A 60,948-nucleotide genomic window follows, 5' to 3' on the forward strand; every position below is an offset into this window, starting at 1 on the left:
TAAACTTCTAAATATTGTGCGTATGAGGCCTTAAAGTTCATACATTAAATGGATTGTTAACTGAAAAAAAAAATTCATCATTTAATTCTCACATAATCTTGCTCCAAAACTTGGATGACTTTCTTCTGTGGGACATAGAAGAAGATACAATAAGAGTAAGTGGGGTCTCATGTTGTTATAAACTTCACTGACATTAATTGTATGGGCCAAAACAGTTGAAACATTCATTAGAATATCTTCTTTTGTGTTTGACAGGACAAAGAAAGTCATACATGTTTGGAACGACAAGAACTATTTTCATTTTGAGATGAAAGCTTAATGTCAAAGCTGCTTATTTTCTAAATCATTTACTGTTGCATGAGCAATAATGTTGACCACTCAGCACAGTCAAATGTTTTTTCCTCAGAGTAAGAACTACAGTCTTTGACATTTGTTTGAGATCTTTCAGGGGCTCTTTAGAGCGAAGCATGACTTGCGGTAGTTGTTTAATTGTTGTTGTCTCCTGGCTCCCCTGACTTGGCTCTGTTGGAGAAAGATCTGTTATGGTGTTCACTTCCCGGCAGAGGGGTGAGCCCGCAGAAAGAGTCGGCAGCATGTCATCCAGACTCTGGTTACACTGTAAAGTGATTCATTAGTCTGTCTAACTCTTTCTAACCCCCAGACTGTTGGGTACTTAGAGAATACCAAGGATGGACTATATCAAGTCTTACTCGTACGCTATTTCAGCCTCATTTGTGATCAGAGGCTGACTAACCATTTTCCTCTTAAACATAATCTTCCTTTTCTTGCAGGTGTGGTTTTACAGTCACAGTCTGGCATCAGCATGACAGTGCTTGTGGTGAAATACACTACGCAACCTATGATCAAGCAATGTTAATGAAAGTCATCTGAATATATACCACTGATCTCGCTCAAAAGTTTGGGGTCGGTGAGATTTTTTATTCAACATGGACGCATTCAAATAATAAAAAAGTGACAGTAAAGACTTTTACATTGCTACAAAATATTGTAATTTCAAAAGCTGTTCTTTTGAACGTTCTATTACTCAATAAATGTATTATGGTTTCTGTTTAGCACAACTGTTTTCAACACTGATAATAACAATAATAATAATGTTTCATTGTATATTTTTTGCATATTACAATGAAACCTGTAGCTGTAGTCTTTTGCCAAATAATTTTGTCAGATAAATACCTTTAACCAAGTCTAACATTTGTTTGAAGTTGTAGGGTCATTAAAAAACAAATAGCCCCTCTGGATATCACTTTTGGCCTCTGCTGTATAAATGGCGTCAGCATGACAGTGCTTGTGGTAAAATATACCATGCGACCTATAATCAAGTAATGTCAAGGAAATTCATCTGAATAGACTTTTAGATGCTGTTTTCAGGTGATGCGTGGACATAACTTCAATAAAACATTATTTGTAGTCCGCCTCCCATCCAATAAATCATATTAGGGTTTGTGCTTTTTTCTTTTTTAAATTAAACAAATCCTTTTATATTGAAATTCAAACAATAAATACCGTTTTGGCACTTTTTAATGTGATGTGACAGATCGCTGTATCGCTCAGTTCAAGCGAAGCGGCAGGGCAGACTGCACATGACTCGATCATCTCTTCCATTTTACTACTACATGTAGTGTAAGAATTGATAAATTATAAAATGCCGGGCAGTCTGGTTGAGGAACGACCACTACCCGAGAAGAGATATCGTGCTTACAGGAGGGTGTGTCTTCCAGACAAATGGCATCCTGCTCTCAAAAGGTGTAAACTCTGAATGCAAAATGCAAATTCCCATTGTATGTATTTCCTGAGTCAGGTACATATTTTACTCTTTATCTCTGAGCATTTGATGTTATTGTATTGATTATCTTTGAACTGATTATGCAATTGGCATGATTCATTTACCTGACATAATCAATGGTTATATAAAATCGTTCAGTCATTCAATTGACTGCTAGTGCAACTGGTTTCCAGAGGCTTCTGTTTAGTCTGAAAGCTTTTGTTTTATGTGGCCACTAGTGAGCACTGAGGAGTTTATAACATTATTTAATTTAATTGGAGCTTGTAGAGGTTGAGTTCCTGTGTTCTTTAATTGATGTCCTCATTCATGATGAGGATGCTGCTGTAAGATGTATAAAGATCAGGATCATTCTGTCACAGTTATCTTCGGGTTGTCTTGGTTATTATGGACTTTTAGTTTCTTTTCATTCATTCTCATGTGTTCATTTGTTTGAATTTCCCACCACTCCTTTGTTTCCATGGTCACCATCATTATGATGTTTATGAGTTTGTTTAGTTCAGCTGTGTTCTATTAATAATCTTGTTTGACTCACTATTTAAGTTCTGTCTTCACAGTCTGTCATTGTTTGGTCACGTTTACGTGTAGTGTGTGTTGCTCCCGTCTGTTTGCCTGTTCTGAGGGTTATTGATATTAAACTTGTGTTGGAACCTTATTCTTCATCTTCGTCTGTTTACCTGCAACCACCCGTGACGGATGACCAAACCAAATATGGAATACCCTGAAAAATATGCTGCAGTGGCTCAGATGAGCCACGATGTCTTACAATTCTGTCGTTTTACCATCACCAGCCCCTACGACGACGAGACCCTGAAGTCACTGTTCTGGATCCGGGGAAAATTACCATCTTCCCGTTGACCGCCCAGACACCACGGGACTGAAATTAAGCTCTAGCGTAAGTTCTGCCGGGAAGACTCAATTGTTACGTAACTTATTACCTTCTCATCTATCCAATCATATCCTAATACTTTTGGTATAAAAGGTTGGTACTTACACACGTCTGAGTTCGCAGATGCTGCCGCTCCATTCACCTCCACCCTCCCCACCACCTTCAAGATGGGACCTTCCATTCATCCTCCCCAACACCACCAAGACGGGTCTTTCCCTCCATCCTCCACATAACACCAAGATGTCTTTCTCCTCCATCCACCCCACCACCACCAGAAGGCCCCTTCCCTTACTTCGCAGGGGGTCGGCTGCGCCCCTGCCTTCGTCTTCAGGCAGAATATGCAGAGTCCGAACCCTAGGATTGCAAGCTACGGACGGGGCCTACGCCAAAGAACTTGATTGCTTGCTAAGCTCTTAATAAATGTTAATGGCTTCAGTATTTATTCTCCCGAGTCTTTCTGGTAGAACTAGAAAGAAGCCATAATCCAGTGTCTGGAGAGTGTCCTTCCCCGTTCCAGGACACAGCCAGACACAGAGCACAATGGTACGTACTGAATTGGGGGAAAAGGCATTTAAATTTGCTGCTCCCTCTGCCTGGAATAATTTGAAAATGTCCAATGAAACCAGCTCCCTAAGTTTCAACGTACTTTGCAAAGTAGTTTTAAACAATTTGGAAGATGAAACATCGGGCTGTAGATGTTTTAACTAGTTATGTATTGATATTGAAATTTGATTGGGTTTGCTTGTGTGTGTATATATGTGTATGTATTGATGGATGTTATCTGTTCAACTCAAACGAGCTGTGTCTGTCAGTCTTGGCCAGGACGCTCTTGTAATCTCAATCTGCTTATTTTCCTGGTAAAATAAAGGTTATAATAACAGAGCACCAATCATTACCATCGACCGCGTAGAATTCGTGTGAGGCCCCAGCAGGTGGAGAGCAATCACCCGCTGCAAAGCGTCAGCCAGAGCCCAAAGAGAAGAGGACAGAGCTGACCCTCTTCCCGGAAGTGGACCTCCATCGTGAATCTGACCAGGGGTGTGAGCCCGCAACATTAGCAGACGAGGGAATGGTGAAGATGGACAATGAGGACTGGCTGATAGATTCCAATGAGAAAGTACTGACTATCCCAACCGCTACCTTCATCATCTCTGTTTCTGGACAGCACTAATGACTGTATGGACTATGATTCATTAATTTAACCAACCTGCATGGACTGTGTTATATTCACCGTTATTTTGTCAGGATTCGTATTGCCACCACCACCGTGAAGCTCAACCAGTCCTCCAGCCCCCCTGCGGCCGGTCTACTGCACCGCCTCTGGGGAGTCCCTGTGATTCTCTCCGCTCCATCTCGGCCTGTAGACCTCTCGGCTCCGCATTGGCTCCTCCCACCTTCGGCTCCACCAGAGACACTCGGCCTTGCGGCTCCACCGGGTTCCCTCGTCCTGCCTGCTCTCCCTTGATCAGTCGTCACTCTACTCTGCATCGCCGAGGATTCCAGTGCCATTTTCCCGCCACTCCTTTGTTTCCATGGTCACCGTCATTATGAGTTTGTTTGGTTCAGCTTCTATTAATCATCTTGTTTGAGTCACTATTTAATTTCTGTCATTGTTCGGTCACGTTTACATGTAGTGTATGTTGCTCCCGTCTGTTTGCCTGTTCTGAGGATTATTGCTTTTAAACTTGTGTTGGAACTTTATTCTTCATCTTCATCTGTTTACCTGCAACCACCCGTGACACACGCATTCTATTCCTCACAGTAATAGAGAAGCCAGTCCGAATATTAGTGATGATGCAGACAGACTTGTGGAGACTCCTTTCATCAGAACCTTGTGTGACATTTAAGATTTAAGATGACCCAAAAGAACATGGCTTTACCAGAACAAAATCAAGAAACCTAGATGGATAAAAAGTTTCCTGAGGAGTGAATTGAAATCAGAGTATTTCAACACATGTACAGTATGTGCATGCATGTGCTGGTTTATCCCAATCAGAGATCCAACGATAATCATTTTGACCAATATTGTTGACCGTATTTTACACTCTTCTACTGAATCAATTATCTTTTTTACAATTACAATCCTACTGTGCATTCAACGTCAGTAAACCGTGGCATTCACTGGTAAATTAACAAACTCCTTTAATGGCAGTGCTTAAATCCTTATGAATGATTTAACTTTTTAATTACAGTAGCCTACACCTACCAGATGTGGAAGTGCTGTTGTCTGATGTCCACAGTCTTTTTAGTGCTAAACTGGCTGTATGGATGGTAAACTATAAACATAAATAATGCAAAAGTTAAAATATTTTTTTTAAATCGAGCGGCCAGCGTTAGTTCAGACAGGCCACATAGGCATAGTCATGATGCGGTCAGCTGTCAAATCGCTCCAACCACTACCATTCTCCTATCAGACCGGGAGGATATATATACGTGGCACCACTGCCCGGGAAATTTGCTTAAACTGCTCGCAGCCCTCCCACTATACAGTAAGTGTCAACCATACTTCTGTGCCCTTTCTGGCTGTTGTCGTCTTTGTTTCAGATTACCAAAGCTTCCAAGTCCTAGCAACACGGACATCATCGCAGAGAGACACTCATCCTCGTAGCCAAGCTACAGTATAGATGTCCCAGATTTGTACTGCTACATGTTAAAACTGTGGCATAAAGACATTGTCTTAAATCTGTATATCGCTCAAGCTGATGGTTCTATGTAGGGTTAATTCTAAAGCTCTGTATGTCATTAATTGTCGAGCAAGAACCCTACCACCAAAGTTGTGTTCAATAAACTCAGGTAACTTGCCAAAGTGGTCTTGTCTGAAATAGTATTAAGGCTATATAATGCTAATAATTAGTAGGACTAATAATTATTCATATTATAGACTATACAAATATTATTAATAATTAGAATTATTAATTGTAATATATGTAATGCCATTGACAAAAACAACAAATAATTAGTTTTCATTGTATGAAAATTGGTTGATTTCTAATCCCAATCATTATGCACAAACTTTTTTTGATGTAAAACATACATTGTCTTGACTTTAACTTGTAATCAAACATTTATTTCATTTATTTATGAAAATTTTATTTTCTACAACCTTTATAAATGTCAAATCTGGTGGCAAATTATATAGTCAATTATAGTAAGATTCCCCCTTAGTAGCAAAAGCTGGTTAAGCATGAAATGCATATTTTGGCAGTAGGAATTACTCAAAGACTGTGCTTTATGATGCCCTGTTTAATCTGCTGGCTAAATGGTAAGGCATGTTCATGAATGGGAATGGAGAACAAAGGGTTTTTTGTTTGCACAAAACAAGAAAAAAAAACTATTTTGTGCTCATGGACAAATGACTAGAACGGACTCATCTCGCAATTTCTGTACTTTCTCTCTCTTTCTCTCTAAGCTGTTATTTTGCTCTGCAATCACAGTCATGTTTGTGTCTGGGGACCAGAAGTCCACTGCCATGAAATTCAATTAGTGTCTCCAGATCCACAGGCCTCACCTTCTTTTGATTACAATTCTTTTTCTTCTTTTGAAACTCTTTTGTTCTCCATTTCTTCTCTCATATCTTCTCATGAGGGAAGTGTGCAGTCTAAAGCGCACTCGCACAATGTGCAGGGACCTCAACGTTCCCAAGATTTTTTCTTTCTGCTTTTCTTTTCTGAAGCCGAGAATGTCTGAAAGTGCTGTTAAACCACATTGTCATTAGTTGGTTACATCAGAACACAGAGAGACTGGAGGAGATTTTCTTCAATCACAGGCCATCTATCCCGGCAGACATGCTGACTGCAGCTGTGCTTGTCTTCATCTGGGAACCGTTTTCACGAGCACCGCTCAAGCCCTTGCGCCCTAATAGGCTGATAATCCATACACGGTTATACAACATGTGATTTGGCCTCTCGCTGTGTGTTTATTATTTATGATTTTTCTGGGAAAGGAGTCACACCGCAGAATGTGTTGTTAAACTTGTGCAGATGGAGGGGTTCCTGTGTTTCAGCATTGATTACTCTTGCATTGATTGTTTAGCACTGATTGAAGTAGAACCCCATGCATGGTGACCTTACTTTCAACTCCAATAAACAAACTCTGCATGTGTTTCGCAAAACTTTCAGCCATCATACTCTCTGATGATGGAGGACTGTTTCTATCCCGGCACGTTAATGTAGAATATTTCCAATGCTTCCTCTAGATGAAACTGTACAGTCCTTCATGAAAGGTGCTGTTCTCTCGAATAGATAGGTTGATGTTACTCAAACATTCAAAAAGGAGAGAGAGAGAGAGAGAGAGAGGGGGATGGATGGATGGATGGATGGATGGATGGATGGATGGATGGATGGATGGATGGATGGATGGATGGATGGATGGATGGATGGATGGATGGATGGATGGATGGATGGATGGATGGATGGATGGATACGGTAGATCAGTGTTTCTCAAACCTGTCCTGAAGGACCCCCAACACTGCACGTTTTCTTTGTCTCCCTAATCAAATGAACCTGATTCAACTCATCAGCTCATTATCACATGGGTTAATGAGCTGATGAGAAGAATCAGGCGTGTTTGATTAGGGAGACAAAGAAAACGTGCAGTGTTGGGGGTCCTTCAGGACAGGTTTGAGAAACACTGCTGTAGATAGATGGATGGATGGATGGATGGATGGATGGATGGATGGATGGATGGATGGATGGATGGATGGATGGATGGATGGATGGATGGATGGATAGATAGATAGATAGATAGATAGATAGATAGATAGATAGATAGATAGATAGATAGATAGATAGATAGATAGATAGATAGATAGATAGATAAAATCCAGAGGAGATCAGTACATTTTCCTAATATCATAAATACTTTTCTGGTTAAAAAAACTAAAAACATTATGATGGTCTTTCCCTCTGATGTTCCCTCATAGACATGAATAGACACACACACATACACACTCCACCTCTTCGCCTCTAAAAGTGGCTTCATGATAAATTGAGGGTTTCTATGAATAGCAGGTTGACATTTTTACCGCAAGTTCCAGCATTCAATAGCAGCATTTCAGAACCCCTCGGTGAAAGCCCAAAGACAAACACGTTTCCTTTTTTCCAGCATACTTTCCAAAGTGCAGATGTTGCAGAAGTGTCACATTACGAGAATGTTACCTCTGTTTTTAGGGATGTTGCAAGTGTGTGTGTGTGTGTGTGTGTGTGTGTGTGTGTGTGTGTGTGTGTGTGTGTGTGTGTGTGTGTGTGTGTGTGTGTGTGTGTGTGTGTGTGTGTGTGTGTGTGTGTGTGTGTGTGTGTGTTTGAGAGAGAGAGAGAGAGAGAGAGAGAGAGAGAGAGAGAGAGAGAGAGAGAGAGAGAGAGAGAGAGAGAGGAGGCCAAAATGAGAGGTCTTAAAAAGTTCACAGCCTGCAGTGGAAAGTGTTTCTCCATCTCCCACAGATATCCTCATTCTCTCCCTCCGTTAGCTACCGAGCTGGAAGCAATTTGGTTGTTACTGAAAATCAGTTGACGTGGGATTCCTGACAGTAACAACACAAATATTTCACCCATTCATGAACTTAACAAATGTGATAAAGAAAGTCTGACATGGCCAAGTTTAGGGCAACTCCCAGTCTGTTTAATTATCGTTATATATTTACATACAATATAAATGCATGGCATTGCGAGATATATAGAGTGTGCTCACATCTGCCCAGGCATGTGTTTTTCTTTCTTGGTGAGGTCCTACTAATGTGTTTCAGTGTCTTTTTTTTTTTGCCTGTGCTGACATGTTTATCTATGCTGGCTGTTTTCTCAGTACACTCTAACCTCTGGCTGTCCCCTTGCTCAGTGTTACAGGTGGAAAATGCTGTTTGTGTCTCCATCTCTTTCCCTGAGTCCCTGAGCAACCTCAGCCAAGCTGATACATCACATCAGTCCTGTGGGCCTCATCTTCTCACTGTCTGTCTGTATCTCTCTCTCTCTCTCTCTCTCTCTCTCTCTCTCTCTCTCTCTCTCTCTCTCTCTCTCTCTCTCTCTCTCTCACACACACACACAGACACACAGACACACACACACACACACACACACGCACACACACACACACACACACCTTTTTCTTCCACCACTCTTTATTCTATTTCATAAATATACACATACTTTGTTATACAACACAGTTGAGCAATTGCATTTGTTCTGTTTCAAATATATCTTACAGTTGTATCTGATGACTAACTTTTGGGGCAAACTGCCACAAGTGGCTTTCCAGCATCTTTTGGTCATCTGTGGTCTTACAGGCCAGTGGTAAAGACCAAAGGTATGACTAAGGTGTTTGTTTGTACTATCCTTTCCTCTTTCCTGCAAACATGCTCTTTTCCGCCTTTCACTCTTTCAAAACTCTGTTTAAACTCTCACTTTCATTTTTTGCCCACTTTGCCTTTCCTCCATGTTTCTCTCATTGCCATTCTCTTTGAGAGGGGATCATGTTTATGTCTCCAGTCTGCGTTTTAGTCAGTCGTACCAGTATGTCTCCAATACCTAAATCCAATTACATAGTCTGAGAAAAAAAAATCTAATAATGGGCCTTAGAATGTTGGTTCCTCATGAAAGAAATAAGCACTTAAGATGTTTTATTCATATTTTTCTTTTTCTTTTCATATTTGTCTTTATAGCCCACACATGGGAAATTAATTCAACATATTATTAAAAACAGAACCATGCATAAACTCCACACACTGGAGATCAGTAATATAATATGAAATGACTGAAAGGATTAGTTCACTTTCAAGAAATTTTTTACTGATAATTTACTCACCCCCATGTCATCCAAGATGTCCATTTCTTTCTTTCTTCAGTCGAAAATAAATTAAGGTTTTCGAGGGAAACATTCCAGGATTTTTCTCAATATAATGGACTTCAATGGCAACCAATGTTTTGAAGGTCCAAATCTCATAGGTCTCAATGCAGCTTCAAAGGCTCTACACGATCCCAGTCGAGAAATAAGGGTCTTATCTAGCGAAACGATCTGTCATTTACAAAAAAAAATTATATACTTTTTAACCACAAATGCCCGTCTTGTACCATCTCTGAGATGCGCCACGTATTACATCATCATGTTGGAAAGGTCACGCAAGACATGTTTACTAAGCGAACGGGCAAAGACTAATACACGTACCAATAATGATATGCGCACGTAAGGACCATTTTAAACAATAAACTAACACAAATACATATAAATATGTGTCATTCAACATGCATACATGCATCATAATTGTAAACACTGGGTCGGTACTTCCGACTACGTGCTACGTCTTGCGTGACCTTTCCAAGGTGATGACGTAATACGTAGTGCATCTCAGAGATAGTACAAGACGGGCATTTGTGGTTAAAAAGTATATAATTTAAATTGATTTATTATAAAATGACCGATCGTTTCGCTAGATAAGACCCTTATTTCTCGACTGGGATTGTGTAGAGCCTTTGAAGCTGCATTGAGACCTATGATTGAGACTGACATTTGGACCTTCAAACCGTTGGTTGCCATTGACGTCCATTATATTGAGAAAAATCCTAGAATGTTTTCCTCAAAAACCTTAACCAATATTACTGCATTATTTTATGTGTATAAGTTAACAAATTATTTATGGTTACTAAATGTTTCTACTAAAAGTTGATTGTACAAAACGTATCTACATTTCAGTTTTATATTATTAGTTTGCACATTTATTCTGAGTAAAGTCCACAATAAATATTAACATAACATAATAAATCCAATCACATATGATCATATTCATTGAACATCTGCACTGTACATATACTAAGGCTACCAAATTACTTTTCTGTGAGTAAATTCAGCAATCTCCAACTAGATTTTTATTTTTTCATGTTTAATCTACTTGCCTTTTATTTTACTATAGGATGTAGATGTAAATAACTGCTAGACTGTAATTCTCTAAGATAATGGCAGAGCTAAAAATATATATATATTGGTTTATTTTAATAAAAAAAAATATACAAGACAGATTTTTTCAGAAACGATTATAAGGCAAAATTTCTATATATGTTTTTAATTAAAACTTTTTTTTTCATGCTATAATGTGACCTTTGACATTTTCTATTGAAGAGCCTCTCATTGAAATGATGTGGTTCTTGTGTGACATAAGATTCATGTTGTATCTTGGTATCTTCCCTCCCTTTTCTCCTTTATTGTTGGTGGAATTCAACCAATCCCCTCCCATCCCATCCCAGAGTCCCCAAAACCAGAGCATCTGGTTGTGCCTCAGCACCCACTTCCGACCACAGTTTTTCAAACAGGCAGAGAGGGCCTTCGTTCCCGAAAATAACTTGGACAGTGAGAGGCAAGCATGTAGCTCTCATTGGCAATAGCAGTTTCTATCTCAGACACTAATGTAGTGAAAAGGACGTCTTATTCTTGTGTTACAGTACATTGACATATGACCTATGTTACTTACATAGTTCTTTTCAAGCTTTTGGTATGAAATGATGAACATGCATTGCATTCGAAAAAACTTGATAGAGAGGAACAAACAAAAGGAAATAATTAATTGGCAAAGCGCTGTAATCATGCCGATGGTTTGGCTGCAGTCAGAGGCCTAAACACAGTCTATACAAATAAAACAAAGTTTGAAAAGTCTGTGCTAACATAGATTCATAAACTTAAAACATCTCACATATTATCTGTAACTTCATATGTAGCTCACTCAAATGTATTTATTTTACCTATATAAAAGCTCTTAAAGGTCGATACGTAAAGCTTTTAAAGCAGCATGGCTGCCAAGCAACTCAAGCCGACCCCAAATCTCTCTAACAAAAAGACATAAACACATATGGAGAAAACTCTCGGCATCGCTCGCCTGTTTATTTGGTTTTTGAAATCAAAAGAATTGCACAAAAATATTGAGAGCAGAAATTTCTCAACCATATCTTCAGCTGTGCCATGTCATCTTGTATGACTTGTGCGTAACATGCAAATGTTAGAAAATATTGACTGTATGTTTCTTAAAAAGGGCACAAACTTAATCCACAAAAACTGAGCCTCGGAAGAAAGTGTGTCAGTAACACACATTGAGCAGCTGTAGCTAGCACTTAATGTGAGATAGATGGAACTCAACCCCCCTGTAGGCAATTCCCATGTTGGTCCACTCAATACCTCTGTCCCTACCACACGGTCATTAGGCTTTCATTTACCGTTTCCCCGAACGACTTTTTCTTAGGTCAGTTTGGGGTCAATCCAATAGTCAGCAGAGGCTTGGGGAGAACTGTAGTGGATCTGAATGGGCAAACCAGATCAGATTTCAGTCACTGTACTCCACTTCCCCATCTCATCAAGTACCCCTGGAGAATGAGGTCACACAGAACTACATTCAAATATATATGGCTGTTTCTATGGGCACTTTTGGCCTTGTGGACTTTAAAAAAAAGAAAGTCTCTTAAAACACTTTGCACACTTCAAATAGTTTATTTATTTTTTTGGCCAAAAAAAGTGAACACTAACAGTACTTTTTTCTGAAAGTAGTGAACATTTCCATCCATCCATCCTCCACACAGCTTATCCTATATAGCTTTGCATCTTGGGTCACAGGCAGGAAAATACCCAAGTGGCCAGTCCAAACAGAGACTTCAATCCTAAGATATGACTATCCTTAAAAATATAAATCATTACATGTTTAAAACTATAATCTAACAAATAGTGAAATAAGAAAAAATATGACTGTCCCACAACTATAGCATCATTTCCACCGCACCTAACTATTTTGTTCCAAATAACGTGTTTTTTTTTTTTTCTTGAGTGTGAGGACAAAACAATGTCAGAAAATAACATTTTGAAAATTCCCAAAAAGATGGAATGGGGTGTGTGAGGGAAACAAGGAGAGGTCAAGGTGAATGTTACTTGTAAACAAAATATTTCGGTACGTAATTTCTTATCAAACAAAAATTCTGTGAAATAATAAAAAGGTGTGCAAATGTTATTTAACTGTATATGTAGGTTAAGGATACGTTAAAAGCTAAAAATGAAATTAGCAAGACAAAAGAGATTACCAGTGATTTATATTTTTAAGTATAGGCTAGTTGTATTTAAGGACTGAAGCCTCTGTGATGGACTGGCTATTTGGGTATATTCCTGGATGGATGGATGGATGGGTGGGTGGATGGATGGGTGGGTGGAAGGAAGGAAGGAAGGAAGGAAGGAAGGGAGGGAGGGAGGGAGGGAGGGAGGGAGGGAGGGAGAGAGAGAGAGAGAGAGAGAAAGAAGGAAGGAAGGAAGGAAGGAAGGAAGGAAGGAAGGAAGGAAGGAAGGAAGGAAGGAAGGAAGGAAGGAAGGAAGGAAGGAAGGAAGGAAGGAAGGAAGGAAGGAAGGAAGGAAGGAAGGAAGGGTATGTGACAATGGTAAAGCAATATAATATATAGATAAAAGTGATTTTAAAAGCAAAAGCAAAAGTTTCAAGGTAAGCTTTATTGTGACTTCCTACAAAAAAACAAAAAAAAACTGAATTCTGTAAAATAGCTTCATCCTCTGAAACATGAAAGTGTCCAAAGTTGAAGAAACACCTACTATATAACAAAACATCACTTAGTAATACTGCTACTAATATATTTAGATGGAGTTTTTGTGTTTCCCACAGTCTGTTCTAAAGTATTCTGCTTATGTTCCCAATTTCCACATTATTGTATTTTATAATATCCCTTTCTGTGGGCAGATATTCCACTCCCTTTCAAAAGCTTTAAGAGGGAAATGAATGGTGTTTATAAGGTGTTAATAGCCAAATTTGTTTTTGCCCAATTTTATTCATAGCAGTCTCATTAAAAATCATGTACAGTACATCCACGAAAGGGCATTAAACAGGGGTGGAGTGGGAGATTTAAGTCTTGGCATGTGTGCTCGTGCCTCTGTGTTTTCTCTGGCTTCCTCAAACAGCCACTTGTCCTTCACAGCATTGTTATTCGCTTGAAGTTCAGGGCCATTGTTTGAACTTTAAACCGTTTCTGGTGGCTTCGCCCTGTGGCCGTCTGAACCCTGGGTCTAATTTCAAACCTCTGCTCGAGCGGTATGATGTAGTAGCCTTGCTATGTTGCGGTTTTGCCCTATGCGTTGAAAACATAAGCTCGTAAAAACAACACGGGTGAGAAGAAAAGAGCTTCCTGGAAGGAGGACAATAGTTACCTTGAATAAGTCCCAGGTCCCAGAAGTGTGTGTGTGTGTGTGTGTGTGTGTGTGTGTGTGTGTGTGTGTGTGTGTGTGTGTGTGTGTGTGTGTGTGTGTGTGTGTGTGTGTGTGTGTGTGTGTGTGTGTGTGTGTGTGTGTGTGTGTGTGTGTGTGTGTGTGTGTGTGTGTGTGTAAAGGTCTGCAGTCATTTCACAGTTTTCTCTCCTCCTTCTCTCAGCCGCCACCACTCTGGAGCTTTCTGATTATTTTACTGGGAAAGAAAAAGTAAACATGGCAGCTGTGTGTATGTGTGTGTGTGAGTGCAGGACAATTGCAGTTCTCACAGGGAGCAGCCAGAGGTAGACATAATGTCCTGGTCAGGCACGGGTCAGTGACGGCCGCGTTTACCAACATACACACACTTCTCACTGCCATGACGGTGGGCGCACGGCTCTGCTGCTCCTCTATGGTCATTATTGTCCAAAGAGAAGTACAAGGCATCGCTCCAAAGACTCTGTAGGTTGGGATCGGATTTATTGTTGTGTGGGATGGGACGATTCTCTCTTGGTGCCAGGTTGTAGTATGGCCGGAGGTGGTCATGTTGACTCAGAGTGGGTAAAGTGGGTTGGAGACACATATCCGAGCTGAGAGGTGGTGATGGATGGATGTGGTCATCCAGAGGTAATAGCTAACGCAAATGATGGTGATTATTGAGGTTTCTTCAGCACTAGGCAGAAGGGCATAACTAGGTGAAGCTCATAGTAGATCTACTGGACCACCCACACCCATAGAGAGGAACGAAACACAGTGATTGGAGGTCATGAAGAGATACACTTACTGAAACACCCTCAAACACATGTATTACAAAACCTATTGAGCTGCATTTTTAGGCTGCATTTTAAGAAATCATAGGCACACTTTTAGTTATGCAAATATCACGTGTAACCCTGATGGAGAAGGCACTGTTTAAATCAGGCATTCTCAACTCTGGCCCTTGAGGGGCACTGTCCTGTAGAGTTTAGCTTCAACCCTAATCAAACACACCTGAACAAGCTAAGCAAGACCTTCAGGATTACTAGAAAGTAGCCCACCCTTTTTCTAATGAGCCTTCTGTATTTTAGATTGTGGGAGGCATTTGTTTGGTGAAGTTCCAGTCCAAAAAACTGAAACAAATACTTTCAAATCATAAGGTTGCACTACAAATAATCCTTATATCTGTCACTTTGACTGAATGAGCTGTGAAATGTCCTTCATATTCTATTTTCAGACTTCAAGAGAATGGCATAGCGCTAAATGTGGCATGGTATAATAAGAATGTCTATGGCAAGAGCTCTTTTCAGTTGCTGCATTATTTTAATATATTTTAAAATGTCATTTTCTCTGTGGTGGCAAAGCTGAATTTGCTGCTGCCATTACTGCAGTCTGAAGTGGTGCTGCTTAATATTTTTGTGGAAATTCAGGATTTTTGATGAACAGAAGTTCAAAAGAAACAGCATTTATTTAAAATGGATAATTTTTTTGTAATGTACAATTCTTCACTGTCAATTTTCTTCAATTTAGTGCATCCTTACTGACTAAAAGTATTAATTTATAAAAAAGAAAAAGAAAAAAAGAAACATACTAGGCCCAAACTTTTGAATAAATAATTCAATTATACCTAAATCATCATTCCTCTCATGTTGCCAATATGTTAATCATACTTTGTTTGATGCATTGCACAGATTGTCTGCCTATATAGACCATTCCAAATCGGTCACTTACAAGGTTCTGTTTCCTTAAAGATGCTGCCTGTGTAGGCAGCTCACACACATATTATAGGCTACTCTCAAATATATATATGCCATTTTGACTCTCACTCAGTGAGAATGTATCATCTTGACCCAATATAAACTTGCTCCTTTTTTCACACTCTTTCATGCGCTCATACACACTCACAGAAAAACACACATAAACACAAGCTCTCATTAATCAACTTTCTGAGATGATTGATTATTTCAGTCTATGTATTTGTATTGCGCTGGCCCACCTCAATTCGACCTGAGCACTTTTCTGCGTTCCGCTCCAGCAGAGCTTACACACACACGCTCATGTACACAGTTGCTCTCCATCACTGCACTGTTATTGTGAAATAAGACCAGGGCCTCCGCGTTAACAAAGGAATAATTGTCAAACACATTTTTCCTCTCTTTTTTTGTCCTCATTCTCTCTTTCTTTCTTTCTTTCTCCAGCTCTCTCTTTCTCTTTTAGAAAGCAACGGCAAAGTCAGCACAGTACACACATTTCAGACAGCTGTGAAAACAGATTGGAGGAAAAAAAGGGAATAATTTTTCAAGGTGGATGAGGAAGGGAGTGGGTTGACATGCCGGTGTCGTGATTCGCACTCTCACTCAATGGGGCGAGGGAACATTAAATGTAAAGTAGCCATATTACACCCATGGTGCTCCAAGATGTCTGCCACAGCTGGAGCAGTCACAACACACATCCTTCAAACTTCGGCCAGGCGAGAATGAAAACTTCCCTCTGGGGTAATCGGGCTGTGAAAGAGATGGTGAATGGCTACTGGGATATTATAATGTTACATTTTGACTTCAGATCTAGACAGTGAGAAAGATCCTAAATGCACAATTCAGCTTGAAATAAGAAGGATGTCAGGTAGAATAAACTTGCTACATTTGTTTATTAAAATAAGTGTAAAGACTCTCTGAGTGTGTTGCACATGGCACATTGGGATAGATCAGCACCTTGGACAGCTCTCAGATGTAAAAAGTGTGTGTGCGTGAGTGAGCATGTGCGTTTGTGGGTGGGCTTGTTGTTTGGGTGGGTGTGTGAGTGTTTGTCTTGGAATGGAAAGAAAAGGTAAGGAATGAAAAAACAAGCAATGAAGAATGGGAGAGACGAGGGTTGTGGCTATATTAGGTTGCTGCAGGAGAGCGTTTGTTGCAGTTCTCTGAAGCCCAGTTTAATCTCACCACAGTGAGGGGCTATAATCAGCTTCACCTCAACACAACTTTCACTCTCTGACACCACATCCACATTTTTCCATCTGTTCAATTCGCTTTGGCGTGCCATTTCCACCAATCACCTTTATTTTGAGTTTTGGCTTAAATGACAGTTCTGGGTATAGTTCAGGGGGATATTATAGCTGAGTTTGAATGAAGAGTCAAATCTAATAAGTCTACATTACCTAAATATGTGTTGGGCTTGTTGTAGATAATGTTGTTTTATTGGCTTAGGAAGGACTGCTGTGCTCCAAAAACCACTGAGGTCTGAAATCCCTTGCCATATTGGTCCTAGAGCAATGAAATGTGACTCAAATTGTTTTCTTTATCAGCAGTTTTCCATAAGCTAATACGCTGAGAGACATTCCAATGCACACAGAGAAAGACAAGCTTCTAGATTTTGGCTTTGTCAAAATGCCAGAGCCGACAGGGATAATAAAAAATATAATAGACCAATTAGAGAGTTTTGTCATTTAAACTAATATTGTGTGTTCAAAGAAAGGAAGATATATGTGCTATGTAACATTTGTGTGTGTATTGCTATATAAATGAGCATTATCACACGAGTAGCAATGTGATATCTGTATATCTGCACAGCTGTGATTCGGCTGTAGGGAATCACAGCGTGCTAATATACAGCCATATCGCATTGCTACTGGTGTTATATTGCATTTCTACAACAGTTCGATGTCACAAATGAGTAAATCAATAAGAAACAACAACGGGGTGTCTTTAAAAACCCTATTTTGTGCAGAACTACTTCCTTCCGAATCTTTCTTCCAAATGAAATCCTTCCGAATTCAAATCTCAAGCTGACAGTTTGACAGTTGAGCCCAAGCCTCCGTTACTAATTCTAAAATGTCACTTAAGAACTAGTAACAAAGGAACATCAAGTCGCTTCATTGAAGCTTTTTGTATTATGTGAGAGAGATTAACTAAGCGAGTGTAGGCCCATTACCTGTATCGGAAATAACATTCATTCTTCTGGTTGATTTCCATGATATTATATCCATTATAAAAAATCAGTTTGAATGTCTGCTGAGGAAAGCGCTATCTTTGTCTTTGTCCTTTTAAAAGTTATGGGGATTTCCACGATTTTGAGATGGTTCCAGTGCTGGTACTGTGGAAATATATGGCATGGCTGGAAAAGCCTCTCAGCCAATCAGATTTGAGAACCAGAAAGAACTCTTGTGTATAGACCCGTGTGTGTGTGTGTGTGTGTGTGTGTTTTGTCGAGTATCCTCATAAGAGCCGTCTTAAATTAGCTAAATAAAGTCTTAATTGAACCAAAAAAAGTTGTGAGAAAATAGGACTCATGTGAGATCTGTCATTGTCAGCAGCGGCAGGTCTTTAAGAGAATTACGCACTACTCTTGACTAAAGAATTGTTGTTGCTTTCATAAGGATTAATCTATATTTATTTTTTTATTTATGCAGTGCAGACTGTTTGATAACTTTATTCATTTTCTGTCGGCTATATTTCCTACCTGTTAGAAGTGGGAAGGGCACCGGTAAATATGACATTTATTATGGGTTTATGTGAGGATTGTTGTATGTTCAAAATTGTGAATTTTAAGTGTTTTAAATTAAGTAATTTTTTAAAAGCCTAATAAGCATTTTAAAAAATGGATAGCTTTCAATAACAATTCAATTCAATTCAATTAAATAATTAAATTAAAATCTATTTCATTGAGACATCAGCTGGCCCATTCATAAAAAGATGCCATTAAACAGGTATTTAAAATAAACTGTCTTTATGTTGTTGTTGTTTCTACATTAATTAGCAATTATGTAGAAATGCTATTGATTTGATAATTAGTTCAGAGGTCAATTGATGACCTTTTATTGACCTTTAGTCCAGTGCTAGAGGATAGTCGTTTGCATTTGTTTGGTCACCTACAGCAAGTCACGTTCTTTTTGACAGAACAATGCTTTTGTTGACCAATTTATTTTTTGTCTTCACACTGCCTGTGATTCATTATCAGTAGTTCAGTTAATTCCTATCACATAATGGCTCCTGCGTGGGCAGAAAGGGTATGGCCTGACTTTCCTGTAATCGTACCTCAAGTTCATCTCAGTCAATTGAGTAAGTTCAGTGGTTAAAACTTTACATTCAGACAGACACACACGCATCTTCACACAATCAGACACATCACTGATTTTTGAGACACGAGACAAAACATGAGCAACAGCATTACATGCCATTAGTATTTAAGATTCAGCATTTCCATCTCTAGAATGTAATTCATGTGATTTTCTCTTTATTTTATCAAGATCATGACATTACATTATCACCACTATAAGAAATATAAGCATGTATATTTCAAAGTATTTGACATTACTTCCATTACTACATGTCCTGGCAAAAGGAAAAGGTTTGTTTTAAAATTATACCTTTTTATACAAGGTCCATCAACGAAAGACATTTATGAAAAAATTCAAGCTCTTGCCGCAATGATGCATTAAATTAATCACAACAGTAAATGACATGTAAAGAAATTTAAAATGTTACAAAGGGTTTCTATTTAAAATTAATGCTGTTCTTTTGAACTTTACATTCATCAAAGAATTCTGAAAAACATGTATTGCGGTTCCCACAAAAATATAAAGCAGCTGTGCACTGTTTTCAACACTGATAATAATAATAAATGCTTCTTAAGCACTAAATCATCATATTAAAATGATTTCTGAGGGATTGTGTGACACTGAAGACTGGAGTAATGATGCTGAATATTCAGCTTTGCCATCAAAGGAATTAATTACATTTTAAAATATATTCAAATAGAAAACAGTCATTTTGAATTGTATTGAATTGAAAAATAATTCACAATATTTCATTTTACTGAAATCCTGTATGTGCAAAATATGGTTTTGTTATTATAAATAATTGTAGATTTGTCAATATTTATACTAAATATTTGACACATTATTTGCTAACAGACTGTTGTTGCCCTATTGAATGATAGATAATCAAAAAATATTGTGAGAAAAAAGCAAGAGATTGCACCCAAACATGTACACCAGAAGTATTATCAAAATATGGGTGGAAACGCAATATGATAGGTTGACATAAACAGCTCTTATCATACTTCCCGGTTATCTGATTATCGTACCGTTATCTAAGTTCCTCTGCCAAGGCAGTCGCTTACAGTCTCTATCTCCTCATTCTTTCACTGACATCTGTGTATGTGCTGTGAAAAAAAAAATACAACAGAGGAAGAAAGAGAGAACGAACGAGCAAGATATGATCCTTCGGGACGTGCATGGGTAAATCTTTCAGGGGAAGAAACAAACAAGCGACAAGCCACAACTGGACTCCATTATGATTCATGGTTGAATTAGTGTCCTTGTTTGGGGATGAGGAGGGTCACAGGGCATAAACCCCACACACACACATACATGCTCATCCAGACCACATTTGCGGTACACCCTCATGCGCTCACCAGAATCGAACATTGCGATTGCTTTCCTATAGAAAATAGAAACAAAGGGAAGAGTAAATAATGGAGGGAGAGCGTTTGGTCACGAACAAGCAGAGGAGAAGAAAACAACTGAAAGGGAGAGTGAGAGGGCAGAGGACGAAAGGTTGAAATCAGGGCAGCAAAACAAAATTTCTAGAAGCACCTAAGTGACGTGTCACATAGATGACAAAGGGTCATCAGAGGCAGTAAAGGTCAAAGTTGAGAGAGTTACATAAATGCTATCTGGCCTCTGGATTGGTGCTGTTTTAGCTGTGGAGCTTTAACTGCCTTGATGAAACTTAATTTTGAGTCAACACATTTCACTTTCTCTCCCGAGGTGTTTTGTCAAGGAATGGGATGCCAAAGATTTTATAGTATGACTTCTGCCCTGCTCTTTAGTGTTAATATGTTTCTCAACTCGCTATAGTTTCTTTCATAAATTGTCTGTAGAACTGTAAATGTGACACAATCATAAAATGTTATCTGTGAGCATTCTTCTACACGTTCCTTTTCAGTGTGCAGCAGACATTGTCTAGTTGTTGCACTTAAAGATTCATGTGAGGTGAATTGAGCAACAGCAGCTGGGACTTTGCCACTTTGGCTTTTACCAGTTATTCTGTCTTATGTTTTCTCTTTATCAACCGTATAAACACAACTGACAAAATTTAATTTATACTTCCACAAAGTACTGTAAACCATATAAAAATTGCATGTTATCAACCTTTTGCATTTTATAGGCATTTTAATATAGGCCTACATAAGCAATTTAAATTATATATATATATTTCGCAATATTGCTGGTTTTACCACATTTTTAAGAATAAATTTAAGTCATTGTGAAAATAAGTGACTTCTTTCTAAAGTGTAAAATAAAATGTCATATGTGATTGCTATTGACAATTATTTATTTTCATATTATTTTTGATAAGTGATAACCGATATGTGGCCAATGTTATTGTTTGATACTATTTTGTCAAAAATAATAATAATAAAAAAGGTTTTAATTGCATCACATCATTACAACATACACTATGAAAAAAGGTATCTGTTACTGTTGTACTGTTGAAAGTTGAGCCCCAAACACCTCTGGTACTTCAGAAAAGGCCAATGAGAATTGGAGAATGAAATTTGCATGTGCCACTCCCTCATACCTACAGGTATAAAAGGTACTGACATGGATCACTCATTTAGGTTTATACTGAGGACCCGAGAGTGTTTCAGCGGGCAGTTCAGTGTTGTGGCCGGAGTGACATCGAAACCTATCCAGCGCCCCATGTAAGCCCTGTAGTCCTTCATACCATTCAGGGACTGAAAGGACAGTACTTATAATGGGAATAGGTCACTTTAGCCAAACTTCCTTGACCTTTCCTATTCTTTTAGGGGGTTATAGGAAAAATCTACAGCTGATGCAGACCAGAGTGGTGAGGAAGCACTCATCCTCCCAGATGGGAGAAAGAACACTGCGGAGACCACATCCTACCCGAAAGGGAGGTTAGTATGTGGAGAATACATCACATGGATTTACACCGGGGAAGTATCACATATGAAAGAAAGTCCTTTGCGGTAGGTCCTGCCAAAAAAGACGGGAACTACTACAAACTTAGCGACTGACGGCAGAGACGGGTTCTGCCAAGGGGAGAACACAAGTTTACTGTCAGGGAAACCGTATCGTGGACGATACATCATATGGGATTACCATCAGGTAATCTATACAAATGGACACCTAGCTCCAGTATACAGGCTGACCCGAAAGGGCATGCATCAGAAGTTCGTCCACCGATTTCGACTGCCGCAGGGTGCTGAAAAGTAAGATACATCCAGGATTTGCCGGACTGGGGAACACACATGGACAAAAAGCGCACATTATCACCTCAGGGAGGGGAAAGGCACTGTGTGGCACGTTTCATTGACAGGGAACAGCTGCAGGTCCCCCAACCTCTTGATGGAAGTAAGAGCGGTCAGGAGCATCGTCTTCAATACGAGGGACCTTAGCTCAACTGACTCCAGAGGCTCAAAAGGAAGATCCCATCAGGGAATAAGGCGTGGCCTAGGATGATTCAACCTTCTCGCACCTCTAAGGAACCTGATGATCAGGTTGTGCTTCCGTGAAGACTTACCATCCACTGAGTCATGATGGGCCACTATGGCAGCCACATACACTTTCGGGGTTGAAAGGGACAGCCGACCTTCCAACCTCTCCTGCAGGAAGGAAAGCATCTTCCCCTCTGGAAGCACACCAGTTAGAGAACAGACTCCACTTCAAAGCATAGATCTAGCCTGAGTGATGGTGTCTATCACTGCTGGTGATAGCCCACTCAAGTCTTCCACTTACCGTCCAGGGGTCACAACACATGCTTGCCCTTGATCAACAGTCGAAATCTCCGCAGGGCCAGCAACACTGTTATCAACTCGAGGCAATTGATATGCCAGCACACTCGAGTTCCTGTGCAGGAGCCCGGGGCTGCATGTCCATTGCATACAGAGCACCAGCCTGACTTGGACGCATCTAGATTGACAACAATGTGCCTGGACACTTATTTTAGGGAAACCCCTGCCCGCAGGAATGAAAGGTCTGTCCAAATTCTATTCAATGCGTATCACGGCGCAATGCCCATCTTGGACTCGAGTCTGAAGCCAAAGCTGAACTGGTCTCATATGCATCCACCCGAGCGGTGTTACTTCCACCGAGGACACCATATGCCCCAGGAGCCTCTGAAATTGTTTCAGTGGGACTACTGTTTTTCCTCTGAATACATTCAGGCAATTCAGCATGACTGGATACGCTTGTTCATGATATGCACCGTCATAATGACTGAGTCCAACTCCATCTCGTGAAAAGAGATGTACTGCACTGGAGAGAGCTTGTTCTTTTCCTAGTTGACCTGAAGCTCCAATCAACTGAGACGGCTGAGCACCAGATCCATATAAGCACACAATAAATCTTTAAAGTGAGCTAGAATAAGCCTAAGAGATCATTAAGAACGGCGGGTGCCCTCGGAGACAAGCAGATGATGAGTGTGACCTCGGCAGTCCGTTGGCATCACGCCAAGGCAAGATGTGTCGCTCAGGTCTTCTTCTTTTGCTGTGGAGAACTGCTTGTCAAAGTCCTCGATGGTGTCGCCGAAGAGGCCAACCTGCAAGATGAGGGCATCGAGAAAGTGTACTTTGTCGTCCTCCCTCATCTCTGCAAGATTTAAGATTTTCCTGGACCCCTAATTTGGACATTGTCTGGCTGAGAGCCTGCATCGCGACTTTTGTTGCTCTGAGAGTGAAGTCAGTCGCCGAATGCAGTTCCTGCATCAATCCTGATTCCAGAAGGACTTGCATGAGGAGCGGCTGAGGTGACTCTCTCTCTCTAACTAGAAAGCCTTCCAAGGCTGACATGTATCAACTGCAACCATGTATCAAGTTCAACCAGAAACACACAGGCGCACACAGGCGGATAGGCATCTTTAAAAGGACACTCTCCATTAGCGTTTTGCTATCTTAGAGGAAAGCTGCTCTTTTCAGATTGCTGAAGTGCCCAGAGAAAGATCTTACTACACTTACATGTAGCTGTGCATGGGGTGGAGAGACCGCTGCAATGCGCCGTAATCTTTCTGCAATGAGGTGAATGAGAATGAGCGTCTGTAACCAATATGGTACAGATAAATTGTACATTCCTTTTTTATTGCATACAACTATCCATGTACACTGTAGTGTTTCAACAGCTTAGCTAACTAGCCTGTTTATTGAGTTCAAGCTGGGATTGCAGACCGAACACCGTTGCCTTGAGCCCTTAAAACCCTCCAGGGCTAAACTTTTAACCTCTCTCTTGTTGAATCAGGATCAGCTGTAGGTTTTTAAGTGTGGGGGGAGCCCCATGGAGGATGTGTAGGTAGCTCATCGCTCTCTAGCAGAGGTGAGAAGAGGATTTATCTGTCCCTGGTGGGGGTTAGCTCTGGGTTTAGTTAATCCCAGGCTGCTTGTAAGGTTAAACTCACAGATTTCCTGCAACAGATGTGCTGGAGTTAGCATGTGTGTGTGTGTTTATTTTTGCAGGGGCCATCGAGGCGGTGCATAGATGTGTATACTGAACACAATTAAGAGATTTGAAAGTGTGGGAGTCATCAAGGAATTGCCAACTCTGTTTGACCTTATTCGTTTGTTCACACTATTCTCTGATGCAGGTGCCTCCATGTTACAAATCTCCCCAAAGACACTGCGGGAGAGTGTAATTAAAGGTAAAAAAAAAAGAGAGAGAGAGAGAGAAGCTGCTGGGTAATCCAGCGCTTTGGGGCCTCGGTGCAATTCTGATGACCCAAGTTGTCACCCTTTCTGTGACCTTGCTGCCATATTTCACAACCATTCCATAAACCTCTCTCCCCAGGCCGCAGAGGTTTCCAGCGCCTTCCAAGAATGTCTGACACACATAGTGACCTTCCTTTCCTATTGCCTCAGGTTTGCATGGAATACAGGCACATTCATAAATTTCCATTAATTCAAATGGAAAATATTCTTTTTCTCTTCCACACTATTTCATTCCTCTGTCTCTCCGTCTGCCTGTGTGGCTAAGCACGTTTGACTGATGTCTCTTTAAGTGTCTGGACCATCATAGGCATGACATCAGAGGTCAAAACGGTCCTCTGTATTGCCGGTGACATCATCAAAGCCAGACGGTCTTGTGCCATCACAGGCACCTTTCCAAGCCAACTAGGGGTTTTTACTCTGATAAACTTCAATATGTTTTAAATCAGATTAAATTTAAGGTCTATGATGTCAGCACATTTTTGCGGCGTTATGCGACAAGCCCCCTGAAATCATACATTCGACCACTTAAAACACTTGTCATGGCTGTTTATCACTCGACTTGGCCACTGTGACCATTACGAAAGCTAAAAGCATTTGAACCCATGCACAATTTGCTTTCACAATGTCTAAATCATGAATCAGTGTTTCTGCAGATGTAAAATATGTATTTCTCTTGGTTCCGAACCACATCACTTGAAGAAATTTGACCATGACTGTAATTATTTTCTCTTTATCTGTATGATTAATGGCTTGTCACATGGAAATGAAAGGATGGAGGATGAAAAGAAGGTTTAGATGTAGGAAGCACAGCAAACCTTACGCCGACCACAAAACCTTAACTGTGAGTTTACACATGTCATTTCTGAAGATTATCTGAAAATGAATTTGATTACAGAGTTCAGAGCATGTGTTTTATTGGACGAAAGTCATTTTGCATTTGTCTGGATCAGTGAGAGAGCGTCGAAATGTATTAATATGGAGATATGTGATCTATAAATGTTCATAAAAACGTAAAAGCAGAGACAAAGTGGTCTGGGTCACTTTTTGCTGTCAAGTAAATCTCTCTCACACACACACCAGTGAACTGAATTGTCAATATGCAAACACAAAAATGCCTTTTATTGTTTCAATTAGGAAATGACGGACAGTGACCAGGTCGTTGAAAATCATCATGGAAAAAGTGATGAGAAGCAGGACACGGGTCTTCAGCCAGCACCTTGTGCACACTCTCACTCCCTAGTGTGAGTAATCTGTTTCTTAACTCTCTTATACTTGACTTGATGCCTCCATTAGTTTCTCAATAGTGCAGTTGGACACATTAGACTTCAGCTGTGCCTGCCACTTATTTGACGTCAATATGACTATGATGTCATGTCACTGCCTTCAACAAGGATTTTTCTGTTATTAAGTGTCTTGAAACACTTGGGTCAAACTTTGGTGAAAGGGAAAAAAGAATGAATTGAGAACAGTGATTGATTTGGAAGGGCGTTGTAATGTTGCAATGTTGTCTTATTACATGCATTTTCATTCATTCTCTCTTTCCTCTCTATAGTCTTTTTCCATTTTCCCAGTGTCTTCTACGAATACTTAGAGGTTCTAATCGCCAATCTAATAATAGATAATTCAAACTCTTTTGCCATTGCTGTTAGAAAGTAGTTCACAGAGACCTATAGTTGAAGAGGTTAGCAGGTCAGCAGTAGCAAATAGAGTGCAGGTGTTGGCGATGTTTCTGTTAATAATGTTGTTAATGAAAACAAGATCTGTTCAATTTTGCCTAGTTTCTTTCTTTATAGATATTGAATTATATTATACTTCAAGTTGCTTTCAGCTTGTTGCACTCGCTTTTTTTCCCTTTGCTGCTGTTGTTTCTTCTTTGTGCTTGACACTTGCCGGTAATGTCCCTGACTCTTTGTAAGTAAAATTGCACACACAAAAAACATTATCAAGCGTAGCGTTAGTTCTGGCAGGTCACGTTAGTCAAGCTGACTCTCAGCTGATCCACATCTACCTATAGGAATACGATGCCTATCACTGTATACATATATAAGCTCCTTCAGTATTATCAGCAGTTATCGCGTTTCTCAGGAGCGAATTACCCTCCTCCATCCCCAGCTCCTCCTCTCATCCAGACAGGATTTGGCATTCTGATTCCCCTTGAATCAGAATAAATTCTCGAATTATGTTGTGCTTTAAAATCTTGAATTAAATATATTTGCATGCATTGGTTCTGTTCTGTTTACCCCAAGGGGGGTTATTGCTGCTCTCCCTGCTCTTATCCATGCTAGGCTGCATGGATGCGCAGGGAGTTCTCGCCCAGAACGGAACCATACCGCCAATTCAAACTGTATGCTAATTGTTAATCATATTTGCCGATAGTGGTCCTGACAGAAACATAGTTGTTGTCAAAATCATATCAAGTCAGACATTGTTTATAGGGCTAGTTCTCAAGGGCTCACAGTTGCAGGCTTGTATTCAGGCCTCGAAACAACTTAGACAATCTGTTTGGGAGACAATCAGATCGGACCGATTCCAACATGATTCTTGGTCTGTGACATGCAAAAAAAAAATGATTTATTTATTTGGTCATTAAAAACGTGCAAACAGGATCTTTAACATCTGCACCAAACGGAGCACAACGAGTAGTTGTTGAGGGATTGAGGGGAGATGCTGTACGTTCGTCATCTGAGAGAAGCCATGGGGGAGAACAGAGAGAACAGGGTTTCTGATGAGTGATGAAAGCACCCTGTCAGCTTCCAAAAATCAAACATTTATGTGTACAGCTTGGTTATACTGTCTGACTTTGACTTAGAATTAGAATTAGAATTAGGCTTAGAATTAGCCTAAAAATAAAAACTGTATCATCATTTACTCACCCTCATGTCATCCTAAACCTACTGTATGTCAATCTGAAAATACAATAAATTTTGAAATATGTTTCAACTGTTTTTTGTCCATTGGACCAGGGCCGGCTCTAGGCGTAGGCAGGGGTTGGCAAACCAACTCGTTAAATTAAGTTAATGTATCTACATGAATATATAAAAAAAAAAGATAAAACCCCTCATATCATGGAGAGGTGTGTTATAAAATGTTTGGTATAAATGAGTATAGCTATTAAGATTAATCTTAATGATTAACCCCCCTAGATTAAATGCAAATTCTATTACTTTGCTTCTTGAATGTTTTACAGCAACGTTCAGAGTTAATACCTAAAAGCAGGTTAAATTTTCAACCAAAATTTTATTACGTTGGTTGTACATATCGCAACAGTTCGGAAAATACATGTGTAGTAAGTGGTGCTAAAAGGCTAATGCTCTGTAAGATGCAAATGCATTGGAAGTCTTTGGACTCTTTTTCCGGGACAGTGAACACGTGTTCCACTGAACATTCAAGAGCAATTCTGTATCAAGTGAGCTACTAAGCAAGCTTACTATGCCAGAAAGGCCATACATATCAAGATGGTTATGTGATACAAATGTAACAATTTATTATTCAATGTTCAATTAATGTTCAATTTATCATTCACTATAGTACTTTATTAATCTTTATTAATCAATAATCTGCCCTGTAATCATATCCTGCAGGCACTGTAGTGAAACTGGAAACTGGAGTGAATTACATTTACATTTACATTTATTCATTTAGCAGACGCTTTTATCCAAAGCGACTTACAAATGAGAAACAATAGAAGCAATTAAACTAGCAGTAGACCAACAGTATGTAAGTGCTATGACCCTTCACAGTACAATCCAACGTACAGTACTTTTTTTTTTTTTTTTTTTTTTTTTTTTTTTGTTAGAATAGAGAAGAGTGTGTTAGTATTACTGGATTAAATGCTGCCGAAAAAGATACGTCTTCAGCAATTTCTTAAAAATGGGTACGGACTCAGCGGCTCTGGCTGAGTTAGGCAGATCATTCCACCAGTAGGGAACAGTCATGGTAAAGGTCCGAGAAAGAGATTTTGTGCCTCTTTGAGATGGCACCACAAGACGGCGCTCGCTTGCAGCTTGTTCGATTGCAGCTTGCTCAATTGTATGATTAGGTACATTTTCTAATTTTTGCAAAAATGTAGGTGTTTTCCAATATGCCCGTTACATAGAACGGTCTTCAATTAAAGCACTACATACTCTGACAGTATGCTACTTTGTGTGGATATGAGCTCACACTGGCATCAGCATGTGTTCTGCCATTTCTCATGTCAACAAGTTACCATGGCTATTTTTTTGCTGCTGTCCTAGATTGAACTCAGAGAGCGAACAACACTAAGGTGAGAGATGGCATTTTCAAAACGATAGGATGTGTGTTTGTTTGTGGTGAGCACTGCATACAATTTAGCATGTTCGTTTTCTCAGGTTTTCTCAAGTCTCACAAGTATACTCCATTCCTGTAATGGCATAAAATCATTAGTGCTCCTAATGATTGTGTTGTGTACTGATAACCTCATACGAGACATCAGAGATCTAGTGTTTTTAAATAGATGCTCCCTTAAGTCAATGACATTTAACCCCAACGGATGTAGTAGCTTTCTTCTAAATGACAGCAGTGTAAAATAGAGTGAATCATTTCTTGTGGCACACTGATGCAACTTCTCACAGCGCTGCTTGGACAACTACCTCAGAGTCCATTGTGTGCAGCCTCAGGCGAGAGAGAGAGAGAGAGACAGAGAGACAGAGAGAGAGAGAGAGAGAGAGAGAGAGAGAGAGAGAGAGAGAGAGAGAGAGAGAGAGAGAGAGAGAGAGAGAACCACAAAGATGTTCTTAGGTCCACAGAGAGAGAGGAGCATAATGTATTTTGTTGACTAAGTCATTGTTATTACAGTCAGGCGGTGAGGGGTGTGTGTGTGAGTGAGTAAAACAAGCCAGATCTAAAATAAGGCATGAGTGATAGAAACTGAAACACACACTAGGAGACCAATGGATGATGTAATAAGTGTGTGGAGATAAAAGCAAATTGGGCTGATACAGACAGTGTGTTATGCAGCCGTGGAGAGCAAAGCATCTTCCAGCCAGATGGTGGATCTCCAGCGGTCACCGGGTTACGCGGAGGACACGACTCATCATCTCAGCTTCCTCACAAAGGTGTACAGAACTGCATATCTGTAAATCTCTGCAGTGTGTTGTTGTGTCCCATATCTGTTCCTGCTAGCACCCACTGCTGATAAGCATGCCAACACCAATCTTCTCGAGGAGCCCTCTATAAGGCTGTCCTGATCCCATTTCCTCCCTTTTCTTAGTCAGACAACACAAAGGTCATTTAGAGGGTAAGACATTATGTTCCCAGCCACTGAAAAGAAAATATGTGGTCATTTGATATGCTGCTTCATATTATAGACTGGAACTGCACACTGACAGCAGTAAATCAAACATGTCAAGAGCATGTGATGACAAGATGCTATAATGAGTGTTTTAAATATGGCTGCCCTGAATAAACAAAGCACAAGTAAGTAGAAGAGTGTGTGCACATGAGTCATTCTCAAAAAATGTTGATTGAATTCAATTAAGTTTTTGAACTTAAAAATAGTTTGGTATCTTTTTTTCTTTTCTTTTTTTTTTTACCATTCTTGACATTATTATGTAGCGTAAATGAAAACTTTTGTTGACTTTATTGTATTACAGCCCAGCAGACACCAGTGACAAAAAAGGTATAAATATCATATCAAAATAAATACATGTAAATTTCACAGAATTGGTGTAAATGGATGCAATACTTTTTTCAGGCACTTTGATACATTTGTTATGACATTGTTGATAACATTGTTTTTTGAAGTTTCATGACTGCTTGAAATCATTTATCACTGTTAAATCACAGGACATGTTAGTCACCATATATTCTCCAAATCTGGTGACAAACATGTCCCTTGACTTCTCATACCCACATGCGCATCTAATACCATCAGATCTGACGTTGAATCCTTCATCTATCTATCTCTTCACCCATCATCTGGATTCAATTCTCTATAGCTCTTATTTTGAAAGGCCAGAGGCATGTGTGTGTCCATGCTATGTGCGTGCATGTACAATAAGTGTGTTTGTGTGGACAGGCCTCTGATTGAGGTAGATGACAGAAATTCTTCAGGCTAAGCGAAAATAAAGAGCGACTGCTCATATTAAGGCAGAATCATGAAGTCAGAAATGCTCCCTGTGCTTGATTTGTGTGTGTGCGTGTGTGAATTTGAGTTTGCTAACGTTTTTGGAAGTTTTAAAGAAAGAGTATGATTTTTAAATGGTGGATGTTAGCATAACGATTAACATTGTTTACAGCTAAAAAAGTTTTAAAACATTGAGTTTGAGTGGAGCAGCAAGTAAATGTATATGATAATGCAAAATGGTAATGCAAACTTGTGATTTTTCTTTTCTAAATCTCTTATTTTTACAGCGACTCCACCGCTTCACGTGTGTTGATTTGCGGAGTTGGCAGGGGGGCTTCTTGTAGATCAGTATCGCCCCATCGCGCGTCCTGAAATATGAATCCAATTACCGACTCCAGACCGGCCTTTACCAAGATGACTGGATAAAATACCCAAGGTTTTTACTTTAGACTCTTCATTCCCTCTCTCTCTCTTTCTTCAGTGCTCCTACAATCCGTCCACATCTTCTGTTTTTCATTATCTTCTCACATCTCTCCTCTTTTCCCCTTACCTCTTCAACTTCTTTTTTCCCTTCTCCTCTGTTTGTGTCTTTGAGGTTCCTGCATGTAGACAAAGCACTCGTGTCACTCTTTCGCTGCAAAATGTTTTGGCTGCTTCGCTGAACCACAGAATATTTCGTAACTGCATTGGAGAATATGGATATGAAACATATGTTTCCAGTATAGTGGAAGAAAAGCCCATCTATTAAGAGACACCTGCCAGCAGAGGAGACGACTGCATTAATGGCAGCCTAAAACAGCTTCCACCATGAGTATGGAAATAAAGTATGATTCCATTAGCCTTTCAGGGTTTATATTTAACTTACATGACCATAATTTCAAGACATTGGTAAAGAACGGCCTTTCAGATCCACTTTAGAGTGAACCCACCCTGGGGTAAACTCCAGACGTTCTGTGTTAAATACAAGTCTACAATAAGTGCTCTAATTTAGAAATCTTTGCCTTTTATGGTTTAATGCTGCACCCTGATAAGTTAACCAGTAAACCACAATGGAGATGAAACCACACCGGTTTATTAAAGAGAGAAAATTAGATTTTCATCCTGCTTCATAACAGCTATTCCATTTAGTATCTTGTGTGTTTCAGTTTTTAGATATGGATTTAAAAATGACATCATTTTTTTCTCTCTCAGTGCCACGACCAAAAGCTTGACTTACTGCTGTGCTGCGTAATTTATTGGTGTGAACTTTACAGATGAACTCATCTTGACTTATGGTCGGTGTGCGAGCGCATTTGTGTGAATGAGCGTGTGAGGTCATCAGCGAAGCAGCCGACAGTGGGGTTTGTAGAAGTTAATCAAAGTTCATTCCCTGACCCCTTAATGTGCTACATGTGGCGCTAAACTGTGACATCGACACACTGAGAGCATTGCGATTAAACCATCTAGTCTCCCTGCAGTTTAATGATCTTTTTAAATGACACAGAAGACATCTTATCCTGTGTGAATGCATCTTAACAATGCTACAATGCTTAATTCTCTGTAAATGTTTGTTCTTCTCTGTATATTTTGAATAAATGCAGTTTATAAACCTTATGTAGCGCCGCCCCTTTTACGCACTGCGCTCTTTCTTCCAGTTTGTATTTCCACAGCATGGAGGTAAGATTTTACGGATTTATCAATGAACCGCTCATTTTAAAATCATCCCGGTCTACTGAAATTTGTTATGACATCTGCTTCAAACATTACAATGCTCATGATAACTTTTGTGAACTCTACAATAAGTAAATCCACTTCACCAGGTAATTACTCTTCGACAGCGATGCCGTAGAAATATACAGAGCTACCGCAAAAACCGAAGTTCAAAGACAAAATTTATCTGGCGAATTAGGTCAAGTCAAGTCAAGTCACCTTTATTTATATAGCGCTTTTTACAATACAGATTGTATCAAAGCAGCTTCACAGTGATAACATGAAAATAATACAAAAAACAATTTCATCATCGTCCACCTTTAAGGCAGATCTATAATATTGTTGAATATTAAATGTCCCCAACTAAGCAAGCCAGAAGTCAATAGGAAAGCATTAATCTACACAGCAATATTATCACCACTCTCTGAGATTCACATTTATTTGATTTTTTGAACTGTACTTGATTTCCAGGATGGTTTAGGTTACCGTGACTGGGCATTTGGCTTACAGGATCCAAGAAAAGTTTCATTCCCGGTACTGTTTTTCCCAATGACACTGTGAGCTGTCCGGCAGGGAGGTTTAAATGCTCCAACTGATTGCGATGGCCACAGAACGAGCCAGATGAGAAATGAAACCTCAGATATCTGTACTTGAGCAGGAGAAGAAAGACCAGCGGTGCACTAATTAGCCCAGCTTTTGTACTCCCGGGGCTGGAGAGAAAGACTCAATGAAAACACAGGATATGGGGCTTTGGTTCGCTCAGCCAATTCACATTAGCAATACCTCCGCTGGGCCCGTCCAGAAAAAAAGTGCCCATCCAGAAACGCGTCTGAATGTCTCAGTTAAGAAATTGCAAGCGGTTAAGAGAGGATGAATGGAAGCAAAGAGAGGTGCACACATCTGAAGTTTATTTCAGTGTAAATCTATTCCAGATCATGCTGTTGCGATTTGGAGTCCTGATGATTTAGGGGTTGTGACCTGACATGACACTCCAGAAAATGAATGAACCTGTAGACATGGGCTTTGTCCGAACGTTAGTGGCCAGTGACTACCACTAAGACAAACTTGTGACCACCAAGACAAAACAGTTTGACAGATACACCACCACAAAAGAGTGCTGAACTCTCGTTACACTGTCAGTGACCTTAATGTGTCATTTAGCATGTTTTGTTGAGACTAGAGATCAAACGCATGTTTAGAAGCAGCTCAAACAGGGTGTGGTGTCCCGATGGTGTCACTTGGACAAGCTTTATTTGATAGGGAAGGCAGGAATATGTTGCTGTGATGTGTTAATTGAATTCTGGACACTTGACAATTTTGTGACTCATCATGCAGTTTGTCAGAGACTTTAGGATCTGCAACTCTGCTACAGAGACAGTGTTCTGATTGTACTCATTCAACTCAATTGTACCTGCAGGTAAGATGCTAAAAATTTGTTTTTAAAAAAGTGATCAAATGCAGAGATGAAGTGTGTCGAAAAACAAACTTTCTTCCATCTTCCATTGTTTGAACAAACATATAGTTGTGCCTCAAACTCACTTTCATAACTGATGTTATATCTGTCAGCATCAAGCTCAAACAGATGAATTTTATGATGAACAAGTTAATTTGGTGCCGTTAATTTGGAGCTCAACAATATGTTTCCACAATTCTCTATTCTTGACAATGCTGATGATCACTTTTGTTTGCTCTTTCCTTTCGACATGGGTGAGTGACTGACTGCTCTTCGCTGCAGGCTTTTTGACTTTTGTTGTACTCGTCGATATAGCTCCGGATTTTGTGTCTGAAAGTTAGGCGAGGGGCTCCTCACTTGTTCTTATCGCTGACTTCTGAGTGTTAGATGGCGTAGATGTGGGCTGGTTCATTCTTTTCCATGCGAACACAGTGGCCCACGAACTTTACTTGTTGCTTGCAGATGGTCACGCTGACTGGACATTGTTTGGTAAGTCTGTAGAGTTCCTCGTTTGTCTCTGCTTGTCTAATTTCCAGCATGGTTTGGTAGCTCTTCTCACTTTCGTTGGAACCCATGTCTCGCAACCATAAAGCAGCACAGATAGGCAAGTTGCATTAAAGAGCCGAGTCCTGAATTCTATCGTTGGCTTGGGTGGTGATCGGTGAGCAGCTTCTTTAACTTGGTAAAGGCCACCCATGCAAGAGAGGATGTCTTTCTCCGTCGATATTATGTAAGATCCAAGATACTTGAATTTGTAGACAATTTCAACGTCCTTTCCGTTGATTAGTAGATGTTGTTCATTGTCACCGGAAGCATTCAGACTTGGACAGTCTTCTCCTCATTTAATTCTAGACTGTGCCAGCTTTTTTTGTAGTTGGGTGAGCTGTTGTTGTGCCCTGGTGAGATCAATTTCCAGGAGTGAAATATCGTCGGCAAATGCGAAATCGTTAAGTTTGCGTTCGGCTCTAGATTCTTTGGCTATTGCTGTACCGCATTGCGGTCTCGTATTACTCCTGGACAGAGGACCTTTATGTGTAAGGTATCCAAAGCTTCCAGCAGATAGCCTGGAGACGTAATCTATTACTATGATGAATAGGAATGGAGCTAGAACGTCGCCTTGTAATACTCCAGTTGTGACAGCGAATGGCTCTGAAAGCTGGCCCTTCCCCTGGTTTGCCGATCCATCATACAAGACTCGGATAGCATCAACGATCTTTTGTGGGATGCCGTAGTGTCGCAGGTAGTAGTTGTGCTCTTGCTCCTTTCGATGACTCTTCGCAGGATGTGGATCTGCTGTGCGCAGCTGCGCCCGCTCCTGAATCCTGCCTGGTTGCTTCTGAGCAGCTTGTCGATTTGATTCTGGATGCGGTTGAAGAGAATGTGATTGTATGTTTTTGCTGCTATGGACGTCAAGCTGATTCCTCTGAAGTTGTTCATCAGCTGTTGCCCTTTTTAAGCAGTGCGAAGCAATTTGTGCAATTCACTATGAATTCGCCGCCGTCTTTGAGGACTTCTGCCGTAATTGTGTAATCGGGTCCTGGTGACTTGTTCCACTTAAGTTCAATCGCTCTCATCACTTCCTCTTGCATTGGACTCATTGTTGAAATCACTCTTGTTGTTGAAGAGTTTGTAGAAGTACTTGCCCCAGTCACTGATTAGATCAGTCTTCGAGTTTGGTTGAGAGCCATCGAGCATTCAGACTTTGCTTGCTGCAGCATTTTGCGGCTTCTCTGAGATTTTGTCGATTAGAGTCCACATTGTGCAATGCTCGTGTTTTTGATTTGCCAGTTCGAGAGTCTCTAGTTGAGTGTTGAAATATGCCTCTTTGTCAGTTTCGAAAGCTGTCTTGACACTCGACTGCTTGTTTCTCCAATGATCTCTATTTTCTCAGGTTTGATTGTACTTAATAGAAAAAAGATTTTAATTCATATTTTTAACTGTATTATAGCTTTTAATTTTAATTACAGTATTAAAATATTTTCATTACAGTTAAGCTTTGTCATGATTTAATTAAATTACATGTTTATATAAACATGCTTGTTTATATAAAATCCAAATTTAAAGTTCTACTAACTTAATCTTCGAGTTTGTTAACGTTGTTAATTTTGAGTTTGTTAAAATTTTGATGCAACTGATTAAGTTTTTTCTAGTTCATAACTTATTAAGAATTTCAGTGTAGCATTTGAGAAATTACACTATTAACCATTTAATTTAGCACAATTAATAATTTCTTAGGTAAAACATCAGTGGCATGTTAACTTTCTTAACTTAACAAGAACAGTATTTTATCTTCAAACATGACATTGTGGCCTGGTTTCACAGACAGGGCTTAGATTAAGCCATGATTAGGCCTTAGCTCAGTTAGGACATTTAAGTAGCTTTTATACATGCCTTAGAAAAACATTACTGGTGTGCATCTTGAGACAAAACAATGGCATTGACATATTTTTAAGATATGCCAGTATAAGTTGATTTCAGCTCAAAACAGCTCAAAAATGCATTTTAGTCTGGGAGTAGGCTTAAGCCTTGTCTTTGAAACCGGGGATGTGTGTGTATACTTCAACTAAATAAATAGAATATTTTCATCTTTTCAATATAATTTCATCAGAATTATGCTTCTCATTAGTTAGTTTTTTTTCCAGTGACTAACTATTTAGAGAGAGAAAAAATTAAAGATTGATTTCCACTCAAGGTTGCAACGTTATTTGAGCCTGAAAAATAAAGCAACCCTCTTTCAACGTTCTAATTTTTTTCTGGCAGTACATGCTTTAGATCTCCTCCAGCTTGGACCATACATCTGCAACATTTGCCCACAGATTTTGTCTTATGTGGTTTTTGACAAACTTAACGCTAAATTTTTGAAATAAAAAAGGTACAAACAGAAAGTGGAAAATAAACAAGTTGATATGAACAGACATGTCCTGAGAAGAGATTTTGTTTATTCTACAGGAACACTGCGGAACTGAGAGTGATGCAGTGAAGCAAACACTGTGACGTTTAGAGATCGAAACAGACCTTTTCAGCTACATTACTTAAAGAAAAATATTAAAATGAAATGGCATACTGCTCTAAATATGGCTAGAATATTAGTATGTTTTTACTTGACTGTGCTGTAAACATTGTGACAGTTCTTTTTAAATAGATGTGCGTGTAATAGTATCTCAGTTTGAGCAGCAAATAATCTGAAGCAGCAGACAAATAAAATTATGTAATGAACTGAATAATTTTCATATGGAACAAATTTGAACCTGTGGTTATTGAAGATGATTATCACTCACTGGAACCTCATAGCATTTTCTTTTACATTGTGGTTTTAAGTTGTCCTCATCTTCTAACTAACCAGTCATTTTCTTCTTCTACAATATCATGGTTTTGCATTTCCTCATTCATTCAAGTGCTTTTGGATCCAAGAATTTAAACAGCATTATTTTAAATTCTAAATGTTTATGATATGGATTTCATTCCTTATCTGTGAGTGTTTTTTTCCAAGAACAGTGATCAATGCAATCATTCAGATCTAACCTTTAGAAAGTTGCTCCATTTCCACCCGTATGTTTATGTCAAAAATCCACCTACACCTCTTGCAAAACTCTTTGAATCACAATCGTCCTGCTTTATACCTGAAGAGGAAAATGTACTTATGGGAAAGACTTGAGTGTTATTTTTATCTGGAATATCTAAGCAGTGTCAGACCAGAGTTTATTTTAGTCTCCAACTTGACCCTGCTGTGTCAATGAATCATGCTGTGAATTTCCAATCATTATTCCCAAAAAACTGTACCAGATTGAACAGACACATAGATGGCCATTCACTGGAACGTCTGGACGTGGTGTGAAGCACTCTCCGGAAAGGTCATTGTTCATAAACAAGCCAGAATGAAAGTCTGAATGCAGTCACACACAGACATGTACACTCTCTCTGGTTCTACATTCTGTTAGCCAGACCCAGAGCACAATGAGGGCTTTGTGAATTCAGACTGAAAATTAGAAAGGAAGTTAATATGGTTCGGTTTAAAGAATCAAAAAACAAAAGATGAAAGATTGAACCACTAGTATTAAAGGAACACCCCACATAAAATCTCCCTGCTTGACAGATGCTGTTCTGAATTAAATTTTGATTCTCCAAACCACATCTGATTCAGCTATCCCAAACTCCCATAGCCAAATCAAATTTGCTGTTCAAGCTAGTCAGGTGTATGATCTCATATAGTGTTTCTCCTAAAGAGATGTTGATCTTCTCCAATGCAAGTATACTTACCTTGGTCCAACCCCACCAAATGCCTGTTGTTTTGCAGGTTTTGGCTTGATTGTAGTTCTATGACCAAACGTGGACCAAGCATGTCCTGTCATCACTCTATCCTGGTTTCTGAGCTGAAAGTTTTAAACCCCAAATCAGCTTGTAGCAATTACCCACAAATTGAAAGCGTGCATCGCCGTGACTTTGTAACGATACACGACGCTCCCAATGTTAGTGTACTTCTTTGGCAAGTCAGGGGTTGTTCCCATCACAAATTTGATGCTAAACAACCTCAAAAATTTTAAAGCATGAGCTCTCTTGCCATGAATATAGAGACGGCCAGAATGAAAAAGAAACTTATCTGAAAATGAATAACTGGATAAATCAGTTGCGATGCAAGAATCAGTTATGAAAAGTGTTTTGACATGTAACTCATGTCCACTTGCACTTCAAGTCTCATTTTCAATGTTTGCCTATATTGACAGACAAATATAATCTTCAAGATTCAACTATGCAGCAATGATGAGAATATGCAATGGTCAACTTTATTATTATCGTAATTGTTCTGTCATCTGCAGTTCACAAAAGATCCAATCCGACCAGCTTTTGAAACCCAAATCTGCTCAGTGTCTGTATGAACTCCAGACATGTGCTTTTCCAAATGTCAGCCTTTTGTACCCAAATGTAGTCCAAATATACTTGCTGAAACTGGTTAAATGTGCTTGGGTCCTTTGTTTCATCCATGAAAACGTGCAAATGGAATGGGAACATCTTGAGTGCTCATCAAAAATGTTGTGGAGAAGAGGGATGGCTATCTCAGAGCAGTCTCAGTAGTGATCACGGATATCTCAAAGTGTTCTCCCTTGAGAACAAGGAGAGAGCGCAAGAATCCTGGAAGCATCTTCATGTCCACCCAATATCTGCTCCCAGGCGTACTCACAGACATTGTGGTTGGAAATGTGGATTCCTGGGAGGGTTGGGAAAGGGGGGTGGAAAACTGAAAGGAACCCATTGTTCTGCGTCAGAGCAGATAAGACTAAGAGGGTAAAGGTTGGCCCACACTAAAAGATTTGTAAAATCCTATCAGATTTTTAAAATGTGAGAGACCACAAACGTAACGATTTTTTGAAAGAAAATTTGAGATTTAACAGTTTTGTTCCTATAGTGTGTGGAGTGCCACAATGTGACCAAGACAGCACACCACACACAAACAGATTCCATTCACAAACAACCATATTCTCGACTGTGAACTGTAAATCTTGCAAAATCTCTCGCGGTCAAACGTGACTTTAGAGTAAACAAACATGCTATAATAGTCTTTGGACTGCTTTTTACAGAAAAAAAAAGTGGGGGGGGGGGGGGGGGGAATAAAACGTTTTGGATAAAGTCATGTTCTGCTTCCGTCTTTCATCAGCTCGCTTTCTGATTTGGTATCGTATCACTTCTCAAATGTGCTTACTTGTATTTCAGAGAATGAACGTACACACACAAGAAAAACTCTTCCAGATGTGAGATCTAAAAATCGCAAATGTTCTTGAAATTGTGTGCAGCTGAATAGTTTCAGATCAATGCCTTGTGAACACACACCCTCATTAATGTCATTAACATATAAAAGCACCAGTCAACGTCCAAATGCTTTAGGCTACTTGAGAAAGGTGAGCGGCAAGAATGGCTTAGATTTCCAAAAACCTGAGGCCTCAAATGTTGCGTCGAAACCCCCCTACATTTGATCTTACAATAATTTTTTTAATGTGGGTATATGTGATTTAGAGAACGAACCGGACAAAAAACGTGCGTCCCCAGAAGGGAAAGTTATAAATCGGGTCTTGAAATTGTGCGCAGCTGAATGGTTTCCGATCTCCGCTTTGTAAACGTCGCCTAATTAATGCCATTAGCATATAAAAGAGCACCAGTCAACATTCAAATCATTTACTAGAAAATGGCGAGCGGCAAGAATTGCTTAGATTTGCAAATACCTGCAGTATCCTACTCCAACTTTCTGCCACAAGGAAAAGTGCGAACGTCTGCTCAGACCCTGATGTGACGCTAAGCACTTTTCCACGTCAAAGTAAATATGAACGCTCCACACTCTGAGTTCAAATCTGTGCGTAGGCTACGCACGTTTTATAAAGGAGGAGGACCCAGATCACACAATAGGCTACAGTAGGTGAATAGTCAGTGGCCACCAAGACTATTATACATTTCTTTATGGGTAATCATGCTCAAAATATTTGCATTAAAAATCTTATACAATACAGTTTTTACTTCTATTAATGTCTTCTAATGATCTCTGACCTTTTTGCTTTTTATGTCATGGAGTAATCATCACCATTGATCTGAATTTCAGTATTGATTAAGTTATCAGATAAAGGGAAAAGGAAGTGACCCCATTGATTTCTAATGAGAAACCTTTCTTGTGATCCAGGTTGTCAAGATGTTCCTGCTTTCACTTACATCATGGTCACTGTCATTAAATTTTCATAAAGCGCTATTCAAAGACAATCTGGCATATTTAAATGAAGGCATTATCCTTTCATGCAGAGTATCTAATGAACAACTTCTCGAATGCTGTTAGGGCATACTTGGATAATAACTAAACATTTTTGAAAAACAAAGAAAGCCATAAATGAATAAGCAAGACTCCAAAGCAAAAAAAAAAGAGAACATGTATGGTGAGGATGTTTTTTTGTGTGCTAAGGCAGCTCTTTGAAGTGAATGCTGGTCAACACATCTGGCGTCTATTGAATAAAGCTGTTGTTTGTTGAATTGTCTGCAGTGTGCATGTGTGTGTGTCTCCATATCACTACTGTGAGTATTGGTGAAAACTTGAGGATGTATGTGGTTACTTTACAGTGTATAGTATTGTTGCTTCATCGTATATTTACCGTGCATATATACAAACACTAAGGTCTGAGCACATCAAAAAGAGTGCACATCAAAGAGATCAGTTTTCTTCTCCCGTCACAGAATATGACTGCAAACATCAAAGGGATATACTGTGGTTCCTAGGTGATGTAAAACAGACTTGCATGTGGTTAACAATTAAAATATTTAGCCATCATTTTAAAAATCATGTTCAAAACACATCCAGACACCCTTGAGACTAAGTGGCAAAGGAAGTTGTTAATGTTGTTAAGCAGAATGAGGCAAGATCATAGGAAAGAATTAGAACTGAATGATTGATTTTCACATTATAGTTTATTACAAGGGTTTATAAAATTACCAAGTACATTTAAGAATCACTGTAACAAAAAAGAGGGGGAAAACATTCATATTTGAACTAAGTGAAATGTGGATTTGTAAAAAGGAATAAAATATATGTACAGACAAACTCAACAATCAGAACATGTAGTCAAATGGCACTCAAAATAAACATACCTCGCAAGTGCTTCTGTTTATTAATATTAACTAAATGCAATGATAATAATGATAACCAAAAATTATAATTATTACAATAACATAAAAACCATATTAACATTTAAACAGTGTACAATATAGTATAACTGAAATCCATATCATTCTAAATAGAACAGTATTTACCAACAGACTTTACTTATACTAGAACTCTATTCTGAAATATAACAAAAATAGCACTTAAAATAAGATTTATTACAATAATAATATTAATAGCAAGAATATTAGGATATTAGACAATGCAAATATGCTTTACCCATGGCTTTCTAATTGGTGAAATTCCTTGTGCACTCACATTTGCTTAGAAATAGCAAAACTGTAGCTGAAGGTAGCGATCTACTCTCTGTTCGAAAAATGGTACACTGAAAGCAGCAGACATTATTTTAATTCATCCATTCATTAATTCATAAAAAAAAAAAGATCAGTGGCATATTTTATCAAAGAAAAGTCCTTCGCGTGGCATGTAGAGGAAGTGAAAGAAGAACCCGCACTGGGGAATCCTATTGCCTCTCACTCAACTGCTTTTAAAGTCCCTTCAGAGGCATCTCAAGAAAACTCTCCTGATTGGTGGTTTATAAAGTGAATGACTGATGATTGTCCACTCCGGTCCACCACCATCTACTGTATGTTCAGTATCATTTCTTCATATTGATGTGGAGCAGCAGAGGTCAGTTGGCACTCTGCTCCATCATATAAATAAAAAGCGACTCCCAAAGCAGCATATACGACAGTTTACGACAGACTTTTTTTCATAAATGTCTTCAGATATAAAAATTTGCAGCAGGAATGAGTCCCTCATTCCCTCTATAGCTTGTTTCGAGAGCCTGCACAGGTTCATTTTCTCTCATAGTCTCTGTCTAGTTATATATCTCTCTTCATCTCTCGCCTCCTTTTCACGCTCTCTTAAAAAGAATATTATGAATTGTCACTTATGTACAGAGCATGTATAACAAGTACTGGGTTAGTCTGAAAGCTCCTTCTGTACTGCTAACACACCTGAGTAAATTACAGTCATCCCATTCATTCTAGTTTACACTGCCTACTCTAACTGCTAATACCTTAGCTGAATAACAACCTGTCCACGCACGCAAACAGGCACGCGCACACATTTGCACGAGAAAAACATGTCGTGTATTTACACGCACACACACACAAACCACACATACTGTATATACATATAAATGAACTCACCATCCAGACACTTGCACACAAACAAAAAACAATCATCTCAAACTATTTCAAGACTGATTCCTCCAGAGCCGTCCTGCGCTGGTTAAAGCAGAACTGGCCATACCCTGTGAAATCTACATCGGCTTATATGACTGTCCCTTTAACCCTCCGGATCTGTCTTCTTTTCTGAAACCTTCCTCTTGTGCTCTCCTGATGTAGCAAAACGTTCCGTTAAATTTATATATTTATGATATACTTCTTTACAAATGATAGACTATACATTTTTGGCAAATGAGAGTCTTTTACAGAACTTCAGGTGACAGCTCCAAATATGAAGTCTGTTAGTTCTCAGTCTGTCACACGGTGGCATCTAGCATGTCTTTCGGCTTGGCTATGATCTGGTTCTGGTTGGAGTCGAGGCCGAAGAATTTCACACGAAGGCCGTCTGTGGGGTGTACCACAGGGACTGATATCAAGCGTGGGAATGTCCGCGTGGCCAGCTCGAAGCGACTCCCTCCAGCCAGCTCAACGGCCAGGAGTTTAAGGAAAAGAGTGGCCAGCTGCTTGCCGAGGCAGGAGCGAACGCCGCCACCGAAGGGCAGGTAGTGGAAGCGGCCCTCGCGATCCTCACTACGCTCAGGGCTGAACCGGTCTGGGTCAAAGGCCTCCACGTCCTTGAACACAGCTGAGGTGTCGTGGGTGTCGCGGATGCTGTACATGACACTCCAACCTTTAGGCACCTGTACACCCTGAGAGACGGACAAAAAATTGGGTTAGAAGAAGTGTTGTTATTGTTAACTAAAACTGAAACTACAACTGTTCAAAATAAAAATATAGGACAAACTTAAAAATGTTGCCTTGGCAACTAACTGAAAAAAAGTTTAAATTGAAATAAAATTACTAAAACTACAACTGAAATAAATATAAATTAAAGATATATAGAATGACAGTCACAAAACCAAATGACTAAACCTTCAAATAAAATTTAAATGAATACTGACTAAATAAAAATAAAAGCCAATTTAAAATATTAATAAATACAATGGCTGTCAAACCGACTAATCATGATTACTTGCATCTAACATAAAAGTTTGTGAATATATAATGTGTGAGTATATATATATATATATACACACACACAAACCTATATGTTAGATGCGATTAATCGATTTGACAGCACAATACATACTATAATAGTTTAGAAATAAACTAAAATAATGGTTAGAATGATAAAAATAGATGAGCATTGATTAGATTAACATCAGTACAAAATGTTACAAACATTGTTCACCCAAAAAAAGATAATTTTGACATCATTTACAAAACCTGTATGACTTTCTTCTCTGATATTTTAAAGAACGCCGTGGTCCAAACAACACTCGACTTTCATTGTATGGACACAAACCACTGAGACATTTTTCGAAACATCTTTTTTTGTTTCCCACAGAAGTAAGTCATACATGTTAGGAAAGACATAAGGATAAGTAAATGATGAGAAAATGTAAATTCTTGGGTGAATGTGACTGCAAATCCACGACAACTCACATCGAGCTCAAAGGTCTGCGTGGCGATGCGATAACCTCCGGACACGGGGGCAAAGAGACGCAGGACCTCTTTGATCACGCAGTCCAGGTACTTGAGGCTAAAGATGCTGTCCAAGCGCAGTTCACCCTGGCATAGACAGCCGTCGTGCAGCAGGCCGCAACTCCTCAGCTCCTCACGCAGCTTCTCCAGCACTGCGGGGTGTTTCAACAGTTGCATGATCAGAGACGTGCTGGCGCTGGCTGTTGTGGCAAAAGCAGCGAAGATCAGCTCAATTGTGGACTCCTGAGGGAGAAAGAGAGAAGTTGATGTAACTCAACCAAATGACACTGATATATGGAAGCTATAAGATATTTGATACTTTTGGCACATTTACATGGTAATTGATGATTTGTGCTGTTGTAAAACTTTGGAGAAACTCATGTCTGTCATATTTAATTGGTTAAATGTCTTCAATGATATTTGGGGTCAGGAGTTTTTATGCTTTTTAAAAGGAGCTTTATGCTCGCTATGGCTGACTTTATTTGATCAAAAATACAGTAAAAATACATTCTAATATGCTGATTTGCTGCTCAAGAACATTTCTTATTATCAATAAAAAAAAACATTGTGGAAACTGTAAAACAAAAATGTTCAGGATTCTTTAATGATTAAAAAGATTGTAACACCTTAGATTTGGGAACACTATTCATTATTAACTAGTTGTTTAGCATGCACATTACTAGCATATTTACTGTTTATTAGAACTTATAAAGCACAAATGCCTTATTCTGCATGACCATATTCTAGATCCCTTAACCCTACCCCATACCTAAACATAGCCACTACCACAATTAAGTTATTTACTATCAATAAGCAGAAATGAAGAGTTTAAGGGAAAACTAATTAATAGTAAATATGTGTTTCCCTAATCTAAAGTGTTACTGTATAATATTGTCTCTAGTCATGCAGCTACTTCACCGCAGTCTGACTTTTTCTAAATTCTTAGGACGGAGCTTTTTTATTTCTTTTCTTTCCTTCTCTCTTCTTTTTTCTTTGAGGTTTGGCAGCCATCTTACACAGGTTTCTTTTTTCTCTCTCCCTCCCTCCCTTTTTAACTGCTTGCCAGTGAGTTGGTGTTGACAGGCCTGGGAGCCACTCCTGCCGCCACTGTCTGAGGAGACTACACATGTACCTTAGAAAAGAAAAAAAAGCTAAAACCTCTGAGCTGAGCAGCAACAAAAGGCTACAGGGAAGCATTTATTGACTATTATCTGTATCATTAAATGTCTGTCATCCCGGTTTTAGTGACACAAGGGAACTGAGCAGGAGAGAGACGAGAAATAAAGAGAGCAGTCAGTGGGTAAAGTGAGCTGTCAGAGAGTCACTGTTGGCCTCTCAGAATCAAAGTGTTGACTTCCTTTTTTGCTTTAATATGTAATCAAGTGATCACAAGTTGACCTCACACTGAAAACTAAATCATCTGGTGAAAAGAAAATGATCAGTAGAAAGAGACTGGAAGGATGACTGTGTGGTGAAATCCATGAACAGTTTTATGAACAGCATTAAATAGACATGCCATCTCAAATTGTCTTGAAATGTGTCTGATATAATATCTGTTTTACTGTAGTGAGACAGCACATTGTGTCAAAGAAGTCCACTATTATACAGACTAGGCGGCTACTCAATTTTTATCAGGCTCCAGCATCTAGTGAGCTACCTTGCTTTTTTCTTCTACTACCTTCTGAGAAAGCATTCTAACAGGGAAACTCTTTAGTGACTGACAACACCCTACATGCACTACAACCATCTTAACAATAACTCTCACACGACACAAATAGCGTTCAGTAGGCAAAGTGCACAAGAGAAGCTCATATTTGATTCCCATGAATCTGACATTAGTATGTTGCTACACTGATGACACGAAGAAAAAAACAACACCCACAGTCTGATGAAACAATTCATGAATAGGTTTCAGTATCATATTGCAGTATGTTTATAATCAACATTTTTCTCACCTCACAGTAACTGATCAATTAAGTTTTATTCACTATGTTTGTTTTAAATATCATGATTTTAAATTTTGTTGATTTCTGTTTGGAACGGTCTTCACAAAGCAAAGCGTGCATATGAGGCCTTAAAATAATATTTTGGAAGTTGGAACAAAGCTGTAGCTATATGTTTCCATCGAAAGTTGCGAATTTTACTTTAAAATTGAAATATCGCATAAAACATTTGTGATTAAAGCACCGTTTCCATTCCATGAAGCGAACAAAATCATCACTTCCTGGGAAATTGGCGCAAAATACCTGTAATAATACTTGCACCTTGCAATACGTGCAGATGAAACGCTGTCATGTTATCTTGTGTTCGGATGCCTGGTGTTTGGGAATGTACGGTAATCATGTTTTTTTTACGCAATATCCCAAAATGCACATAAAAATATGAAGCATAGCTAATGGTGCTACGCTCACCTTCAGCTCCTGCATCGTAAGCTCTGTGTTGTTCTCCTTGGCGCTTTCTAGAAGTACATCAAGAGCATCGGTGTAGTCTTTCCCCTGTGCGTGGAGTGGTTTCTCTCTGATGGCTTTTTCTATGCTTTTCTGGAGTGAGTCTCTTGCGCGAATACCCTGCAAACACACAAAACAAGTTTATTAATTGAAGTTGATTAGTATTGATTTATCTCTGTGCACCTAATACACAGAGACAATCTAATCCATTCCTCTATTTTCAAGCGATTTAGACAATGCATTTTGACATTTTACCTTCCTATAACCACTAAACGGCAGGTCGATGGGAAGGCTAAAAACGTTCTCCACAAAATCCTGGAAAGTGTGGAAAAGACTGCGCATCTCCTCTTCAGAGACACGGAAACCCAGGAGCACACGCACCGCCATGTGGAAGGAGAGCCGCTGGGACTCACGGTACACGTTGATGGGCTCAGGATTGGAGCTCCACAACCGCAGGTTTTCCTGAATGACCAGCTGGATCTTGGGCAAGTAGCTCTCCAGAGCCTCATGACTGAAGACTTTAGCAAAGATCTGAGAAACACAAGTGAAAGTGTGGTCAGTTTGCTGTTTTGCTAAATGTAATAGAGAACAAATATGACATGATAAATTGTTTTGCGATGAGTTGTTTGAAAATGATCTAATTGGCCCAGGATCTAAATGACCAGCAGCGGAAGGGATCGGCTTCCAAAAACATGCAGGTTTATGAACCTGTCTAGATATGTGACACTATCTGACAGCAGACGTACTGTTCCAAAAGTGCTAAACATCTGCTTTAGGAACCTGCATTTGCTGAACTACACTTCCCACAATGCAGCTGGCCCATGAATCACATCATCCATCACAGAACAGCACAACTGTGCTCTACAGGCAAGAAATGTCATGCAAATATTATCCTGAAGCCACAGTCAGTCTTCCACAAATGTCTTAAAGGCCAAGCTTATTTGTCTAATAGTATGAAGCATGAAACATTCTCATTAATTCTGAAGTCCTCACTATTTTTGACCTTCTCATACTCTTAACTGCCACTCACCTATACCTCCACCTCTCTCTCAGAATATCTGTGAGAGTTTCCCTCTGCATCAGCAGTGAGGGTGAAAGGCGAAGGTAAGATTTTCCTGGCTGCAGCAGCACATTTCTAATGTGCTTCAGTTGTGCTGGTTTGTTTAGTGAAATAACATCCATGTTCCACGACTAACAATAGCACTTTTTATATGCCATCTCGTTCCAAATACCTCGTCTCCGCCCCGCTTTTTTTCCAGTAGTAAAGGGAAGAGGGCGGAGACTTGTGTGTCCTCCTCCTGTCTGTCCTCACGTCTGACATTCTTTCGCCAAGGCCTATTTCTTCATGTCTCCGTTCAGTGCTGTTCTTCTCTAACAATTAGCTGGCTGTTAGTATATCATTTAGTTATTAATTCATTTATACTTAGTCCTTCTCCCGGTATATAAAACCTCCAGGGATCTGTCCATGTTACTACATTACTAACATCTAATCTTTTTCTGGTACGTCACAGCGGTTCACATGTGTGGAGGGGAAAAAAAACGAGTGGCTACGAGCATGTTTGCATCACACATCTCTCTTAGCTACTTACCATACACTAATATAGAAATATTACACCATATTTATACTGCTTATTGGTTTGGGAATTTTAAAGGTTACTATTTTCCTATTGCGATGCTTTGCGTAGTAGACAGACGTCAGTCAAGCTGCACTAATGCCAGTCCCCATTATACAGGATTTAGAACACTACTGGAAAAAAAACAGCCGCCTGTCTTCATTACAAAACGTGACTTCTTGTACTGCACTTTCCACACACACATACACACACGGCCTTTTAAAACTCCCCCACCCTAATAATTTCCATATGTCTTAAATTATATGAAACTGCTCAAAGCTGCTGGTCTGACCAGAATGTAAAGACCTCTTTATTCTCTCCCCCAAACCATTCACTTTCTTTACACTTCTCTCTACTTTTCCAATCTCTCTCTCTTCTCTCTCTCTCTCTCTCTCTCTCTCTCTCTCTCTCTCTCTCTCTCTCTCTCTCTCTCTCTCTCTCTCTCTCTCTCTCTCTCTCTCTCTCTCTCTCTCTCTCTCTCTCTCTCTCTCTCTCTCCCCCGCTGACTAAAACAAAATCTCTCATTCACAGAGAGAGCACTTTGGTGTAGGCAGGTGAGTGTAGAATTAAGATCCTGTGCCCTCTACTGGCCAACCTAATAAATTCTACCAAACTTCTACCAAAATCACTTTTATGTCTACTGCTCTCTGACTACTTTTTGAGGTCTGATTTGGTTGTATCTAATATTAATCAGTGAACAGTTGTGCATCTTGTTAGTGACACAAAGCCAGTTTAATATTAAATTGAACTTGTCATATTCTATGCAATTGTCACTAGCTACATCCAGAGCTCTTGGGGCCATTTGGACCCAATGTCTGCACTCAGCATCTCTCTAGTACGTGTAAATGTGTAGCAATAGTTTTCAAAGGGGCAGATCGGGATGTCCCAGAGGGCTTAGGGGCAGAACTTGTTGCTGAAAGTACCCATCCAGTCAAAAATATGGAATTTTGTACATCTCCAGAGAGGTTGAAAAACAAACGAAAACACACTTATGACATTAGTGTGCAAAGCGGGACATTGGAACCTGGTTGAAGGGGGTCCATAAGGCGGTCTTTGTCCGTCTGAAGCAGGCTGACTAATTAGCAGTCATTAGGGAGTTTGCATGAAGCCCGGGACCTGGAGGATTAACCAGACTGATTACACCCCGCTGACCCTTCAATGGAACAGGTGTGTGGGGTGAAACTCAAGCCTCCAAGTGACTGAAGAGGACCATGGTCTACAAAAAAGCTATTTTGTCCCAGAACAATGGGTTGGATTTGAGGAGAAGCTAGTTATGAGCGTAATCCATGTGGTCATTGTGAGCAGACTGTTATGCGTAACAGAGGAGCATGGCATTGTGGGTATCTATCTCCAAATCTGGACCTATGGATGGCAGACCATTTATCTTGTTTCTTTAAGTCCATCTCTCATTCTTACTCCCTGTTTTGTCCTTTGACTAATTCAAAACATTTTTCATTGGCAAGGCAGGGAAATGGAGCAAACAAAAACCATCCATTAGGAGATAAGGATGGTTCCCACACATAATAAAACTACATTTGAGCAGTAAACAACTGGATATGGACCTTTCTCCTTTTGCGGTGGATGTCTCCTATAGAGTTGGCCAGACTGTTGGGACCCAGTAAAGTGGTGGTGCTTTGGGGCCAGTCCACAGTGACCAGGCTGTGCTCTCCCATCAGAACTTTACGCACATTCTCTGCCCCCGTCACCCGAATCAGCGGCCGCCCGAGCAGGTGGGTCTTGAATACGTTCCCATACTTCTGCCTCCTTGATGCATGGAAACCTGCACCCTGAAAAAGAGCAGCAGAAAAGAAGAAAATACATTAGTTGCAGTTACTCAGAGGCATTTAATAGTGGAGCAGACGAAATGTTGAATGCAAAATGTTGTTTACAGTTAAAATTGTGTTATAATAGAGTGTCATATTTGCTAAATGGACCGGATACATTTCATTTGATGTTAATTGGTGAACTGTATGTAAAAAACTATGTTAAAAATTATATTTTAAATATTATAAATTATATATTTAAATGATATATTATATTAAATTAATACATTTCAAGAGTATAATTTACCTTTTAATTCATTTTCAGAAGACAATACTGTTCAGTACAGTACAATATTGTAAATATTATGATTTTAATACGTTAAAAAAGTATGAAAAGTATGGTGTCACCCTCATACTCAAAACATTGTCGCTGCGCTTTTTCTGCCAACCACAGCCGTCAGTTTTCTACCATAAACTGAAAAGCATTTTTACCTTTGTAGTTCCAATTGAATGATTAACCTTTAGCCTAGCAATAACCCCTTAAATTGAACACAACACTGTAGGCTAAGAGATTTCTGTCTGAATATTACAGATGTAATGAAGTGTTAGGGCTAATAGCTATTTGGAATGAAGGGTGTTAGCCTTGTGGGATTAGTCCTCTTGTTTGTTTTTGAATTGTAAGGGCATATGGGTCCAATTCACAGCATTCTTTATGCAGTTAGCTTTAGCTAAGAAGGGGCTCAAGCTTAGCCTTTAGGATCAGAGCCTTTGCTAAGAGAAATGATCTAATGAGTATAATGTGCTTATCAGCAAGGAATCCAGTACATACACTGCAAACTTTCACCTTTCAACCCTTAACCTCTATAATTTAAGAACAAGCAGAGTGATTACCCCAAAAACCTGAATGTGACGTTTAAAGTGTTACAGCAACACACTTCAGGCTTTCTCAGGGCAGACACATAAACCTGAATAGTGTCTCGTGGCCATGCTTTAAGTGTAGCCATAACATCTGCCTGACTGAAATGTTGCAACAGTTGATGCTGTATGTACATAATGTAATGCATTATTTTGCACAGTACTATATGAGTGTAACACTAATTTATAGTGGTTCAAGTTCATTCTAATTTATAGTCATTCAAGCACATTCAAGTTCAGTTCAGTAGTTACAAACATGATAAAAACTAAGCTTTTGGAGTGAGTTGCTCCGTATAACACACACAGTAATTGTCTCTAGCCCTCGAGACTTCTGCTGAGCACATAAAGACGGCCTGTAACCTCTCAGCCTCACACACACATACTGACCCCATGGCAGGAAGTGGCAGTAGAGCTGTTTGCTCCCCTTGCCACCCTCCCCCCTCCCCTTACCAAATTTTGTAACCAGTTTCATCAAGCACACTCCAACACTCACACTCTTATTTTCAGGGATAAATTTAGCAGCATGCAAGGCTTTTTTTTTCCTGTTTGGCTGAGAGAAACTACTCTGAATACACTTTACCTCAGCATGTGCATGCCTCTGTGTGTTAATGCCTGTCCAGTCCAAATGTGAAACGAATAGCCAACCAGGGTTTTAAACCAAAAAAACACTGAAACAAACGCCATGGGGTTAAACAACAAGTAAATTCATTCCAGTAGCCATCACAGAGGGAAAAAAGAATAGAGCAAATGCAAGAATCCAGTTAGCCTCTGCTGGTAGATGCCGTAACTACACCATTCTGCAAACAAGAGGCATCTTTCTGCTTTCTACATTAATGGCCATTCAAAAGTAGCTGTGGATACTTGCTACTTTTTATTTGTTTATTACCATTGACAGATTTCCATATGGAGGGCTTTCATGACATTTACGGCTCAAATGATAATATTACTTATGTTCAGAACTGAGAGCAAAGATTGTGGAATTCAAACTGCATATTTCCGGGAGGTTTTATTCCCTCTTCAGAATATATGTATGGACTGAGAAGCTCATGTCACACTGACTTTCCCATCTCCTGGTCTTAAATATAAGGGACAGGCCCTGTGCATATTGCTGCTTTAACTCTGAGGGCAAGCACTTCCCAACATCCTTCCTGTGTGCCGTCAGTCCAGTAACCAATCTCTTTTGAGATGGGCAAATAAGCGTTCCACCCCTTATTGTGTATTTGTGGTCTGAGGCTGGGTTTCTCGCCTTTAGATATAAACAAATAAACAGATTAGTTCATGAATGATGTCTTGGCCTTGAACTTTTTTTATAACATATGCCGGCAAATAATAAAGAATGTAAATGTATGTGCATCATCTAAAATGCATTGCATTTAAAAATGCATTTTTTTCCAAACATCTAATAACGCAAAAACGTCTGTCATAACTCAGCGGATGCTTTCGTTTTCCATCTTTACATATCTTGCTTGATCTCACTCATGCTCTTATACTCTCTTCTCGCCTATGACCTTGCACTTCCATATTGCCAGAGACCTTAAATGACAAACTTAGCTCATGACTGGCTGAGATCTCTGAAGACTTAGCAAATGTCAAAACCCTACAACAAATTATCAGCTTAATTAAATAGTGAGACTATAAAATCCAACTAACAAGATATATGCACATTAAGGTTAGACATGGTCAGACAAAAGGGGATTAAGTCTCACCTTTTCAACTGCTAAAGTTCTTTAACCCGACCTGGCTGAACATGTGGGAGAATATATGGCTGTAAACCCTGCAGTACTGGACAACTTAAACCATATTTCACACTTTCACACTTCTCTTTCTCAGTTTTCACAAATTTTCCAGCAAATTACTGTTTTTGGGTTTTATAGTTTTGGCGGGATTATATTATATCCAAAGCCTTTTTTTTGGTTCCTCATCAGGAAGAGGTGAAAGAATTCCAGATTCTAGAATCATAAACGACCAATCGGAGCTTCAGAAAAGTCAGTAAGAAATGTTTGTAGATTGTTTTTCTAAAACAGCATGACCGGAGATTCCCCCAGAGAAACTCTGACCATGGCCAAACAGACACATGGCATCCCGGGACCTCGCCAGGTGTTAGACAGGGGGCACAGGCACTGCGTGCACAGTCTGTGGGGTGAGAGAAATAGTCACTGGCCAGCTCACAGCCAGGCAATACTTAAAGACACTGAGGATTTCACATATCAGGTGAGTGTGAGGGCAAGAGGTAATGCTGACATGAACAACCACATGCACACACACACATCCAAAAGCAGTGCTGGGGAAGAGGGGGGGAAATAAATGTAGTATCTTTCACCACATGGTGAGAACTGAGTTTGTGTGATGATGGATGATTGTGTGTGTGAGTATGTGTGTGCTCACCTCAGCAGTGGGACCTGTCAGTATGAGAGAAAGAAAGGAGCCGTTTTTTAACCTGACAGACCCAGGACAAGGCCGTCTTTCACACATGCCCCAACATGAGGGCACTGCCTAACTCTCTCCCTCTGTTGATTTCTGTGTATAAACACATTTATGCATAAGTGAACTTGTAATTTGTATTATATTATGTTTGTTTATGGTCTTTGTTCTGTCATATTTCCCCTTCAGACGATTTATATTTTGACGTCATGTGTAACCTGCGTGAACTTGATGTGTTTGATCATTCTGGGAACAAGAACGTCCATTTTAAACACCACATGCTGTCATCCTTACCAGGCCAGGGCCTTTTTTCCACCTCTCCCGGAGTAGTGAAACCGTGCAATGTATGGTCACACACTACATCACCAAAAACACATATACATTTCTCACATCTACATGTGTGTATTTACACATGTAGGGGCCAACGGTTCCCTCTTAAACAAGTGTACACAGAAGGGCAGCCAGAAAGGATCCAGTCCTGACCTGTGTAGTACAAGCGGAAAGTACAAAAGGCAAATAGAAGATGGGAAAATGTCATGGTTTTCTAGCTTGGAAGTGAATGACAGTGAGGTGAGCAAAAGAAAATGTGATTAGAATGGTTTAATGTTCACAGTCTGCTTCATAGAAAAGTGACTCGCCGGGCTGGAAATAGCAGAACAGGTCGTGAGGCAAAATGTGGAGACAAACGCGCTGGGCTTGGCCGTGCAGATGTCATTTGGCTAGAAGGTGAGAAATGTCCTCCCTCATTTCACAAGGCCACAGAAGCTCAGACGTGCAAAGAACGAAAATAAAACAAAAAACCCAAAAGGGTCACTGACGCACAAAATCTCCACACACCCTGGAAAAGCAATGAGGTAATAATCTGCAGCTTACTTGCACTGTCAAACACACGAATGCGCCCGGTGCGTCCGTCCACTTCTGCACGAATGCGCGGTTACAGTTACTTTGTTGTATGAGCTCATTTTCTTAAAAACCAAGTAAAATCGGCTGTCACTCAAATTAAGGCCCGTTTGTTTTGAGCGAAGGCAGATTGGGTTCAAGAACTCCGTTAGAGGTTGAGGTCAGATGATCTTCAGCGATAAGACCCAAAAGCTTTCCACAGTCATTTGGACCGCGAAACACAAGTCAAACGTCACTTGGGGCTCTTGGGAGGAGAACATCTGTGTCAGAAGCTCGTGCAGCTGCATAGTTTTTGTCACTTTTATCCTTGATGTATTTAAAGCCTTAAAATACGAATGAATTCGACAACAAACAGACAAAACGAATAACAGATTCTTGTATTTCAAAGCAGTTAAACAAATCAGAAGTGTTTACATGTGTGTTCAGTTATGTGATCTTCGACCTCACACAAAACATGCCTGTTCTATGCCTCTGGCGGGGAAAGGGTTAACTCGCCACGTTCAACGTTCAATAGTTTATTTTATTTTGAAAAGAAATTTATCAGATATTTTACAAGGGGGCGTAATAAAGAGGACTGCTTTTTTCCACTGGCCCATTCCACACAGAGTACGCAGGACTAAAAATACAAATTTCTGTGTAAATTGGACACCAGTCGAGCCTCCCGCTACATAAATGTAGCCTTTGTGTGCCAGTGGAAATGTTATACAAATGACCCCTTTATTAAAATCACAAAAAACCCTTTTAATTATATTTATTCAGATCAGCTACGGTTGACCTAAACACAGGGGTGCTACGCGAGGGACTTGGGGGTGCAGTTTCATATGCAGTTTGAATCACCCCGATGTGTTTCTTCAGCGTACGACCACCATAAAGAAAGACGAGAAGAAAAGAAAGATAGATGGAGCAGGGGGATTTGAAAAGTGTACGGCAAGTTTAGCTTGGCACATCGTTTTGCTCCGTACTCTTTATTTCTATCACTCATTATTCTGACCCTTGTCCTTAGATCCGCGTGTGTGTGTGTGTGTGTGTGTGTGTGTGTGTGTGTGTGTGTGTGTGTGTGTGTGTGTGTGTGTGTGTGTGTGTGTGTGTGTGTGTGTGTGTGTGTGTGTGTGTGTGTGTGTGTGTGTGTGTGTGTCTTAGTCTGGGGGCTGCTGTGTTTATTAGTTCAGAGCGGCAGGTAACTGCGCGGGGGGAGTTCTCCGTACGTTGACCCACAGTCTCAGCGTAAATAAAGATAATATGTCCATTTACTGAAATAGCCCGTTGGAATCTCTCAGGATGTGTGCATTGGCCCGTCTCCATTGGGGTATAGACAGCATTTCTGCAAAGAGAGGGCGGGAAGAGCGGGCAGAAGCAGTAGGACTTGAGATCCCATCAGTCACCCTTGGGTGTACCCACCAAAGAGGGTGTGTTGGGGACACATGACTGTGCATAAACGAGAGGAGATGTGGGAATTTTCGGCAGTGCAGTTGGAATCAGCAATCGGGACCAGAGAGAAATGATCTAGCTTAATGCCGAACGGATGGCAAAGCCCACGAGACAATTAAGCGCAAAGAACCTAAATGTGGCCAGCTGAGAGAATGGGCTCCCCTTTGACCTGGAAACACTTTGTGGAGAGAGATTATGGTTGTTCAGTGCAGTGTGAGCGCTCACCCCGGGGACCCCCTTTTCTTCTCTTTTCTATCGCCTACCTTCCTCCTCCTCCCACTACTGCTGCCAAGCCCCCTCCGCTTTCACCCCCCGTCCCCTGTTCCTAAAGACAAGAGGCTGTTTGAGGGGTTGGTGGTGCGTTCCAGAGGTGAAAAAGGGGCCACACCGCACTGGTGCCAGTCATGCCCGTTTCATGCTCGCTAATCCCGACAAGCCCCAGGAGAGAGCCAGAAAGCGAGAGAGAGGGGATGCTGGAAAACTGTTCCCAAATCCCCCAGGTCTGTATAGGCCATGCTCTCTGGAATTCTGATCAGAGCCCCAAGCCGTGTAGTCTTTGTCCCAGGGTGTGGGTGTGTTTTTGACCCCCTGGTGGGCGGCTTTATTGCCACCCAGACTGGAGTGATTTGGGTCAAGGTGGAGACGTGGGGTAGGGGTAAGGGTAAGGGTAAGGGAGGGTTGCCCACTGGGTGAACTGTGCAATATCAAGGAGTTATCGCTACTATTTCAAACCAGAGCATAATTCACTAAGGAGTTCATGAATTTATAGTTATCATTATTATCTTAATGTTCAATCTGAACTCACTATAACTCACAAAATCAGCCTACAAAAAAAGTAATGGCCCCTGGCATAGTCCTAGTTCATTTTATGCTCCATTTCAGCCAATACTTGGAGAACAGTTGAGAAGGGGACTAAGTAAGAAAGTTCTGACCAGATATTTTTTGTGGTCACCTGAAAAAATTCACACACAGACAAAATACAAAATCATTTCATAATTCATAATAGCAGACAGACCGCAAGAGAACGCAAAAAAAGTTAGATTCCTCCAAGTCCATAAATCTATGTCAATCACAGATTTGACCCACTTATGGATTCAGTTGCTGCTTCGCGGAGTCTTGAGGCGACAGGCAGAGACATATGAACCAAAAAAGGGGCTAACCAACTAAGTTGTTGTGGTTTCTTGATGTATTGATATACATGGATGGTGTAAAAGCAGTGCATGTTTTCAGAAGCACAATAAAAAGAGATATCAACAATTCAAATTGCACATTTGCATGGCAGCTATCAGTCCCCTCGCAGTCCTGCGTGCCTTGAGCTGTAGACATAAGGAATGACAATATTGCCACAAATGGACCATTCCAAATCCTATTGATTTTAAATTTTACATTTTAAATGTACCTCTGAGATGCAGTCAAGCCAGTATGTTTTTGTAGAGAGCCTGCCAACTGCACGGAAATTCTCTTCTGGATTTCCAGCAAGTTTGGAGAATCTATTCCTGACCAGAGAATTTGATCTGTACACCACTCAGACTAGGACATTCCTCCCTATTGAATCTCAGAAAATCTCAGTTTAAAGCAACCCACTAGTGCAAGCCAATGTCCAGGAACATCCCTGTGCGCACCATGGATTTATTATAGAAAGACATTTATTCATGATTTTTACTTTATGTTTTTTCCCCCCCTTTACAGCTTAGGATCGTGTAATAAATTACCTTTAAAAACCACACACACATACTATAGCCACTGGGCTGATTTTTAGATACCCTGCATGTACAGTATATGCGCACAACGCGCTGTCTGGGTATTATGACAGAACGGCACGGCATCATTCACAACACGCGGGCTCTTCTAACCGGCGCGCGTAATTGCACAGAAGCTCAATGAAAGCGCGACACTACCTGCCCTCGCAATCAATCTCATCCCGCGCGCCAATGAGAGTTTATGCGCTCTTTGACAAGCGGAGCTCAGTGGCTGTGTTCTCGCGCGCATCGGAAGCCAAGGACTACAATATTTCTGGAACTGAGCGCGGCTTTCTTGGCAGCAGCAAACAGGTTGTTCCACGTGGATTGAGTACTGGCTGTATGAAACAAAAACTGACGGCTATCTAAAACAGACAGCGTATTAACACCATGGAAATATGGCACGGATTAAATTGCACACGTGGGGATAACTAACCTACAGGCTTTTCACTTTTTAACGCGCAATATTACGCACGAGAACACACGTGCGAAAAACATTAGTGGACTTTATCCTACTCTTTATCTTTAACAATCCATTTACCTACATGGAGACTATAAATGCACTGGTGAACGCATGAACCCGCGGGGCTTGGCGCGCACCTCAGCGGTGTGCGTGCGACAGCAAGGCGATTGGAAACTTGGAAAGACACAAGGAGATGAAGCTCTTACCTGAAAGAACCAGTGGCATGTTTCTCCGATGACGGGGAACCCCATGGAGCCCTTGGGCATGGGCAGCTTGCAGCTCTTGTCCCGTGTTGCGGTCCATCTCAGTTGCCAGAGCTGCTGGGACACGGCCAGAAGAAGTGCCATGGACACTAAACACGCAGCCAGCGTCGCCAGCGCCGAGACCAGGTCAAAACTCTCGAAGAGCATGGCTGTGAACGTCCGGGGGCTGTTTTCAGAGACCTCTTTGGAGTGATGAGCACTACAGTGGTTAAGCCTTCTCAGGAGTATATGAGTGACTTGCTGTGTTAGATATGATTTGCTGCTACAATTATTCTGAAAAGCAAAAATAGCTGAGCAGATTCTCTCACCAAAAGGCAACGCAACAAAGTTCTGTAATTAATAAATTGAAGTGTTTAATTAACAGAATGCTGGATATTACAAATCGATCTTAAATGTTTGTATATCATTTTAGATTTTGCAAATCGCTGTCCAATATTCCCGTGAATTTTAAATTAAAAATGTAAATTTGGAGTGAACTTGTCAAACGTGAGTTGGAAATTTTGTTTTAAATCCCAAACTCATTTAATTGCTTTTTGAAAAATAATGATAATAATAATAAATTGGTTTTAGTTATTATTAAAAAAAATATTTTACAGGAAAACTCGATATAATCTCTTTAAATGCACTCAATTTCAAGTAATGGTCATAAGGAAGACGCAGAAATAAAGGAAATAAATAATCCTCCGAAGTTTGATGCCTATGAGCAGTAAAATCTTCAGATGACTGTAGTGCGTCTCGCTAGCCCTTTTCTGATGCGGTTTCACTCTCTACCTCTCCTTGCGCTCTAGCTCTCTCTCTCTTCACATACAGTTTCTCAATGTGAGTTCGAGTCGCACAGCGAGCTTCCAATGTGTGTTTATATAGCGGAGGCAGTGAGGCGGCATTCGGCCAGGGTGCAAGCGGCTCCCCCCTTACCCCACCCCACCGAACTGAGGCGGGGTGAAAAGTGAACGGGCCGGGCGCTGGAGCGTGCGGGACCTGGAAGAGAGCCCAAAAGAGAGAGAGAGAGAGAGAGAGAGAGAGAGAGAGAGAGAGAGAGAGAGAGAGAGAGAGAGAGAGAGAGAGAGAGACTTGCAATACTACATATCATACGATTGAGAACGTATCACAGGTGCCACTCGCGGATTATGCTTGGTTATATCAAATGCGCTTAATGATGCGTCACACCTTGATTACGCAGCATGGATTTCAACCCTTGGTTCGACCCTTGGTTAAAAAAATAAATAAATAAAAAATAAAAAACTGATCTTATACCACATGTTGGTTCAATATCAGTTTTTATGATTTCTAACAGACTGTTCAAATGCGCATCTGTAGCCTATAATGCGCGATGTTAGTCATTTACATATTCATACGGTGATTCATTGACTCATTCATTTGTTATTTGTTTTCTTTCTATCTATATATAACTTTCAGGAGTCGACGTTTTAAAAAGATTTCTATAAAAAAATTGGAAAATTTCATGGCGCGAATCTGTTAAACTGCGTTTCGTGCAACAATACCAGCTGCCTTGTGGCGCCCACATTTTAAAACAATAATATTTAAAACAGTGTTTAAAACAATCATATTGTTAATTATATCAATAATGACACTAACACAAAGTGCTGATAGCCAAATTGATGTGGTTACCTCAGTCTGACGGGATTTCTTTTCGTGAGCTCTCCAACTTTAGCGGAAACATTTATAACATATCTATCCATTCATCCATCCATCCACCCATCCATCCACCCATCCATCTATCCATCCACCCATCCATCCATCCATCCACCCATTCATCCATCCATCCATCCATCCATCCATCCATCCATCCATCTATCTATCTATCTATCTATCTATCTATCTATCTATCTATCTATCTATCTATCTATCTATCTGTCTATCTGTCTGTCTATCTGTCTGTCTGTCTGTCTGTCTGTCTGTCTGTCTGTCTGATGTCAAATGAATCCCCCCAGTGTTGAACAGACTCTGCTTAACCAGCGCACTGAGTGACCGATTTGTGCTGGTGTCATCTAATACAGCCGGGACGTGGTTTCAATTACGGCCACCTTATGATCGCAATCACTCAAGGACATTTATGTAATGATTCTCAGCACATGAGGCGAGCATTGCCGAGCAGAACTCCAGCTGTTTCGCTCACCCTCTTCACGTCTGCTTCCTGAGGCGCACATTTGATGATGCTCAGGATGAGACAGGCAGGGATGCTCGTCATATAGGCTATTCTGTTCACTTGTTTGAAACGTAACCATTCTAAAGCGCATTCAAATAATAGTGAGTCGAGCTTTCGTTTAAAAAAGATCAATGCGAGGACCTCGAGAGAGCGCGTGTCTATTAAAACCATCGATTAAATTTCCTCAGTCTGTTTGAAATAGTGCGACCTCTGCAAGCTTACGCAGTTTACTTGTACTTTTCTATCTTTTTACTAAGCCACAGTAAACCTGTCCCGAGTTTGCGCTGTGAAATTAAAGGGATTTCTGTCTTTTTTATGATATTTTCTTAAGAAATTCTTTCGCGCACGATGTCTGCCGCTGTCAACCTGAATGCGTCTCTCAACTACACACTGCCGCCTAGCGGAGACAGAGAGAACGTCTAATCTCTGATTCCAGCGCACGCTGTCATAGCCAACATCTGCATGTGGCTAGCTATTATTTACCATGTTTCCATAGTGGGATAAAAAAATAATATGGAAATAATCCCTTTCGTATATATAAAAAAATGAGCTATTATTGCAGCATTCATTTTAAAAAACGCCCTTTTCCGCTCAAGCTTAAGCAGTTTACTCAGAGA

The 60,948-nt window shown here is 40.0% G+C and overlaps 1 protein-coding gene across 1 annotated transcript; it reads right to left on the reverse strand.

The window, feature by feature from the left end:
• Positions 1 to 42,110: 42,110 nt before the first annotated feature.
• cyp26b1 (cytochrome P450, family 26, subfamily b, polypeptide 1) lies at positions 42,111 to 59,082 on the reverse strand. The gene is made up of 6 exons (XM_079597984.1): positions 58,108 to 59,082; positions 49,835 to 50,059; positions 46,915 to 47,190; positions 46,624 to 46,779; positions 44,174 to 44,455; positions 42,111 to 43,377 (listed from the first exon to the last, which is right to left on the reverse strand). Exons 1-6 carry the CDS (start codon positions 58,309 to 58,311, stop codon positions 42,985 to 42,987), a joined length of 1,536 nt encoding a protein of 511 aa, XP_079454110.1. The 5' UTR covers positions 58,312 to 59,082; the 3' UTR covers positions 42,111 to 42,984.
• Between the last annotated feature and the right edge of the window lie 1,866 nt (positions 59,083 to 60,948).

This window comes from Phoxinus phoxinus (genome assembly GCF_949152265.1).
Source record: "Phoxinus phoxinus genome assembly, chromosome: 2".
Classification (NCBI taxonomy): Eukaryota; Metazoa; Chordata; class Actinopteri; order Cypriniformes; family Leuciscidae; genus Phoxinus; species Phoxinus phoxinus.

Bases quoted from the DNA above. Each gene is read 5' to 3' on its own strand.
- cyp26b1 (XM_079597984.1), bottom strand. From the start codon at position 58,311: ATGCTCTTCGAGAGTTTTGACCTGGTCTCGGCGCTGGCGACGCTGGCT. The intron at 50,060-58,107 runs GTAAGAGCTTCA...GCTCTTTTTCAG, and splicing joins CATGCCACTGGTTCTTTCAG to GGTGCAGGTTTCCATGCATC. The intron at 44,456-46,623 runs GTGAGCGTAGCA...TTTCTCCCTCAG, and splicing joins TTACGATGCAGGAGCTGAAG to GAGTCCACAATTGAGCTGAT.